Source organism: Oreochromis aureus, linkage group 17 (genome assembly GCF_013358895.1).
Source record: "Oreochromis aureus strain Israel breed Guangdong linkage group 17, ZZ_aureus, whole genome shotgun sequence".
Classification (NCBI taxonomy): domain Eukaryota; kingdom Metazoa; phylum Chordata; class Actinopteri; order Cichliformes; family Cichlidae; genus Oreochromis; species Oreochromis aureus.
Window position 1 is genome coordinate 28746745 of NC_052958.1, and position 59451 is coordinate 28806195.

Here is a 59451-nt window from a genome sequence, read left to right on the forward strand (position 1 = left end):
TGACCCCATACACACACAGATACACACACACACTCAGGGTATTCTTTGTTCACATGCATACCTATATAAGATGTCATATGTTAATGAACCTATGCATATTCATGTAACCACAATAAAAGAGCAGTGTTACGGGAGAGCGGACAAGAGCAACTGGGGTCAAGCGAAGGAACGGCGCCTGTCCAGTTCTCTCCCGTGCACGTGAAACATAAAGAATGTTGCCTACTTGTGTCTTGCTTGCTGTGTAATCACATTGCCTTCAACGTTCCAGCGAATAGGTTCAAGCTACAAACCTATCAGTTGGTTAGTCCACAGGTGTACACTCGGAGGTTCAGCTATTCATTTCATTGCAGAGAAGCTGAATCAATACTTCAGCTGGTTCCCAAAGTTTTAAAACAAGTCCCTGTACTTCTACTCAGCTACAGAATGTCTTTACCTTTTGTCACCTGTATTAAATTTTTAAGGTGCCACAAATTTTTAACTCCACAGCATGCTGAGTTATGGCAGGGTTTCAGTTAAAACCTCTATGGGAATTGCGTGGTTGGTGCAAAAATACTAGCAGCCTTTTGCCAAAGCAAATCAGTTGTTTAGTGGAATCTATGAAAAAAAATGCCAGAGTGGAAAAGGTGCATTTAAAACATTTTTTTTGCTATATGACATGAAACAGTAAGATTGACTCATGCAAGCAGTCCTTTACTGATAATGTGTTTAATGTAGAAAAATTTAATGCCAAATAGTCTTCCTTCTTTTCATTACACTTGAGCCTTTATGTGTGTATTTAAAAACAGTTTTATAGGCTTTATGACCTGGCTGCAGCTGGCTTAAATTCGGGGTCTTTATTGAAGAGTTCATCCACATTTTTATGCTTTCCCGCTGTGGTGGGGCACTGGGCAGAGACTGAGGTTGGGAAGGGCTCGATGGTGGGCTCCATCTGTCCAGGAATCTGAGGGTCGGGTTTAAGTGGGAGAGTGACTCCAACTCCAGGGCCACCAACTGGGACATCAGGGAAGGAAGGCAGGGTCACAGGCTGGCCCAAGGCGGGCAGGACTATCACTGTTCCCTGTGGTTCATCGTGGGGTGTGTTCTCATGTTCGTGCTTGTGGTGATGGTGGTGGTGCTCATGTTCATGCAGGTGACCGTGGTTGTGGTCATGGTCCAGAGCCAGCTCGTGGTCATGTTCATGTGTGTGCACACCTAGAGCATGCTTATAGTGGTGGTGGTGATTGAGAGAATCACCGCTGTGGTTATGTGCCTTGGCGTGATGAGCGTGCACGTGATCGTGATTCAGACCGTGGTCATGGGAGTGGTCATGAGCGTGCCTGTGGGCGCTGTTTGTGGCATGGTCATGTGTGTGGTGGTGATCATGGTCATCAGTGTGGTTGTGGGTGGGGCCATGATGAGAGTGGCACTTGGTGTGATCATGTGCGTGGTCGTGTGTTTGGTCTTGGTCGTGGCTGTGTGAGTGTGTGTCATTGTGGCTGTGGTCAGTCTCTCCGCCCAGCAGGTGGAGCTTCTTCTCTCTCTCAGCAGCCTGGAGAAGAGATAAAGAGTGTAGGATATTAAAGAGTGAACAGTGTATTATAGGTTTGCAACCTCTAATGGCCATGTGAATAAAATATGGGCTGGTGCTTCCATCTTCAGATTTTCAAGGCCCACTTAAGTCCTGAAAATAACAAACAGCAATTTTGGCTTCCATAGCTATGGTCCCCCTTCACAGCAACAGCACAGAGTGAATTGTATTTTTTAATTCTTCTATCTGGACAATTACAGCTTCAAAATAGAGGTGTACCAGGTGTGACTGAGAATTTTGACAGGCTAAAGCACTGTAGCAGATCTGTTTGCTAAACTTTAGGGGTATGGTGTTAACAAAACTTTGGATGTGTCCATCTGATTCTGTAGTTTAAAAAAACACATCCTCATTGGAGGTATACAGCAAAGACATGTATAAACAGTTTGTGTTAATTTAGTGAGTTCCAAAACACTGCGTGCAGTGAATTAAAATTAAATTCACACAATCCACCAATCATCCTTTTTTTTCTTATGCTGTAAAAAGACATTGAAGTTATACAGCGAAACCATCTAAAAGAGTCTCACCTCAGGCTCATAGATCTCACAGGCTACCTCAATAACCTCATCGTCATTGAGAGCGTGGAAGAGGGATGCCTTACAGAAACCCTTGTGCTGAGGAGAGAAAAAGAAGACTTTTGGACTAATTTTTTGGGATCAAGTTCAGTTTTTCTGATTCTCGAATGTGAATAAACAGATTGGACCAATCAGACCACTGCATTTGGCAAGTGTGCTTGCAGCTCAAAGGCATACCAGTACTGAATATACAAGGATATGGAAATAGGTTTTCAATTCTAAGCAGCTAGATGCTGCACTGGATCATACGGCAATCTGAAAAATATTTCTCTGCCTCCTCAGGCGTGGTCTACCCACAAGAGCTCAGACTTCCTCACTGACGTCTTGAATTATGTACAAAAGCAGCTGTGATGCAGCTTCACCTCTTGGATTAAAGCAAGAAATTCTTCTTGCTGCTGCCTTCTATTTAGAATTGGATGAATCCAGAATGGGCAGCACAGTAGCATGGTTAGCACTGTTGCCTCACAGCAAGAAGGTCCTGAATTCAATTCCACCATCAGGCCAGGGTCTTTCTGTGTGGAGTTTGCATGTTCTCCCCGTGTTTGCGTGGGTTCTCCTCCCACAGTCCAAAGACATGCACTTTGTGGGGATAGGTTAATTGAAAAGTCTAAATTGCCCATAGGTATGAGTGCGAATCGTTGTCTGCCCCTGTGTGTTAGCCCTGCGACAGACTGACGACCTGTCCAGGGTGCCCGCCTCTCGCCCTATGACAGCTGGGATAGGCTCCAGCACCCCCCATGACCCTGAAAAGGATAAGCGGAAGCGAATGGATGTCTGGATGAATCCAAAATAAAGTTTCTTTGTTTTCTTGTTTACAAACCTTACGGCCAACTCATCGTCACTTGATGCCATTACACTACAAATTTGCATCTGAAAACTTCGTAGTTTTATGTTGTTTTTTCTAAACTACGCAAACTAAATGTCAAAGTAATCTCCTGCTGTCATACACAAGCCACTGATATGAAGCTAGAACATACTAAGCTTTGGCAGCAAATGAAGGTCTTTTCCTTGCACTGTTAGAAAGTAAAACAATCCCCTGATGGAGAAGGTGAGTTGAACTTCATTTCATTTGAGAATAAACAGGGCAAAACCTAGTAGATGAAAGATTAATAAAAGACTCACAGCAAACTCGCATTCCATGGGGGGGCAATGTTCATCTGCTCCTGCCCTCTGGGGGCAGGTGGTCTCCTGGATGGTGTATTCCACATGGTACTTCCTACCTGCGACAACCTGGACGCACAAAGACACACAGAGAAAGGAAAAAGCCCAAATTAAGGAAGAGACTTGATATAAAATCATGTGTGAGAATTGGGGCAGCATAGTTTTTTTTTTAGTATTCTGTGGTGGTGTCGGATACAGCAAATTTTTGGTATAGAATACATTTTAATAACCACTAAATTGCTGTGATTCTTTTTTCACACAGTAACTAGTTAACAGAATGGCCATTGGCAAGTCTGGGGGTGGTGTAGCGCCCCCTGTCACGACAGTAATGCATGTGCAAAATTTTCTCGTTCTGTTTAATTAAATTAAATTAATTTTAATTCAGTTTTTTATGTAGCCTCAAGGCATTTTATATTGTAAGGTAGAGACCTTACAAAAATACAGAGATAACCCCAGTAATGAAATCACCAGTGGGAAGGAAAAACTCCCTTTTAACAGGAAGAAACCTCCAGCAGAATCAGGCTCAGGGAGGGGCAGCCATCTGCACTCACTATTTGGGGAGACAAACAAATTAGCTTTGTTTCTTCTGTTTTCTGTCTGTTTCTTCTTGGCTGCTGGGCTGTGGTCTGGTCATTTCAAAACTGAGATACTTTTTAGTGCAATATTAGAATGTGACAAGATGAATGGAAAACTGTATACATTTTATTTCTTAGAACCTGGAACCTCTATACGTTGCTCCACTTTGTCACTTCCTGCAGCCTGTATAGTTCTGCTTAGTGCTGCTGAGTCATGTGACCGCAGGTCAACGAAACACAGCAGAGCAGGAAAGAGTGGGTGGAGCAAAATGTGTCTTAATGTAAGTACCAAAGTACCAGTACAGTAGTAGTACCAGTTAGGTATGGATACAATCAGTATCAGTCCAGGCAGAGCAGTGCCACTACCATAAAAATGTATGTGCCTCCTTTCTGTTTATACCAGATTTGGTAGAAAACTTTATGAAATATGATACAGTTCATGCAAACTTTACTTACTGGCTACTGTAGTTTTTTAATCTAATTTTTGTGTAAGAGCTTCTCTGTGTGGTTCCATTAAATTTGACGGTGTAAATTTGTAAAGGGGAATTCTGCCACCTTATTCTCAGCCTTGACAGTGCATGATGAGAATATATATATACAATAAAAGAGCAGAGGATACATGATGCCTCACATCTTAATTTTGATCTCCCTACCTGTGAAGTAGCACGGGAGATTTTGAGCAGAGCAAAACGATTGGCCAGCCCACTCTGCTGATTGAACTTCTCCAGAGACTGGGTCACAGCCTTCTGAACTTTATCGTGACTATGGTCAGTTAAACCTGGACAGCCACCACAGAACTGATGCACCCTACCTGCAGGAATTGAGCAGAACAAAAAATCATTTTAATTATGAAGAGACTGTTGCACTCCACAAAAACATGTTCTAAGTCTGGACCTTGATGTCTTTGTAGATCTGACGGTTGAATTTTAATGAAAACCACAATCACTTCTTTTTGATATATGTAATATTTTTCATACCTGGTCTGATAGCACACTTGTATTTGTAGAGACGAACCACTCTGTGTACCTTACTGATGAAGATAGCAGCTTTGCACTGTCCATATACCTGCAAACACAACACAATACATGATGTTACTGTACTGCTCATACATACAGCATCACATTCGCAAAAGATTTTATTTAGACTTTTTTAAAACATTTTTTATACCTTTTATACCTTTATATAAATGTATTACTGTTAGCTGAAAGAACAATGACAATACCAAATATCTTTATTCACCTGCCATCTTCTGAACTATTGCTTATGGAACACAAAACTAAGATGCTCACTATGTTAAAACAGATACATTTAAGATTGTAAGAAAGCCTTAAGCAGAACACAAGAGACAGTAATGAAAAAACCAGGACTAACACATGTATTAATTACATACGCATACAGATTTTTGGTAAACTTGTTGATGAGAATTTGCACATGCAGTGTTTGTGCGTGTTTTTTCTAACCTGCGTATTGCCACTACGAATGTCACAGCTCTTCCAGTCCTTATTGCTGAGTACGCTGCAGTTGGTCTCCACAACATCCAGATTCAGGTAGAAGACCACACCATTCTGTCCCTGTAACACACACAGATTTAATCAAACATTATTTACTGGCAATAAAACGCTAATGGAATTTATTTTCAGTGGTTACTTGTAATTTATCTTCTGATCCTTTTTTGGAACATATTTGTTTTATGCAAATGTTTCTAACTGACTCTTTCTCCAGATTTTTAGTCAAATCACTTTATGATTTTATGAATTTCAGTATTCCAGTAATGCCAAAATACACTGAACTGGTCTGGACTCTGCTAGAAAGTAATTCTGCCTTAAACAGCTCTGGTCTACCATACAATAATAATACTGCAAGCTCAGCTTACATGTCTCTTTGTGTGGGCGTTGGACAGGCGGTGCAGACTGAAGATGTAGCCCTCCTTTCTGTCCTGGTTGATTTTGGTAAGAGCCAGTTCAGCAGCTGCTTTTGTTGAAGCATCTTCACATGAGCCTGGTGCTATGCCACCATGTTCCACTGGTGCACCATTGATGGTCACACAACCCAACGCCAGCAGCAGTGATAACAGCACGCAGGTCTTCATGGTAAAGGCCTGGGACGACTCTCTCTCTTACACACCGTCACACTCAGGCTTAAATAAGGGATGTGCAGAGACAGAGAGGTCACATTTTATATCCTGCTACTGTTTAAGTCCCCCCATTCCACCCACACACACCTCTTGTCAATGGTAAATATAACCATTGACCCCTACCTCTCAAAAAGTCATGCTCACCTATCATCCAGCCAAACACATGCAGTGCACACTTGCACAACGGAGCTTATCAGTTGTTAGATAATCACTTATGCAATCTATTTCTTCTTTTGGATCAGCGTGTGCAACCAGTTTGTTGAAGGTCATATGATCTACTCTTGGCACTGAGTAAAATCAAGGACGAAGCTTAACGTTTGTTCAATAAAAACAGCAAAAAGGTAAAAAATGATGGCAAGTAATCAAAGCAGCAACTAATCTCACACTGCTATTCTACAGTTGAGCATGCATTTACAACTTGGTGGGATCTGGGGTTAGAGGAGACTGGACAGAACACACACAGAGCACACGAAAGGTAAGATCACATATATGAAAATACATTTAAAAATTATAAACTGAATCTTACATTCAGTATCATAAATAGAAACTTAAACGGAATACAGTATACTTTTCTTATTAACAACACTAGAGCTAGCTATTCATTCTTTATTCTTTCTCTAGCAGCCTAAGTGACTGTAAATTTCAGAACACTGTCAGCATCAGGTTTCTAAATTCAGCCTCTTAAAAGCACATTTTAATGAAATTACTATAAGTAATTAGATAATAAGCTCACTTTGTTTTGAAGTATTTGTTTGTTACGTGACGCAAAGCCACAATTCATAGATGTGCATACAGGGAGAGTCAGTTGTTTCCTTGGTGATTGGTTCATTGTGATTTTTGGCTCTGGGACAGTGTGGGTACACATTCACCACCATATTAACACAAACTAAATGGGAGGATCAAGAGGGTGAAAGGTCAAAAGAACATAGCATTTATTTGTACAAATTCGGACAGTTGGTGCACAGCCATTTTCAGATCTCTTCAGAGATGTTCAATTGGGTTCAAGTGTGTCTCTGTCTGGAACATTCACAGAGTGGTCCTGAAGCCACTCCTGTGCTGTGTGCTTAGGGTCATTGTCCTGTTTGGAGGTCTGAGGTTCAGAGCACTCTGGAGCAGGAAGATTGACCTTTGGGTTCTTTGCATCTCCCTGACTAAGGCCTTGAACTCAGACATGATATCAGAGGTTAGTTTACAGAGAGATCTTTCTCCTGGATACACACACATTTAAATAAGCACTTCTAACTCTATTTGCTTTCTTCTTTCCGTGATGTCTCTAGGCTCTCCAAAGAAGGCTGCTGATTATGTTGCCACATGCTTTTTCTTTTTGCATGCTCATCTTTTTGTCCACGTATTTGCTGAATGTTCACCTTGACCTGGTCTCGAGTGTACTGGAGCAATATCAGTATCAGTATTGACCTGGAAATCTTCCTTTGCAGGACCTGTAAGCCTAGTTCTTACAGAGAGATTTTCGACAGACACATGTGAGACTAATGCTGGACTTTCTCCTCTTCTATCTGTTGCTCTGGAGGCCAATGGCTGGCTCAGACAAACTGAGGGGCCATAGTGCACTGGGGAAGAGAGGAAATCAATCAAGAAATCAAGAATCTATGGCAAGATCTGAAAACTGCTGTTCACAAACGCTGTCCATCTAATCTGACTGAGCTGGAGCTGTTGTGCAAAGAAGAATGGGCAAGGATTTCAGTCTCTAGATGTGCAAAGCTGGTAGAGACATACCCTAAAAGACTGGCAGCTGTAATTGCCGCAAAAGGTGGTTCTACAAAGTATTGACTCAGGGGGCTGAATAATTACGCACACCCCACTTTTCAGTTATTTATTTGTAAAAAATGTTTGGAATCATGTATGATTTTCGTTCCACTTCTCACGTGTACACCACTTTGTATTGGTCTTTCACGTGGAATTCCAATAAAATTGATTCATGTTTGTGGCTGTAATGTGACAAAATGTGGAAAAGTTCAAGGGGGGCGAATACTTTCAGTTGGTTTCTCAGCACCTGTCTTACCTTCTGTTGCTGACCTTTGTGGATTTTTATTATGATTGACATTGTAATATGGAATGCCATGGCACTTGTAACTTGTATGCCTGATATTCTGCCTTCTGGCAACTTGTCCCTTTCATCTTGGATCATCCTGCCTCTCTTCACAACATTCCACACACTCTCCTTATTAAGGAAAACCAAAACATCATAAGCATTTATCAAAGCTTTGTGTAAAATTAGTCAAAGTCAGAAGAGAGAGTTCAACATGTGGATTTTTAATGAATTCTGAAAAAGTTGGGACATTGTGTTAAACGTAAATAAAAACAGAATACATTGATTTTTGAATCTCACAATTTCACATATTTTATCCACAATAGAAAATATATTCAATGTTTACACAGAAAAATGAAATTTTATGACAAAATATTGGCTTATTTTGAAATTGATGACAGTCACATGTCTCAAAAAACTGAAGGAACTGAGGAGATCAGCTGCTAAACTTTAGGGAGAGGAATGTTACCCAATTCTACAGATATATAGGATTCTAGCTGCTCAGCAGTCCTAGCTCTTCCTGATTTTATAGTGTTTTCATCTGGTGAAAGACCTGGACTGCACCTGGACTCTCGTACTATGAAGTCATGTTGTTGTAACAGATGCAGTATGCAATTTACCATTGCAACAGATGCTCCAGACTGAAGCATCAGAGATGCATGGTTTTTGAAATGAGTGCTGATAGCAAACCAGATGGTCACTCTCATCTTAATTCCAGACATTGTGGCTTTCAGACTTTGCCTCAGTTTAAAAAAAGCTTTGGCCCAGAGAAGCTTTTCTGGATCATGTTCACACATCGATTCTGTTTTTTTCAACATATTGTCTTGTGTTGGATGGTCATGCCTACTCGGAAAAGCATCACATCTCCTTAAGTTGTGGTGGGGTTGAGCAAGTCAAGATTTTCTTTTTCTCATCAATGAAATCCAGAAGGTCTCAAGGTGCAGTGGAGCTGAAGGGGAACATTGCCCCTTTCTCAAACAAGATTCTGATGCTTAGTTTGATCTTATAGCTATAATTATAGTTTCCTAAATATTGGATAAGTGGAAGAAAAATGGTACATAGAATAGTACATATAATATTCCAAATAAAGCCTTCCTTATTTTTATTCCTATTCATATGGTGTGTATATATAATCTTAATTTGCATGAATCTTATAATATGTAAAAAACCCAAACAAACATTGTAATGCTGAAAAGTAATGCTATCACTGGTTCGGTCCATGCTCCTGTTGATTGAAAGACTAACAGTACTCTGGTCCAGTGTCTTTAACCTGTGCGTGCGTGTTTAGACATCTTTGTGGGGAAAGAAAATTGGCATGCCACTATACTTGTGGAGACCAACAGGCACTAATGGGTACAAAAAGCCTATCCCCAAGAGTTTGAAAGCATTTTTTGAGGCTCAAAATGTGATTTCAGGGCTCTAGACTAACTTATTGCCACAGTTGCACTGCTGTGCCAAACTTTTTTTCTTAAGTGCACCAGCACAAAAATTAGGCGCACCCAAATTTTTCAACAATCTTGTCAACACAAAGTTCTTTATTTGGAGCACAGTTCTACAAGAAAGATAAGTTACTGAAAAAGTGCTTGTGCTTAAAGTGCTTTGGCACTCTTTGACAATATCGTAGGCAATGTTAAACTTAATCTTCATCTCAGCCTGCTCTGATGACCTGTTTGCTGCTGCCTGCTGATGAAAGACAGTGGGGAGAGGGCACACTTGGGCAGTGCAGTGCAGTGCATTTATTGCAGCATATAATGTGTTTTCTGGATACACTGTGCTTTTTCAGTGTTCAGAGGTTGATGGCTCCATGTCAGAGCAGTAGCTATGAATTCCAGATGGATCAGGCCTTAACTTAACAAAAAAGTTATCAGTCGTTCATTTCATCTTTTCTCATTACAGAGCAAAGTTACAGAGGTTTAATTAGAGAAATGGCCAAGAGTTTTGCAATTTTACATCATTTTAAACAGTTTAAATTTCTTCGCTATTAAACAGCAGAAATGAGGCTTTCTTGTCGGAAGTCATTTTTTGAAAAAACAAACAAACACAAAACAGTGGCTGACAGCACTGTACAAGTCTTGTGCGTAATAAGCAAACGAAAAATGCAGAAAACAGAGATTTGAGATGGGAAACTGTTCTTGAAGTACAACAAGAGAGAGAGAGAGAGACCTGTGCAGGAAGTGTGATTTTTTTATAGCGGTGGAAGCAAAACAGCAAAAGTAAGAGGGAATTAATCACCATGTTTGTCGAATGTGAAGCCTAGTTTTGATCTTCTTTTGCTGCTGGTTCAGTCTAATTTGGTTGGAGAGAGACAAAACCTGCAGCATCAGAATCTAGCGCAAAAAAAGACGTGAACACAAAGAGCGGACCTGACGCATCAGAATCAGTGAACTGTCGGCTTTCAGCCTCGACAGCGTGTCTGCGTATGTGCCGTCGGGTGAGAAAGCCGACATCTCACTCATTCTGATGCGTCGGGTCCACACTCTGTGTTTACGTCTTTGTGCGGAATCCGTTTACCTGCTCTAATTTGCTGTTTTAGCTGTTTGGTGGTTGTTGAAATAGTTTTGATAGCTTTAACCTGAGATTCTGGCATTTTTTGCCAATCAGAGAGGTCTGCCCCTGACTATCTCTGATTGGTTTGGACCACGATATGGGCATAATGTGTGTCTGTTGTTCAACTGAGTTTCAGACTTTCAGAGTTGCAGAGACTTTTTCTTCTTTGTACTCGAATGGCAGGTAGCACCGGTATGACCTAGGATTTTTTTCAGTCGCACCATTGAGAAATTAAGTCGCATATGTGACCAAATTGGTCGCACTCTAGAGCCCTGGGTTTTAGTGTCAGGGTTACAATTCAGTCTTTAAATGATGACGTATGAACCCTGCTTCAGGGTCCAAACTACTCGACGTTTATTAAGGCTGTTATATTTTTAACATGTTTTAATGCTTTGTATTGTGTTCTAGTTGTTCTCCGTCCGTTTACAGGATACTGCCACGTGATCGCATTTGTCCCTAACCATTTAGAACCCTCACATTAACTTTTATCGAGTGGAAAAAAGTTAGCGTTCATCCCCCAGCTTCACTGTGCTAATGTGTTGATATTATGCTAACTATAGCTGTGTAGCTAGCCACCACGTAGCACATCATTATATACCAGCTAGTCCAAGTTCAGTAACACTAGAAAAGTCACTGCTGTTTAGTTTTCTGTCTTCATTTATGTCGAATGTGATAGCAGAGCTGTACTTTTTACAACCCGTAAAGCAGCAATGCCAATCATTTTTATTAAAGATCAAGAGATTTAGAAAGTTTTTAACCCCCAGTGATGCCACAGTGTTCATTTGACTTTGGGACCTGAAGCGGAAGTTGGATCCGGACAGTGTTGGGTAAGTTACTTTAAAAAAGTAATTAATTACTAATTACTAATTACTTAGTCAATATTGTATTTAAAATACTTATCTAATTACTGTGTCAGAAAAGTAACTTAATTCCTAAATAAGTAGTTTAACTAAATACTTCTTAAAAATCCCTATAAACCTTGAGTGGGCAAACAATAGAAACTAAACTCTTAAATAATAAATATTTTGTTTAAAAGACGTAGACTCTACAGTACGCACCGGTAGCATCTCTTCCACAACGTAGCCTGCAATCATTTTTTAAGCTCACCTTCAGACACTTTCTGTGCTGCTGAAGTAAAATCACGTTTTGCTGCTTAGCAGGAGTTGCTGCGGTGTTATCCATGGATGATGAACAAGAATCACTCAGAAGTGTTCGTCTATGCTCTGTGTCAGGCGCTTCAGTAGATTACTCGTGTTATTAACAGCAGCCGATAGCTTTTTCTCCCCTGGACATAGCTTACATATTACTGTAATATTCTTGTCTGCTTGTTTCAGAAAAGTGAAGAGACGGGAATATGTCCACTTCATAAAACAGCCACACGCTTCAGCCGAGTCCGACATCTGCCGCTTTAGAATACGACTATGCAGCAAATTGGCGCGAAATGACGTGCAGCTGCACTACAGCGATGTTAAAGCAGCAGAGTTTACTTCTACGTTTAGAAGATAAATTATTGAAATTAAATAATGATATTCAGCGAGTTTAATTATTTTACAATGTAACGCAAGTACATTGTAAGTAACTGTAATTAAAATACCTAAATATGAACAGTAATTAGTTACTCTACTTTTTCAGTGGAAAAGTATTTTAATTACAGTAACGTGTTACTTAGTAACGCATTACACCCAACACTGGATCCGGAAACGGCTAATGGTGTCAGATTTAAAGACCGGATTAGGTTATGATTAGTGTGGCAGGGCATGGGTCGTGGCGCAGCTGTGGGGGAGGCGGACACAGCTGAGCTCGATCAGCTCATCATATCTCCACTATTAAACAGGCCTGGACCTGAGGAGTTTTGGTTGTTGTTGTTGTGTGTGACTGTAGCTGAAATGCTGCAGCTGAGTGTTCTGATTGCAGCAAATGGGAATAAAGTGTGTTAAACGAGCGAACTATGTGGTCAGGTACGTCATTCCCGTTACAGTTAGGTTTAGGCCAAAGGTTTAGGGTTAGGCATTCATTTTTGATGGTTAGGATAAGAGGCTAGACACGTGAGAAGTGATGTGTTACAATGACTGTGAATGTTTTTATTGCAAATGTATCATTTATCATATAGTTTTCCATTCTTTGTTACACTTGAGTCATTGTGTACCTCTAAAACAGTTCCATAGGCCATGTCATACAGCAAGCATAAAAAATGCATCCTCAGCAAAGAGTTTCTCCACCAGGTCACGCCCTGCCTTTGGGACAGGACACTGGTCTGAGACTGAGGTTGGGAAGGGCTCGATGGCAGGTTCCATTTCTCCAGGAATCTGGGGGTCGGGTTTAAGTGGGAGAGTGAGTCCGAGCTCAGGGCCACCAGCAGGGACATCAGGGAAGGAAGGCAGGGTCACAGGCTGGCCCAGAGCTGGCAGCATTGTCACCATGCCTTCTGGGTGGTCGTGGGGTGTGTTCTCATGTTCGTGCTCGTGGTGATGGTGGTGGTGCTCGTGTTCATGCAGGTGACCGTGCTTGTGATCGTGGTCCAGCGCCAGCTCATGGTCATGTTCATGGGTGTGCACACCTTCAGCGTGCTTGTAGTCGTGGTGGTGGTTAGGAAAGTCACTGCTGTGGTTGTGTGCCTTGTCGTGATGAGCGTGCACGTGATCGTGACTGTGACTGTGGTCGTGGGAGTGGTCATGAGCGTGCCTGTGTGTGCTGCCTGTGGCATGGTCATGTGTGTGGTGGTGATCATGGTTGTCAGCATGCTTGTGGGTTTCGTCATGATGAGAGTGGCTCTTGGTGTGATCGTGTACGTGGTCGTGTGTTTGGTCTTGTTCGTGGCTGTGTGAGTGTGTGTCATTGTGGCTGTGGTCAGTCTCTCCGCCCAGCAGGTGGAGCTTCTTCTCTTTCTCAGCAGCCTGGAGAAGAGATAAAGAGTATACGGTACATTACAGTAAAGCAAAATCCAGTGGCCCTGTGAATAAGTGCTAACAAAATCTGACCTACTTCAGATGGGAGCAAATTTAATGGTGACCAGAAAATGAAGCTGTCTTACACATGTTTCAGAAAAAGGTATTTAAAAAAAATAAAGTCAAGATGGAAGAATTACAATCTGAACTTCTGCTAATGGCCCCATAAGGATTCTATGATTTGATTGCAATCCATAGTGACTACCAGATGAAAGCTAATCACTGCATTTCTCATTAAAAGTCAAGTCAACTTTTCCCACCATTTTTATTTTTCTTTACAATATTAATTTGGAAAAACGCCTATATTGTAATTGTTGGTGATTGTTGGAGTTGCTTTTTTTTTTTATTATCATAGGGTCTTGACTTTACAACATAAAGCACCTCGAGGTCACTATTGTTTTGAATTGGTGTTATATAAATAAAATGAAAGGACTTTAAATCGAATCATTGAATGATATTTTGATTGCCCTGGTGAGAATTTAGCTGTATCATCCGATTTTGTAATGTTAGAGCTTGAAACAGTCTAGAGCACAAACAAGATACCAACTTTTACTTTAAATGGTACGACTGTAAAGATGACACTGTGTAAGGTTGACTAGCTGGATCCTGCTTTTCACCATCCTAACAAGCACCACTGTTTCAAAGTAAAATCTGCCACTAACTAAGCAACAGAAAAATTCTTCTGGTTCCTGTGGTATCACAGTTTACAGGTGAGATATATAGATATATTCTAGATATATTCCTACTGACTGTCAAACACATGCATGATTTTGGACATCAGCTTTCTATACAAAGGTAAGATCTGCAACTCCTTATTTAAACTTGTCTTGCAGTTATGTACTGGAGTTAGTGTCTGTGATGTTGCGATGATGCATCTGCCGTGATGAGCTGATACACAGGAGCTGCCACACTCGCATGTGAAAAGATCAACCTTTACCTCACTGTAATTATTGCATCATTCACAGTTAAAAGTTTAGGTCCACGGTGCACTAAAATGTGTTATAGAGTCATTTTCACACATTTATTAATCAAACTCCAGAAGTTTGTTGTTGATCTTGGTTGGTTGTGAGAGCAGCAAATGGTAATGAAAGAATCTGGGTTGCTACAGCTCCACAGGAAACCATAAAAAGTCCATCGTCAAAACTAAGAGTGTTTTCTTACTAATCTAAACACTAGTAATCGAAAACAATACAAATGCTCTTTTAAACCAACAGTCTTGTACTGTTGCATTTTGAAATTTATACATAAATTTATACTATACATAAAATTTACTTTTATGTGTAGTTTATATTGTTACACAACTACTCACCTGTGTCTGAAAAGGAAAACATGAACATGAGACATTAAAAATATTAATGTCATTGAAAACTATTTCCTTACAATATTATTACAAAGGGTATGGTTATATGTTTCATGTCTGAAGTTTTTGAGTTTAAAGTCATAATTATTCTATAAATGTTGCGTTGACAACAAGAATAACTAATAGTCTAAGGCTAGGCTTAATTATTTTCAGAAACTAGAGAACAGCATCAGACAACCAAGGTTTTATGTAGAAGTATGATGGATGTTATGGAAGAAAAAAAAGTGTTTGACATCACAGATAAAAAATCAAAATAAAACTTGACATACAGAGGAAGACTTGCTGTCCAATAGAAGAAGCAACCAACAGCTAGGACAAACACAAATTCCCTGTTTTGTATGTTTTTTCTGTGTTATTGAAAGATGTTAAAAAAACACAGAGATCATATCCTGATAAGACTTACCTCAGGCTCATAGATCTCACACTCTATGTCGATGATTTCATCATTAGTGGGGGAGTGGTAGAGGGATGCCTTACAGAAGCCCTTGTGCTGAGGAGAGAAAAAGAGGAACAAAGAGCAGAGAGGAATGCCCATTTCACTAAGGTTTAAGAATTAGAAAAACTGAATCTAGGAATAATCTCCTGCTGACGTAAACTAGCCAGTAATATAAAGCTAGAACACATCCTTGCTCGAGGCTTGACTGTAATCAGATGACTTTGCTTGTAGTGATAAAAACTGATAGCCCCCTGATTGGAGAAGCCACAGTGAAGTAATTTCATCAAGCAGTGTGATCAAAATTTCTCATTTAGGAAATTCAGTTCAGATAAAATAAAAAAGGTGTGAAGTGTTTATCTTGACTCACGGCGAACTCGCAGTTCATGAGGGGGCACTTCTCAGCTGTTGCTTCTGCGCTGTTAGGGCAGATGGTCTCCTGGATGCTGAATTCCACATTGTAATACATACTCATGGCCATCTGAACACACAAATAAACAAACGTTTAAGTGAGAAAATCATTTGCAGAGGAATTATTAAGTAAAGAGTGGTGGGAATAAAAACTGTTGAACATGAAAAGCAGGCATGTGGTTTGATGGAAAGCCAGTATTTAGTCATTTATTGATAAAGATTTTAGATTAACCTCTAAGAAGGATATTTTTGTGTGATTTCAACTAATTTCTGGTGTCAGAAATTCAGTCACAATATTCTCAGCCTTGACACTGTGTGTTATGGAAGTTAAGATGACAGGATAATTATGTCACATGTGCTGATGTTCCTTTTGGAGGTATGGTAAGCTTACCCCTGCTGCAGCACGGCAGATTTTGAGGAGAGCAAAACGATTGGCGAGTCCGCTTTCCTTGTTGAACTTTTCCAGAGAGTGGGACACAGTCTTCTGAACGTTGTTATTGTCGTGGTGAATTAAAGTTGGACAGTCAGGACACATCTCATGTACTCTAGCTGCAGGAACTGAGCAGAAGAAAAATTGTCTTCAAATTTTCATACATTTTGTGGTGTGAAAAAAAAGTGCTGTCTCAAATTTGGACATGTAGTGCCAAGTGTTGCTCTACACGTCATTTCTTAATGTTTTGCAAGGAAAACTGGAAATAGGTTAAACAAAGAGATGCAGTAATTTTCATACCTGGTCTGATAACACAGTTGTATTTGTAGAGACGCTCCGCACTGTGCACCTTGTTGATGAAGATAGCAGCTTTGCACTGTCCATATACCTGCAAACAGAAATATATATTTCACTGTACTTTCTACTCCTGTAGAATACAAGTACATAACAAAAGACCTTTGTTTTCATTTTTGAAAATTCTCTTAAGGCATTTTACAATTTACAAACCACTGCATATCGATTAAAAAGTAAAAATATAATAAAAACATTTTTTTTAAATAACAGCTACTTAACAGTGTGAGTACATGCACTTGCAGAGTGTGTGTCTTTTCTAACCGGCATGTTTGCAGTGGGACGAGTTTCACAGCTCTTCCAGTCGTTCTTGCTGAGAACGCTGCATTTGGTCTCCACGACATCCAGAGTCAGGTAGAAGACCACGCTGTTCTCTCCCTGTAACACACACATATACAGTTTTATCAAAAACACAAACATTTACAGTCATTAAAACCTTAATAGAATTTAACAGCAGTTTCTGGTTTTACTTCCTGAGATCCGTGAAATCTCCTGATTTATAAGCTCACCCCTTGCAAAATACAAACACTAGTTTTTTAGTGTTGCAGGTCTAATAGTTCCTTTCTGCCCATCTTTCTGTGCAATTGTGCTGTAATTGTTGCTGCTCTGTCTCCAGATTTCAGCCAAACGCTTTTCAGTCACAACCCTAAATGTCTGGATTGTACTGAAAACTAAAAGTGTTCCAGTTAACAAACAGAAATGCAGTGAACTGAAGTGGTCTGATACTGCAGGAGCAGGCTTACATGTCTCTTTATGTGGGCATTGGACAGGCGGTGCAGACTGAAGATGTAGCCCTCCTTCCTGTCCTGGTTGATTTTGGTAAGAGCCAGCTCAGCAGCTGCTTTTGTTGATGCGTTTTCACATGAGGCTGGCTCCATGCCAACATGCTCCACTGGTGCACCATTGATGGTCAAACAACCCAACGCCAGCAGCAGTGATAACAGCACGCAGGTCTTCATGGTGGTACACACTGTCACACACAGGCTTCTACAAGAGATGTGCAGAGGAGAGGTCACATTTTATATCCTGCTACTGTCACACACACAGCTCCTCCTCCTGTAAAAAGTAAATATAACCGCTGACCCCAACTCCTTAAATAAATCATGCTCATCTATCAGGCAACAAGGCAAATACTCTCCAGACTGCACAATGGAGCTTATTAGCTGAGAGTCTTTCAAGAGTCTTTCTTCTTTGGGATCAGTGGGTGCAGCCAGTGGGTTTAAAGTCACATGATCCACTCTAGCCACTGAGATTAATTAAGGACAAGGCTTAATGTTCGTTAAAGAGAAACAGCATGGACAAGATACAGGACCACAGCAGTCAGTGATCTAAAAAGACAAAGAATGTTGGAGAGTAATCAGAGCAGCTACTGATCACTGTACAACTTCATATCAGCTAACTGAAGCGATATCATGTCACCACTGTCTGATTAAATCACAGAAGAACAGTGGGGCTAACTGAAACTTTCCACTGGCTTGTATACTATCTTCTTTTTCCACTGCATTTGGAAACACAAGCAGTATATGTATAGCAGGCTGTATATGTATCACACTGAAAAAAAGGGATTGGCCATTTCTTGGATTTATGTAAGCATCTTGTGTGTATTTAACACAATTGCCTCATGCTTTAAAGTGTAACTATATAGTGTAGAAACTACATGATATGCAGAGAGGGTGGATTAAATTGTTCATATCATGTTCGAGTGAAGTAAGTCAATAATATAGCAATGTTAAATCTTGCGACACCGCACAGGATTTCAGTCTTGCGCGCTTTGGATTGTGGTTTGAGGAAGGCATCCATCTTAGTGAAGTCGAGCAGCCGCCTCTACTTTTTTCGGTATACCGAAAAAAGTAAATTGGGTGGTTGTTACAATAAAAAAGTCTACCTTGTAATTTGAACACAAAAATTTCATGTTTCTATCTTGAACGTAAATCGTGTAGGATCTGTACGAAATTCGACAACTTAATTTGTTCTTGTTGAGATGGCAAGATACAATCTAGTAAGAGTGGTTAGTTGCTGGACTCATGAAATTCACAAGATCGAACGAGATTTCAAACTGCAGGAAAATCACTGGAGTTATAAGAAGCAGACAACTACACACACACCACGTGCATGCTATCGCTATTGTGGTTTAACCTGTCAAGGACAAAAATGTACAGAAAATTCTGCATCAAGCCTTGAAATCATAGCTTTCCAACTTTTCTTAAGCCTGGATTGGTGGCATGGCAGTTAGCGCTGTTGCCTCACAGCAAGAAGGGTCTAGGTTCAAATCCATAATCTGGCTAGTTTGCACTGAAAGTGGCCACTTTCTCATCACTTTCATATATTGTTTTCGTAAGTATCCAAAACATACAAGTTTCATTATATAATTTTTCAAGGGATCTTATATTTGTTTTCACTCTTGTATGCTTTTCATACAAGTTTCACACAAGACAGATACAAACTTTATAAGATTTATATATATATATATCTTTTCCATATGGGTTAAAAGTCATGCAGTGGTTAGGTTAATTCAGGGGTCGGCAACCTGCGGCGATGCGGCTCCGCCTGGTTTGGGCAAATAAATTAGAAGCATTTAGCTGAAGTGTATTTTATTTATGTTAGTTCTTTTTAACTTGTAGTTCTAAACTGGAAGATTATTGTGATATTGAAATATAAAAATAAAATTATATTCTATTATTTTTTCATCGCTCAAAATAAGAGTCACACTCGTGGAAGCCGGTATACCCGCCGAAACGCCGTGCATTTATCGAGACTTTCAACCCCAGGTAGGCCAATTATGGATCTTCGGATCCACATTATGTCAGCAGCTGTTCTCCGTGAACTATGTTAAAAACAAACACCGTTCACGCCTGACAGATGACAGCTTACAGTCCTGCATAAACTGACTTCGTATAGCCCCGATTTGCGGACTCTGTGAGCAGAGGTTCAGGAGCAGAAGTCCCATTGTAAACAAATCACGGCAGACCCGACGATGTTTCCATGAGCATCTCTTTATTGAGCACTTTTCACACACGGTTGCTGTACGCATACAGCCGGCTGTAGCTTTTCAGCTCACAGCCCGACATACACCACCAAGACAACAACACAGATAGCGCAGACGTAAAGGCAGCGAGGCGTGATTGCGGGTGTCGCTCAGGTGCGTCCGCCTCACCTGCAGCGGCGCCACAAACCACGCCCCACCGCACGCATTAACCAGGTAAAATACATATTTAGGCAGAATTTTGCAAATATCTATTTTTCATTTTTCAGCAGCATAGAGCTTTTTTCCAATTACTTTTTAAGAGTCAGGTCAAGGCTCCAACAGCCCAAAGGCGATATAAGGGTGGCGGCTCACAACAGTTTTTGTTTGCTACATGGATCATTTTAGTTCAGCTGGGTGTCTTTCCTTTTGTTATATTTCTTTAAGAGTTCAAAATGTGTTGATTACATAAATACAATTTAATTTTCTCTGTTGCACTTCATGGATTTCATAAGCAGCACACCTTAGTTGTTCACACAAAGCATAAAGATAAAACACAATATATACGGTGTTATCTTCATTTTAGATGTCAAAAAGTATTTGCGGCTCCCAGTGTTTTCTTTTGCGTGGAAACCGGGTACAAATGGCTCTTTGGGTGTAAAAGGTTGCAGACCCCTGGGTTAATTGGTGATTCTAAATTACCTGTGAGTGCAAATGGTTTTTTGTCTCTATGTAATAGACTGGTAAGCTGTCCAGGGGGTAGCCTACCTCTTACCCTATCACTTCTGGGTTATGCCCCAGCCCCCAGTAACCCGGATAAAGATAGGAGGATGGTAGTCATTCAGTAGATCCATTCAATTCTTATGTTAACCAGACTCTAAACTTTGTTGAACATTATGTAATATGAAGACAACATGTAGTATTTAAGTGACCAAGTAGTACTGGGTTAAAATAGTGAATAGTGTTGAAATAAAATGACAACATTGCGAATGATTAAAATATTCCAAGAGCTCACCTTACTTCATCTAAACATGTTTCAATCGCGTTTTATCGACACAAAATGCACAGGTTTATAAGCTGTGTTGTTTTAACTCAGTTGTTTAAGTTTCTGCAAAAGCAAAACAGCTGAGTGCAACCAATGTCCACTATTGAATTAAATAAATCCAACATGGCCTTTTGTCAGTGCAGAGGAACTTAAGAACTTCGTAACATACAAGGACAGCATGTTGCAAATAGAATTGATACATAGTCATAGACATCCCAAAATATTCACTAAACCTATGCATCAATACTTAAGAAATACAAAAATAAAAGACATTGCCATATACTTTTCCTTTTAAGTACACATTCTTGTTTCAGTATGTTTTCAGTTATGTTTTTCATTTAATTAAAGCTTAAACATTTTAGTTGTTAGTTTAATCTTAGGAAATTATAATAAACTAAGTGGTTTTGTTTTTAAATTTGTGTTGTTACACTTAGCATAGCCCCACAGAGTGCCACACAAACCCATTCTGAATGAATGAATGTGCCTGCTTTCTTTGGTCATGCAGTTTGCCATTTTTACAGCTCTATGTTTATTCTTAAACTGTGTGACCTCATCATTATTAAAGTTGTTCATCTTCCCTTAAGTGTTGCTGGAGTTCCTACATTGTGACCTCATCATCTCCCTACTCTTTCTTAACTGATCACGTTCACTTCCTTAACATGTTTTTTGAACCATTTTTCAGAATAAATAATTGAAATATTATATCAGTGAACGCCTCCCTCTTCAGTGTGTGCAACTGAGGTATTTAAAGCGTTATGTTAACATTCTAACATTCTTTGGTCTTTACTTGATGTTGTGAGGATAAACTGAAGCAGAAATGGAAGATGAGTGGAAGATGAGACTTTAGGTGTATTCCCCCTGTTCGTAAATTTGACCCCGAATCCCTCCTCACAGATTGGCCTCTTCACTGAAGGGTATGAGCTGTTACTTGTTTTCCTTTAGCTGCAGTAAATCATGTGACCTTTGACAAGCATAAAGTAGTATTTTTGGAAGAACAAGGTGATATCCATAGAGTTATTAGTAAAACAATTTGTCCCACTAGAGCCTAGCTCTCAGGGTTATTGAAGTCATGTGGGATCATCTTGACACAAAGCAGGACAAAAAGCAGCCACCATTTAAAGAAGATCTTCGGAATTTCCTTCATGAATTCTGGACTTAATTTCATGTAAGTTTGCAAATCCTTCAGAGAGAAAATGCAGAGGTATTCGATAGGTGAATATGCAATCATGACAACCTGCAGTGTTTAAGTACATACTAAGGAATTACGTTTGAGTTTCTTGAAACACACTATCTTATTTCAAGCACAAGGTGGTGCTACAGTATAATTCAATATCAGACCATCATTTTGCACACTGAGGTCCTGGATACACTGGTCATAAGTCTGAAGCTATTCTGCACTTAAAGACGCAGCACAGAATGCATCATTCAGCATTTAATAAAAGACACAAAAGACATTAAGAATTAATGAATAGTCTACCATGTGTATGTTTAGTTAGTGGTGTATGTATATGTATATGTATATGTACATATACATGGGTGTGATACTGCAGCAATGTACATTAAAAATAAAAATTGTATCTATACAAAAAAAAGTGTCAAATTAATGAACCCCCTGAAATAAAACAAGGTGAAACACAATTGTTTCTGGTGTTTCTGATGCAAGGTACAATTAAACATTTGACTCCAATCATCACTTTGGCCAACTGAGTGGGCTCACTTCATCCTGATAACAGGAGGAAATCATCTCAGTGACTTTGAAAGAAGGCTCATTTGTCAGGGCACAGATGGCAGAAGCATTAATCACAGACTGTTCCCCTGGCCAGTGCCTCAATGGGAACAGTGACTAAGCAACATCTGCATCCAGATCTACTGAAAAGACATCAATAAATGGGCTAGGAAACTGTAATCAGCAGTGCATATACGCTGACTCTAATGCTTTTGATGCACATAACAGCAGCTTCCTCAGGTACCTGAGAAAATCTGCAGGCTGTAATCAGACTGTTGAATTAAGAACTCTAATTAAAAATTATAATAATGCGTGATATTGTAATACAGATGTAGTCTGTCAACCCCTTATTATAAAAACGTGGATTTGGAGACCCTGCGGTGCATAAACCACAGACAATGTTCTACAGAGATGTGTGGAAAAATACTGATACGGTCAAGTGAGTCATCAGCAGCTGAGGAAGTGAGTGACATGCACAAAGAGAACAAAACTCATCACTTGATCCCCTCAATATTAGGGTCAAGCATTCAGGCCTGTATGTTTTGGGGTGCATTTTCATGTCTTGGTGTCAGTCCATATTATTAGTCCATCTTATTTTACAGGGAAAGGCCAGGCACATCAAGTTGTTCCAAATGATCACCATTAAAATGTGAGGAAACACTTGTATCCTGATAGGACTCGTCTTTAGCCTCAGTCCACAGGGTGAACGCATGTAGATAATCTCTTCCTCAGTCGTAATGAAGAATGGGGCTTCCAGCCGACTTGGACACTCAATGCTAAGGAGAATTAAAGCTATTATGGTGGTAGAACAGCTTTTTAACAAACCTGTTTTTGTTTTTTTCTGACTGTTTTTGAACTGTCAGCAAAACTACTCATCATCAGGGATGACAAATGTGTGGGATTTATTTGCATTTACACGGAGCTTGTGTAAGGTCGCCGTCTCACATAGTCAGAATTTAGATAGATCTCAAACGTGGATTTGTAAACAATGACTCATATTATAAGGCTATAACCCATGCAGGAGAAAGAGAGGGGTTTCGGGGGAAGATGAGGAAATAATTGTAGCTCTTGGCACAGAGAGAAGGGTTATCTCATCTGTCTTTCAGATCTCACAGGTTACACTGGGAGTGTGTAATACCAGCCAACCCGTTCTCACTGGTTGTACCAGCATGCTCAGACCTGGATTTGTTTGGAACCACACTTCATATTGCTTAAGACATAATGCATTTGGATTTTACTGACCAGTGCAGTATTTAAAACACATGCTGTAAAGGGTTTAATACAAATATTACGTGAAAAAACGGATGTTCTTGTCTGTATCTTGCATAGATTGTGTAAAAGATGCTTTTAGCCACTTTGATGTCACCCAATAGTTTGTGGACTTAAACTATGAAAACTACGCATGAGCATTTCTGGCCACTGCCATACAGTTTTTTTCTTCTACAAAAGTATTTAGACAAGGGAGTAGAGTGTTAAACCACCAGGTAAGGCTAGCAAGCTTTCTTAACCTCCATGCCTCCATGTATGGTTGAAATTTACAAAGTTATTTGCTAATTAGTACTAATAAATGGGCTAATAAAATGCTACAAAACTGCTACATAAACTTAAATGGTTTGTATCTCACAGCTGATAATATAATTTTTCAGATTATTCTGTTGTTCCACATGCACAAACATAGTCAAAACGACTATGTTATGGAGTCCAGCTTAGAGACTCAAATTAGCAGAGGTGAATATAGCAGAGTTTATAGGGATTGATTTTCCTTTTTAGTCTCAAGTGGCCATAGGAGGAACTGCAGTTTTCAGTTACTTAAAAAGACAGAACAAAACACACGATTTAAATCCTGTTGTGTCACCTCTTTCTCCATTCTGCTTTTGGTCTCACAAATCTCTACAGTGTCCCAAAATAAAATTGATGAAATAGATTAATGTATAAAAGCAATAATCCACAGCGCAGAGAACCTTACAGAACCTCAAAATTCAAGCAATTGTTGTTAATAAGCCCTTAGTTCTGAAACATCCCATATCTTTTCAGATTGTTCTATTCTTATTTGCTATTATGAGCACTGTTACAGTGTTTACAATGCTGCTGACTGGAAAAAGAAGCTATGCTAATGTAAGGTATTCCAGTACAGCAGTTTGGCTCCATATATAGACTGTCTGGTACAATCCAAAAAACCCTCTTTTCACATTTAAATGCACACAGGGCTGGCACAAAGTTCCAGTGAATGTCAAAATCGATTACATTTATGAACTATGATGCATAGTTCATAAATTAGAGGTGATGTAATTTCCCTGATTATCATGCCAGTAATGTACTCGGAAACTGATTTTACAAGGGACTAAAGAAATGTAAATCAGTGCTTTTGATCTGCTTATGTTGGATGATTTTCCTGGACACTTGCCAGAAAATCAGAGAGGAAGACTTAAATGTTTTTAAACTCCTTATCATCAGGATAATAATATGAATATAACTGGAACACAAATGTGGGAGTATTCGGAAGAGCAATAACTGGTTAACTCCAGTATAGCCAAAAGTGGCTTCCTTTTAATAAGCTGAGTTGTACATGAAATGTTCATTGGGCTAAGACCCAATTAAGAATAAAACTAGATGTGGGAAAATAATAAGTGCAATTAAGGAAAAAATTAATGAACATAGTAAAAAATATAAATAAACTGTTGTGGCATGAATGACCAATGATCAACCACCTAGTTCATTTAACCTTTTTATTCTGGTTGCTGTTCCTCTAACACACAGCTTCAGCTTTTCAGCTGTGTCCCACACACAACAACAACCCCAACCTCAGCTCCCGGCACATTTTATGCAGGGGAGGTGTGATGAGCTGATGGAGCTCCGGTGTGTCAGCCTCACCTGCAGTTGTGTCACAAACCACGCCCCGCCGACCTAATCCGAGGAGCCTTCTGGCCCAGCCTACTCCCCCCCACAGCAAACGGAAGAGGAAATCAGCCATGACCAGTGTTGGGCAAGTTACTTTGAAAGAGTAATTAATTATAGTTACTAGTTACTTCTCCAAAAAAGTAACTGAGTTACAAGATTCTAAAAGTAATTAATAACTTGAAAAGTAACTATTGCGTTCCTTTAAAAAAAATGTTTAACGCTCTGGGGTCCAGGGTATAGTTGCTTGTTTGGTATCATTCTTTTCAGCACAACCTCAAGTGTCTGAATTTACAGTTATGTTTTCATTTTTACATACTGTATTAACACAACTGATCTAAAATCAGACAAAAAACATAAAATCCGAGTAGAAAAAGTTATATTTTTTACTGTAACAACCACAAACATGTTTATTGAATCATATTTCATAACTTTAAGTGCAAATATAAATTGTCAATTTTAAAATCATACGCACAAATTTTGCAAACAACAAAGTTATTTGCAGCGATTTACCTTCTACCTGTCAAACTATTTACATAACAATCAGCTGTTCTGCATTCAATAAGATGCCACATAAATTATTTGTGCCACTCCAAAAAAATACTTTCTGTCCACTACAAAGGAGAACATCACAGCCTGATATCTGCAGGTCTGACAGCAGCAGGTGTATCACTGCTGTTCTCTGCCTGGAGACAGCAGTCGCCTCATTGTTCTGACACACAACACAAAACTATCCACAACACTACACACTAACTACACAAGACAACACATTAACTACTATACACACTACATACAAAGATGCTAAATGTCACAAAAATCTCACATCTCAAAACTCGCTTTTTCTTTTTCTGCTGTCTCTCTCTCTCTCTCTCTCTCTCTTGCCGTCACTCCTAAAACTTCCCCCTCTTCCTAAACATCCAAATGTCATGTTGCCATATCATTTTTTGATTGATCGACATGGTGCATTTTTCCACCAAGACGAAAGGTCTGGTTTTTGTTTTGTTTTTTAATTTTTTTGGTCATAAGCAGAGAGTGCTTGCTAGCGCTGTCCTTAGACAGTAAACGTGACGAACCTATTCAGGAAAAAACGCCGCGTATACATTGTGTGACAGGTGAGACCTGAGTCTGCGAACCGCCCCTGGTGGGCGGAGCTGGTCTTTGCTCCTTTGATAAGCGCAGGTGTGGGCAATTGGGCAATTGGGCATTTTCTCTGCAAACCTGAAGCTGCAAGTGCTCAGTCCAAGTTGGGCAAGTTGGTGTTTGTAACTTCTTTCTATGAAAGTCTGATATGGGTTCTCTCCTAAACTTCTATTAGAACGGTAGGTTACACAAAAATGTACCACTTGAGCTCTGGCTGTTGGCAGAGGTTTATAGTTATGTGCACCCTTGTAGGTGGGAAACATTGCTCCCGTGAGAACGGTATAGTGGACTTCATCGCCACTGACCCACAGTTATTAGGGTGTGACACGAACTTGTGGACAGGTAACAAAACAATTAAGTTGAGGAATATTCCTGTGTTTTATTGTCCAGCATAAGTGATCTCCTGCCTTTTATTCACAGAGTACCGAGCTGCTGCTTTGCCAGGTGGATTTCTGGTTGCGGGCAAAGGACCGGACACATCAGTGTGTTTTAATTTGTTTTAAACTGGTGTAAGTCGACGGCCCGACTGCTGCAGCTGTCGATTGTTTTGTTTTTTTGTTTTATTTTTTCTATATCAGTAGGCACCACAAATGTTGATTCTTTTAGTATTTTAACCCTTTTTTAAAATATATATATATATAAGATAAGATGGCCTTTATTAGTCCCACAGGTGGGAAATTTGTTTTGTTACAGCAAAAGTGCAAAGTTATGTAGCAGAAATTAGAAAACACTGGAATGCAATAAAATACAATAAAATAAAATAAAATACTATATACAATAGAATAAAATAGAATAGAATAATATATACAATAGAATAAAATAGAAATACAAATACTATATACAACTGAGTAGGAAAATACAAAAACACAACTTCGTCAGAAGAAGAATTGCACGTATAGCAGTCTTATTGCACATGTGTGGGTTTGTGTGTTTGATCAGCTGCAAAAGTCTTTATTGTAGAGTCTGACAGCAGTGGGGAGGAAAGACCTGCGAAATCTCTCCGTCCCACACCGTGGGTGCCGCAGTCTCCCACTGAAGGAGCTGCTCAGTGCCTTCACAGTCTCATGCATGGGGTGGGAGATGTTGTCCAACAGGGATGACAGCTTAGCCACCATTCTCCTGTCACTCACCACCTCCACTGGGTCCAGAGGGCATCCTAGAACAGAGCTGGCCCTTCGGATCAGCCTGTTCAGTCTCTTCCTGTCCCCAGCAGAGATGCTGCCCCCCCAGCAGACCACACCATAAAAGATGGCTGAGGCCACCACAGAGTCATAGAAGGTCTTCAGGAGTGGGCCCTCCACTCCAAACGACCTGAGTCGTTTGGAGATAGATAGATAGATAGATAGATAGATAGATAGATAGATAGATATAGTCGCGAACGGTGAAGGCGCTGCAGGGAAAACAAATCCTTTTTTTTCCTCACCACTTCTGCATGCACAGCGGTGGGCCTGAGTGAAGACGGCACTGAAGCTTTTGTTTTTCTCTATAGTGTTTTGCCCATCTGGGGTCGTGTGTCAGTTGCCGTCCCTTTTTAACCTGTGTGTTGTTGATTTGTTCTTAAACGGTTCCCCGCAGCGCTTGTCCTGTCTCACGGGCAATCATACAGTTTTATCGTTTTTAAACAAGGTAAAGTTTTTAATTGTTTTTAAGTGCCGCTGTTACATTGTTACTTTTATTTTGTATTAAAAATTAAATTCTTTTTAACTGACTGTGCGCCTACGGCTCTGTCCTATTTTAAATAGGTTCCTACCACGGGTCACAATTGTTTATCATGACTCTGGTTTTACGTGGCCTATCAACACAATTTAAAAACTGGTATATATCACCTTGTTGCTTTGTCATCTTAAAGTGGTCGTGTGATTGGCTTACCACGACTACTTTATTCTTCCTAAGTCAAACAGCAGCACTCATGCGATTGTTTTGCCCTTAGCTCCAGGTGTTGTGCTAAAAAGTGATCGTCTGGCAGAAAGTGATTAAAGCTGTAGCGCCCAGATTACTTACATAGACAACTACTTCCGTGCAACTGATATAACATGCGGTAAGCTGAACACAGCTTCAACCGTCTGTTTGTTGAAAAAAAGTAACGCGACCGCACCGCATTTTCTTGTTAGTAACGGTAACGGCGTTGTAACGATAGAAATAGTAATTAGTTAGATTATTCGTTAGTGAAAAAAGTAACGCCGTTACTTGTAACGCCGTTATTCCCATCACTGGCCCCGGCCCATGGCCCACCGGCCGGGAAGGGTTTGATCTGGGGGGGTGACCGCATGTCCAGCGGTGACGGTGATGAGGCGGATCCAGCGAAGGAGCTGGTCTGGGGGCCAACTGTGTGGCCAGTGGCAGGCGGTGGCACAACAGGCGAGAACGTGAGCCAAGGCTCACAGGTGACTCGGCAGGCAGCTGTTCCACCTGGTGGCAAAACATCACCACCTGATCCCTCTGCGTGGCCGTGGCCACCATTCAGGCCAGCCCTCCACTGGCTGGCCTGGTCGTGTTTCTGCATGTGACCTCCTGGGTTTCGGCACCACATGAATGACGAACCATGTCTCGCCACAATTGTATTTATATTTGTCTACTAAGCAAAATGCATTTACCAAAAGTGTGAATAGTCTTTGTATATTAATTGCATTAATTTTTCCGTGGAAGCAAAAAAAGAAAAGAAAAGTGGTCCACAAGGAGTTGAGCTGTCTCTAAAGCAGATGGGAGTTTGGGAAAGGCAACAAAATGTACAGCCTTGGAAAAACAGTCTATTATTATGAGTATGACAGTATCATCAGCAGACGAGGGTAAGGAAGTGACAGTCCACAGCAATGTGGGACCATGGCCGTCTGGGAGTTGGAAGAGGGCGGAGCAGACCAGCTGGCGGAGAGCTTCCAGACTTCTATGGATAGACTTGACATGCAGACACATACTCTCAAACATCTGATTAGTGTTGGCCACTAGAACAGGTCTTGAAGCAGAGAGATTGTCACCGTGGTAAGAATCACACAAGCAAACTTGGAGGCATGGGCCCAGTGGATAACCCAGGAGAGAATGCTGGACAGCATATACAAAGTTGGCAGGACCACCCCTGGGATCAGGCTGAGACTTTTGAGCATTCCTGACCAAAGATTGTACCTCCCAAGTGAGTCAGCCACCAATTCATGGCGGAGGGAGAATTAGAATGAGTGCAGTGGTAAACAGATTCTTTAATGTGGAGAAAGTATTTTGAGCACCATTATTCCATTTAAAAGTGAGAGCAGTGGGGTAATGCAACCTTACTGTAATTCTTGTTGAGATGCCAGCAGAAATTGGCAATGCTCCCGATGCTTACATGACAGGAACAGGCCAGTGCACAACAACCTCAAACTTGGCTAGATTATCTCTAGTAGAACTTCTAGAAAAGATGAGGATGTTGTAAGATAAACAAAGACAAAAGAAAATCATGAAGTACATCACTGATGAGAGCTTAGAAAACTGCCAGAGCTTTTTTTTAAGACCAAACGACATAACCAGATACTTGAAATATCTCAAGTGTGTGTTAAAGGTGGTCCCTACTCATCTCCCTTTTTTAAAATGCGAAATCGGTGGTAAGCATTGTGCAGCTCACCTTTTAAGATGGTGGCCCCCAGCAGGATTCAGAAGCTGAGGATAATAAACCTCAGGTAGGTCATGATACTCTTGAGGTACTTAAGAAAGAGCCAGGGAGTTACTGAATTCTGGTAGAGGGTTTGAATTAATGTGTGTGTGGCTGATAGAATGAAACCCTTTATTGTCATTGTTCAAGTACAACAAAATTATGGGTGCTCCACTGCAACTGTGCAGGAATACAATACAAATAGTCAGAAAGCAAGAACAAATAAAGGGGAGAACTATACAAACTAAAGAAATATATATAAAACAAGACACATGAGAACAAAGTGTTTGGAGTAGTGCAAAGAAAAAAAGACTGTCAGAATTCAGTCAGTGTGTGAGCTGTCTGAGTGATGGGGGTTATACAGACCTCAGATTAGTGAGGTGGATGGGCAGGGTAGAAGGCAGAGGTGGATCTGGGAAGCAGGTTCTTTCCAATGCTGTTACCCGGAGAGGTTCAGAGAGATATGTTCACTTCTGTGGCCAAATCCAAATCCATGAAGCATTGTGCCGCACCAGAGTCAAAGACTTGTAGAGCTTGAGAAGCAGTCTGAAAAAATATACCAGCCAGTAACAGAAACATTGGTAGTGGGTCCTCGTTGCCCACCAGTATCCCCACCTTTACTGCCAGGTGGTGGCATTGGCCGAATTTGCAAAATGTCCCCTTACAATACAAACACTCATCAGCAGCAGTTCTCCCCTGCCTCTCCCGTGGGCTGAGATTCGCTGCTCTAAATTCTATCGGCTGATCAACATCATCCTTCTGTTCTTGTTTCTGCACCAACTTTGGGGGCAATTCCACTGGACACCATAACAGCCTGCCGCGAGGAATCATGGGATCTGAAGTTCCATGGCCATCCATGTTCCCGAAGGTGACTATCTAAACAAATACACAAGTTAATCAAAGCAGCCAGCTCATGCGTTAAATCTTCAGATAAGCCATGAAGAAATGTTGCTCTCAGAGCATTCTACTCCAACCTGCCTCTTCAGCCAGAATCCAAAAATCAATGAAATAATTAGCAACACTCTGCTTACCTTGTCATATGGTGAGGAGACTTTGTGCTGCCGTTTCAGGACTTGATCTTTTATCAAATACTGACCTACCTACTTAAGGACAGGTTAGGGTTAGTCTTCAACACTGTCTGTGCCAATTTTAAAGCTCACTCCTGCAGTAACTGCATAATAAAGGTGATCTTGGTGCCTTCAGAGGCATATGTGTGACTTTGCTGTCTAAACACAAGCATACATTGAGCCAACCCCCCCCCACCCACTTCTCCAAATCACTAGAAAAAACCTTTGGATTAGAAATTTCTCTTTCAGGAGGGTCCAAAGATGGCAGAGCAGGAGCTGCTGGAGGCTTGCAAAGGATGGGAAGAGGGAGAGGTTAACAACTCCACAATCTTTTGCAGCATTGCATCTTGTTGCCCTGAGATGTGCCAAAGCACGTTCTCATGTCCTCTCCAGCTAAGCTTCCTGGACAGTGAGAAAATGACTAAACGGAGCGCAGTCTGCATAGTCTGAGCTCTGGAGGGATTGTTCTGTCAATGTCTGAGCTTTTTTTTTTGAAAGTACTGAATATGCAGACACAGTGACCAAGTTCAGTGAATTTATTTACAGTGAATTATTTAACAAAAAGACAATGAGATCTTCAGCTTGTTAGCGCCAGTGGAAACTCCAAGCGGTCTGATCTTCAACTTCTTAGTTGCCCATCACACAAAACTGAAATCCTCCTTTCGCTCAATCTCTCACTCTCAGGTAACTCACACCACAGGTCCTGATGTACAGTACTACGCAGAACAAAGCAAAAAGTAAGTTGTTTAACATTCCAACAAAGAACAGCCAATTCTACTAACTCTTTCTTTGCTAACAACAATGGACATCATCCTTCAGCTTAAGTAGGGAGCAGCTGATTCCCCGATCACTATCAGGTGAGGCAATCAGCTCAGGTGTTGGCAGGTAAGAACAGGAGGAGGGCCCACATCTAAAAAACAGAGTGTGGTTAATGCAGACACACACGTACAGAGAGAGAGCGAGAAAGAGACGAGTTGGCCAGGAGGACTGGAAGACTGTGATGAAATCAGTGCTTTGCATTACACAGTTTTTATATAAATGAGAGACATGTGAAGGGTGTTCTTAGTGCAAGGGGAAACACTTGGGGCAAGGCGTACTCTGACTTGGTGGTCCGGGTTGAATTCATTACCATTCCTTAGTGCTCTGGACAGCTTCACGGGTACCAATGGAAGTACAATAAATGCAGAGAAAAAAAAAGTCTTTTTCAGCATCTCGCATAACTTTTGCTGTATCTTAGACAAGTAACTTGATAAAGATAGAGAACCACACAAATATGAACTTAAGGAACAGTGAATATTGGGCATACATATGTACAGGTGAGACTGCAGATTCATTTAGCTGGATAAAAAGCACCTGCTTCCTTTCATGTGTCCCATAGTAGCCATGGGCTTTTGTAAGTTTTGTCGTTCTCTAGTTGTCTAACACTGATTAACACTGATTTCTTCAGCCTTTTATTATTAATTCTCCTTTAACTTTAGTAAAGAATGATTAAAATGCATAAACCTATGGAAAATTTGATATGATAGTGGTACATCCAAGAAGAAGATTTGAGTACTGTTATCACTGAAAGTTTCAACCCATAAAAAGCAGAGCAGCAGGTTTGTGCCATGTGATCCTGTTGTTGAATTTCCTTCAAAGGACGTAACAGCTACATCCCCAGTCTGACTTTAATGAGGCTTTTAAAAAGAGAACAGTACATGTTGTTACTGACTGGCCAAGAAGAACCTTAATAATTTATGCATGCATTAAATTGACCTGTTAACTTAAAATGGAAAACAATCGTTTCAGTCTTAAAGTGCATCCATGGATTAGGTATAAGCATGACTCGTTTTCTTGTTTTTTGAGTATTGTTAAATTAATGCTGCCATTAAGTTACATAACAAGTAACAATATGTTCCGATTGCTATTTTCTGCTTTCAGTTCAGAGTGAAATACTGAGCTTAAACACTTAACAAAACACTAAACGTAGAAGCATTTGACTGTACCGTGACCCTCATCTGGTTGTTTTAATGTGGCTAAAAGTCCCGTCTTTATCTAAATCAGCTGTGTCTAATTAGAAACCTGTTATTTTAAAAATGTTTTTAAAATCATACATCCATTTATGTCACCACATACAAGTTTGAACCCAGATTAAATCTACACTGTTGTGTACAATGCGCTTGTCCTTGCCCTTAAGTGTGATAGTGAAGAACAGCTCAGAGGAAATGGCCTGAAATAGTATTTTCCATGGCAAACAGAGAGAGGCAACAACACAGACTGCAGTTTAAATCCTAAATTACACACCTCATGACTCGCTAATGGAGGACTTTGTGTGACCATTTAATCGGCAATGAACTGACAAACACGTGCACAAAGACACGGTCTGACACATGCTAGTTTGCACGCACATGCATGCAAAGATAACTTCAATTGCAATTTCACAGACCAATATATCGATTGGGCAGACAAACACAGGCTCAGTGAGTGTTAGCTGAAATAGATTTTCCTGAGCTCCAATCCATTAGCAATAACTGTGTGAATAAAAATGCTGCTGTTGTGAAAGCACTCCATTGTATGGAGAGCTGATGATTTTAAACCATTAGTATTAATTGTAAGGCACACTTTAATTATGAGCGAACACAGTCAAGAAGCTTTTTCTTGTGCAATTTATTGATTAAAAAGAATAAAGCTGAGTCTAGGTGGCAACCTCAAGGGCTGTAAAATGAAGCCAGAATGAAGTGTCAGAAACTGCATGTTCTAGACTGGCCACTTAAGGGTTGCTCATAGACTCCTATGATCAGCTGTAATATTAGCAGCCTGGTTCAAAAAACATTTGGAGGTTATAGGAATAGTTTTCCTCTTGGGTGAGTATATTTTTCATGACTCACTAATTTATTAGTAACATTTAATGTTAGAGACTTGGCTCTTTTTAACTGATAGATGGCCTGACTTAGATGTAGCTGATTAGTATGCTAAGTCTCGCCTTCATGAATTCAAGTCGCTAAACTCGAAAGTACAAGAAGTTTATGTGTCATCGTAATTACATCGTATTACTTTTTTCAGTAATGTACTAATGTAGTGTGTTACTTTAGTTAATTCTGTAATTACACTAGTTACAATTATGTAGTTATTTGTGTTACAAAGGTTTTGTTTTTTTTAAATCTACGTCCAGGGAGAAACAACTGTGTTATATACTGCTAACATGCTAACACTATGAATGCTGAACCCAGCCCAGCAGCCAGAGCTTGAACTTCAACTGTTAACAAAGATAGTGTTGAGCAGCCATGATTGTAGTCTCTGTTCCTACCTTTTTCTGTTTCTACAGAGAATCACTGTGACGAGTGCTTTAAAGTCTCTTTTGGCTGGTTTTCAGTTCAGTTTGTTGTTGTTGGTTTTGTGCTCTTACATAAACACTAAAAGAAAGAGTTTATGTGTGTCATCATTAGGACAGGGATCTGTGTTGGTGTGCGGGACTGTAGCTTCAGCTTCAGTGGTAATTATGTGACAGTGCTTTTCGGGTCATTTTAAATAATAAGTAGTTTAATGAACTACTTTCTGTGATAAGTAATTAGGTAACATTACTGGATTACTTTTAAGAAAAGTAACAATACATTACTTCTTTTCAAAAAACTATTCCAGAAGTCAAAGTATAGACTGGTGTTGTCACAGTGCCTATGTCCATCTTTTGAAAACAATTCATGGTTTACCCTTGTACAATGAGCCCTTGAAGCTTTGTGCCAGAAACCTCGTCATATTTTAAGAGAATGTTTTTGTACTGACATTATTTCATTGGAACTGCTATAATCTGTGTATTGATTTATGGAGGTGAGGTAAAACATGTTCTTCCGCCAGGATTTGCCAGGACTTTGTAGGATTTGTCAGCTTTCACCTCTTTAGCTGGTCATGATGGGCCCCAGGTACACAATAAAAATGTATGCCACCTGAGTTGGAGCTAGATAATTACCACGCCTCAGGACACCAAAATTGTTTTCTACCTCTTTCTTTTTTTGGTTTTGAGTATCACAATAAATATTACACTGAAAAGCAGAAATACAAGGTCTGACAGGGAGTCTGCTATTATTAAAAACATTCTGCCGAATGCCTGATACACCATATGTGCTCTGACAATAAACAGAGGATCCCTTTTCCTTCATGTGATATGAGACCTTGGCTTTTGTTATTACACATACCATCCCTCAGGAACAGCTGTGGCCTGTAACTACAACATGGTGATCTGGTGGGGACATTATGAGCAGCAAAAACACTTCGAGGCTGCAGTCTGCAGGCGTACAGTCTTAAAGCTCGTCTCCGGAGGGGCCTGTGGTCAGTCTTTGACTGCAGTTGTCAGTGTTTATATGACATAACCACAGATTATATTTAAGTGCAAATTATGTGTGTGTTTATATCGCCATCTGTCTGGTTGCAGTAACAGTTTCACAGACTGTTTGATTTTAATGTTTGGGTCAAACTTTCTTTCTACTTGTGAACTCATTGTATGCACAAAGAATGAGTTCAGTAATCAGTTATCAGTTGTGAGAGTGATTAAAATGGACTTTTTCACGTGGCACCATTGACATTTTAATTAGTGTTGAGGAGATTTGCGGTGAGTGCAGTATCCAAGTCAACAAACATTAGAAGTGTCCAGCCCACAGGAGCCAATTCAGAGCTGAAGTGAAGCTTTGTTGAGTACAGACAAAAGATTTTTTTGGTGTCAGGCTAACAAGCTGTAATAATAAAAACAGTTAAAAAAAAATCAACAACAGAGGACGTGCAAGATCTCATACTTGAAATCTTTTCTTTGTGAACTCTGTGAAGTGCACATGGGAAACATCAGTTTGACAGGAAGCAAGTGGAACATTTTTCAACAGATTTCTTTTTTTAACCAATATCTGTATTAACAAGAAGGCCAAAAATACCTCATCGACCAAGTGCGACCTTGTGTTGATCTACTTGCATTACATCATTTGACACATTTTCAGATGGGCTCACGGCACCAAGCTAAAACTGTCAAGCATGGCACAGATTCTATATGCACAGAAACACACACAGCCCAATGACTCATCCATCAGCGCTGTCTCCATGAAAGCAGTGCTTGAGGCCACCCAGGAAGAGTGATTTTGATTGTGAACCTGCATGTTGTTCCACACGTAGCCTCTTCACAGCCCATTATGACCTGTCATGACTGACTTGCAGACAGTGTCTAAAAACAATCACTATAGCAGCGCTCTCTCTTCCTTTGCACAAAACACTGAGTTTTCTGCTAAGGGTCATTTAACAGAATCTGGAAATGTCTAGCACTTTGTTTGGGTTCGATATGCTCACAGTCATCTGTGAGTGCATAATGAAAACTGCCTTCACAATTATTCCTGAGGAACCCATTTATAATTCGAAGCAGCGAGTACTTACAGTTTACAGTAACGCCACAAAAAACATCCTTCGTTTAGCAAGCTATGACTTTTCATTAAACAAGCATTCCTGTTATGGTACCTTATCCAGAGAAGCTCGGATGTAGGAAATTACATTGTTTTAAAATTAACTGGATTTTTATCAGTGTAGGCCTTTCCTAAAAATTCTACATTTGCTGTGAGCAAAAGAAGGAATGGAACACAGACTGGAATTTTAGCAAGGCATTAAATCAGACTACAAAAGCCGCTTCTTGAGTGGAGAAACAAATAGGTCTTAGAATTTTTGGAGAAAGTCCTCTTTACTATTAGCTTAACTTAACCCAAAACAGAAAGCAATGATAATCCAGAGCTAAATCTGGGTTCTTTGTATCCTTACCAGTCTTTCTAACTCCTGACATAGACTTTTTTTGGTCTTTGAAGCAGTCTGACTACATGTGCGTGTGACAGTCTGCTAGAGACCAAAGCAATCACAAAGTGGCTTTTCGAGCAGCAACCTCCTTGCAACCTGTCCCATCAAGCAACAACCATCACCTTTCAGCAACCACTTGCCAACTGGTTGGAGAATCCACATTTTTCACTAGTGGCTGGAGGACACCATGAAGCCTGACATTGGTCATTATGGTCTTAAATAAACTGCTGTTTTCATTTGTTTTGTTGCTTTTTAATATTTAAATTTTTTTGGCTTCAGAAGTCAACAAAAAGGTGGTTAGTGTTGTGTGAATCTTTCTGTGTGGCATTTACATGTAGTCTGGTTTCCTCCCACAATCCAAAGACTTTTATATTCGGTTAATTAGTTATTCTAAATTGGCAACAGAGTTCAGGTAGTTAAAGTGTACATGATAAAAGAGTAATGCTGCATGAGAAAGTATTTGCTTTTTGTCTAAAGCTCTTTGAGTTGTCGGGTATGCTAGAGTCACAGTGGGGAGAAGAGTGGTTGGAGACCATATGACCAAAATTATTGCGACCATGTGCAATGAACTTGCACAGTCAGCCTCTGAGCCAACGACTGGTCATTGAAAAAACATCAATGTAATCACTGGCCAACAACTATTTTTTCACAGTTGCAAGGAATGTAACTGCAATGTTTTTATTCTAGTTATAGATCCTTGTCCATTTCCCTTGTCCCACAACCATTTTCTTCCACTTATTTAAGTCAGCTTTTTCTATGCCCGCCCCTTCAATGACTCTGTGAGCCACCAGGGGTCATTATACCATGCAAACCATTAGTTTAATTGGAGGACTTGCTGAACCTTAGGAATACATAAAAGGGTTTGGTTTCTGATTGGCTGACTTTGCTCCTTTAGTCCTTTGGTTTTGCTTCTTTGGTTTTCAGAAAATTTATATATTCAAATTCACAGAAGGATAAAGCAAATACTTTGCTTCAAAATTGTTTCCAAACAATTCGAACCAAAAAAATCAAAGAACTTCTACATTTAAAAGGAGAGCATTTTTGCACAGATATTCAAGGTTGCCTCACAATCTGTCCCAACGTCTTTGTTTATCCCCTTTTCTTTTGTCTTACTCGATCATCAAAATAATTAAATCAGTCTCACATCTATGTTGTGCAGTATTATGTAATATTACCTCTGGGAGCACTTTGTTTTGAAGAGATATGCATCCTCTGTGTTTTTTCACAGTAGATGTGTCAGTCACACTTTCCCCTGATTCACAAATAACTGAAGTGAAAGAATTTCATTAAGTTCATATTGGGTTATTTACACATCCTTTACATACATTGTTTGTAGAATCATGCCTCAGTCTTTAAATTTTGTAGGCCCAAATGTGAAAAGTAATACATTTGCAAGCACTGATGTTTTTAATGGAATTGTAGAGCACAGTAAACAACTCAAATCAAAATGGAATGATGATATCATAGGACGGCTAGCTGTACTCCTTGACTGCATTAGATTTACCCATCACATTTAATGTCTCTCCAAATGACAGATGCATCTCTTTACCACATGAGATATGCAATTATCCTTCACTAACTGTCCTCTACAGAACTGATGAGAACAAAGTTGACAGCTTATGAAGGGCTAGGTCGTCCTTCCTCGGAGGGGTGACTAGATCATTGGGGTTGAGGAGAAGCCTGTGTGGGATAATTTACTGAGATTAAGCCATTTTACCAAGGCTATTCCCTGCCACCTGATGTGCTTTATGGGGATCTATATCTAGCTGCCTAGGCTGCTCTTGACCTTTGGAGCCATTAATGTGATGGGAAACACACCCTTATGCATTAAACACACCATTAAAAGAAAAAAACCCTGACTGTTTTCTACCTACCAAGCTGTTACCTACAATAACTCACTGTGCAGCTAATATTATTCACTTCACTTGTTTTGAGCAAGCAATCAGCTGCAATGTTTTGCTAGGGAAATGCAAGCTGCGGAAAGCGTCCATGAAAAGTGAAGATTAACACTATTTTGAAACCACATAAACACCATCAACCCATAAAAAAGCCCCCACGTAACTTACAGACTTAACCTCCAATGTCAAATTAGGAGTTTTTGTCAGGAAAACATAGAAATCAAACTGACCTGTTTTTGGTGTCTTCTGAGCTCAAAGATTTCTTGTTTTGCTGTGTTTCACCTCAGAGCAGTCTCAGAGGTGCCGTTTGGCCAAGAACTGCCAACCTATTGCTGGATTCAAAAGTCTCATCTTAGTCCAGACAAAAAACATTTATTTTGCCTGAACTTGATATTTGGAAGATATTTTCTTCCATATTTTCTTCTGTGAATTCATTTTTGGTGATTTGACCTGTCTTTGCTACATCCTTACCTGGCACTAACTGGTAAAGCTTAAGAGCCAAGGTACATTGTAGCTTTTTTCCCTTTCTTCACAATATCAATATATTCAGAAAGTTTTATATGCAAAATAAATTGAAAACTGGGGCAAATTTAGTAGATAAAATAATGTATATTTGCAAATCGTGCCATTGAATTGTGTACCTAGACTTCATGTTCACTTTACTGTTGTCTTTACGTGTGTAATTCAAATTTGGATCCTCTGTGCATTTTCCAGAAGCACACACATGTCTGTGTGAAGCTCTGCATGTGCCAGGAACACACAGAGCCATCATCACCTTGCTGCTGTGTAAGCCTGGCCTCTGGTGCGCTGATCATATCCTGCTGTCTGGTTAGCAGCAGGAGATAGCATGGCAAAATTCATTATCAGTTCCATGCTGACAGAAACCAAACAGAACCATTTTACCTGACCCCACACCATTATTTGGAAAGCCAAACCGTGAAGGAGAAACAAAATATATGTTATATGAAAAGCTGCTGATCTGTTCGGTCTGATTTGTGAAGCTCGGTTTTAGTCGCTCAGCACTCCTGTGAGCTGCCGGGGTGTTATATTGTACCCATTCAGCATCATGGAGACAGCAAGAAAGTGAAAGAAGACAAAAAAGTTGAGCACTTGTGTAAAATGGAACTAAAAGTGAAAGACAAAAATCTGCGAATCATTTAAGATGTGCTTGAATTACTAAAATAACATAAGAAAGGTGAAAACTTAAAACAGATAGGAAGAAATGTTTTCATTGCTAAACTGCAAAGGGAGTTTTGCCATAATTGGTATAAAATATACATAAAGGACATTTATAGAGAAATCTCTGTATTCCAGGCACAAGGCTGAAAAATATTTTTGTATGGCTTCAGGCCCTCAGACAGCACTGCATTGAAAATCTGTAGCAGATCTCAGCTCATGAGCTCAGGAAAACTCTTGCATGCAACAGAAAACATTTATAAACAAACGCCAGACACGGCACAATCGCACCTATCAAAATCTGAAATTCTTTTTTGGAAGTCGGGGACAGCACATCCCTAGGGCCAAAGAGGAACGGGACCATCTGGCTTGTTAGCGGCACATGATTCAAAGACCAGCAACTGTGACGGTAAACGGCTACATAGCATGGGTAACTTGCACATCTGTGACGGCGCCGTTGATACTGAGTTACAAACACAGGTTTGGGAATGGAGCCACATACTGTGTTGCAATCCAGATGACATCTTTTTCAGGGAAGGCCTTGTTTAATTCAGGAACCAAATGTCCACCCAGATTCTGCACATCATTGCGCTGTAGAAAAAAGGGTATAGGTGCTAAACTGGCCTGTCTGCAGTTCCAACCTGAAAGTGAAAAGCTTTGGGTTCACCGAGAAACCAAAATATGACAAAGAGCTTCCTGAACGTTGAGCAGACAAAACAGTTCCATTTTTAAACTACAGCAACTGGAATGTTCTGTTATCAAATCCTTGTTTTTGAGTGTTGTTAAAAGAAGAGGCAACATAGCACATGGGGAAACACGCTCAAAATCTTCTTTTTTTGATGATTATATTTAAAATGAAAGAAGCTTCGAGTTATTATAGTCTGCTTTCATTTACATTTTACAAAAAGCCCTAAATTTTACAGTATTATTATAACCACATTTTCTACCCTGCAGCTGACATAGAATGGCTAAAAGTGCTTCATTCACTTATGAGCATGTAGTCGGCGAATTGGCTTTCTCTTGACAGAACATCATTTTAATGCTTTCTGTAAATAAGTTGTAGAAGGCGGTGGTTTTAGGCTGGATATTTGAAGTAGTTATTTTCCTTGGAAGTTCACTGCAAAACTTGTAAAAAAAAGCAAAAAAAAAAAGCAAAAGCCAAAAGCACATCAGAAGATGATGGGGGCGCCGGGAAAATACCATCCACCAAAAGCACAAACAACACTAACAATCTCCTCCCTGAGTACGTCCAATTTTAAAAGAACTGCTCTCACTGTTTGGAAATCATTCTACCTTAAAAGGGAACTGCTGGCAGCCCTCCGTTGTTTAAATGCCTCCACATGTTGGCTACAAATGTGAAAGGTACGCTCTTAGAACTTTTGGAGACAAGAATTCAAGCTGCTGCTAGGTATCAGTTCAAAGGGAACAATAATGCATGGCTGCAGCTTTGGCTCTGAGGTCATGCGAAAAAGAGTTGCTGGGACAAAGAGAAGGAAAGAAGGAAATGATCCTCATTTTCAAGGATGCATTTATCACAAGGTTATCCTCCAGACTTTGAACAAACCTCAGCTTGCTTATCACTTAATCGTGTTTTATTATATTACCCGTGAGCAAGACTGATGACGAATAAGTCTGTCCCTTTGGGTTGAGATTAATGAGCTGATCAAAACAACCTGCTCAGCTTGCTCAGTTTGAGAACCAACAGTTTAAAAAGTGCTGACAAAGACTGGAACATCAAGTTTACACATATTCATCTGAGGTGCCTAATGATTTACCTTCTATACTCACTATTTCAATATTTAATAGAAACAACAAAAGAAAGCAAAGAAACAGAGATTTTAGAGTCACAGTCTACCTACTGGCGGATAATTTATTCTCCTGACATAAAACTGCACCAGGTGCAAACAGAGAAGTGAAAACATTACAATTGGAATTTTCTGGTTATATTTTATATTATTTCCATCAAGCAGTAGATAAGACACACATCGGCTTTCTGATATGGTGCCGTTAGTTGGGACATTGTTTGGCAGTTACCAAAAATCATTCAGTATTTTTTTCATACACAGATAAGGCACAAGATTATAAGCACCTGCCTAAGATTGTCCCTGCAGTACTGACCTGAAAGTCGGTATTGCAGGCAGGTACTGCAGGCATGGTCTGCAACACTGTTTAGGTAGGTGGTACCTGTCAAAGTAAGATCCACATGGATGGCAAGACCCAAAGTTTCACAACAGAACATTGCCCAAAGCATTACACTGCCTCCACCAGCTTGCCCTCTTCCCATAGTGCATCCCTGTGCCAGATGTTCCCCAGATAAGAAACACACAGGCACCTGACCAACCACATGATGTCAAAGAAAATGTGATTCATCAGACCAGGGCACCTTATTCCTTTGCTCCGTGGTCCAATTGTTGATACATTTGTTGGTGGACGGGGTCATCGTCGGCACCTTGACTACTCTGCAACTGATGCAGCCAAACTGTGATGCACTGTGTACTCTGAAACCTTTCTGTCTAATAAACACCAGCATGAACTTTTTCAGCGAAGTGAGTTACAGTAGCTCGTCTGATGGATGGGACCACACCGACCAACTTTCGCTCCCCACGTGCATCAGTGAGCCTTGACCGCTCTTGACCCTGTCTCTGGTTCACCACTGTTCCTTCACTGGAACACTGTTAGATGCTGACAACTGGAGACCCAGAACACCCCACAAGTCTTGTGGGGTCTAGCCATCACAGTTTGTCAAACTCACTGAAATCCTCATGCTTGCCCATGCACATCAACTTTCAGGACAAAATGTTCACTTGTTCCCTAATATATCCCACCCACTAACAGGTGCCATGATGAAGAGCTAATCAGGTAATTGACTTGTCAGTGGTCATAATATTATACCTGATCAGGGTATGTCATTACCTGTACTGAGTTCTCATTGGGTTGTTCACCCCTGTAACGCCAAGTGTTATCTATCTATCTATCTATCTATCTATCTATCTATCTATCTATCTATCCATCCATCTATAATTCCCCACTCGCCCGTGCGGGCGGTCTATCCTTCAAGCCCGGGTCCTTTACCAGTGGCCTGGGAGCTTCAGGGTCCTGCGCAGTATCTTAGCTGTTCCTAGGACTACGGCCTTCTGGACAGAGATCTCAGATGTTGTTCCTGGGATCTTCTGGAGCCACTCACCTAGTTTGGGAGTCACCGCACCTAGTGCTCCGACTACCACTGGGACCACTGTTACCTTCACCCTCCACATCTTCTCGAGCTCTTCTCTGAGCCTTTGGTATTTCTTGAGCTTCTCGTGTTCCTTCTTGGTTAGCCACCACCATTTTGTCCGTTTGTATCTGGAAGTCCCACAGGATCTTAGCTCGGTCATTCTCTAGCACCCTAGGGGGCGTCTCCCATTTTGACCTTGGGACTTCCAGGCCATATTCGGCACAGATGTTTCTGTACACTATGCCGGCCACTTGGTTCTGGCGTTCCATGTATGCCCTGCCTGCTAGCATCTTACACCCTGCTGTTATGTGCTGGATTGTCTCAGGGGCATCTTTACACAGCCTGCACCTGGGGTCTTGCCTGGTGTGATAGACCCCAGCCTCTATGGATCTCGTGCTCAGAGCTTGTTCCTGTCCTGACATGATTAGTGCCTCTGTGCTGTCTTTCAGTCCAGCTTTGTCCAGCCACTGGTAAGATTTCTGGATGTGAGCCACTTCCTCTATCTGCCAGTGGTACATACCGTGCAGGGGCCTGTCCTTCTATATATATATATATATATATGTTTATATATATTTAATTATATATATATAATTAAATATGTTAATTTAATTTGGTGGGGTTTAGGTTAAGATTAAAATTTTCAGGCATGTATTTCATGGTCCAGGTTTTACAGGGTTATGTTTTTTAATACATGTTTATTTTGCTTATTTTAAAAGTGCCGCTGCTGATGAAGACACATAGTCTTATATACTATTAGAAAACAAGCTTAGAGCATGTGGGCTGGATGCAATTGCAACTGGCCAGAGGGAAAGCACAGAACACTGGGGTGGCTAAATTTCAGATCTCAAATTTATTCTTTGCAATGTGATTGCTGTTCTGCAGGCTTATTGTTCAAAAATAATTACAGGTCGCAGGATAATGATTTTAACCCCTGATTGATATGCAGTGCTTTAGAACACAAAGCAGCCTCTTTTGTTCAGTATTCCATTTTAGTTCGTGACTTATTCGTTAAAACATGCCTTTCTGCATTAATATCCTCCACCATTCGTGACTCCTTAGCATGCCGTCAGAAACTCAAAAAAAGAATTACCATAACAATAGCCACTTGGCTGCATCTTCAAAAAATCACTTTGGACTGGTTCACTGGCTTCTGTATTAAAGGATAGATACATGGATGATTGAATATTGCTCGAAGTCAGAAAAAGTTCTTAAGGAGATGCTTGGAGTCGTAAAGTAGGAGGAAATTGCGGCAGAGGACTCGTCAGTGCCACAAATCAAGTCATGTGGGGGACTTTTGAATTCCATTTAAACAATTCAGAGCAGCATTTCATAAGATTCCAACCTTCCACTGGTTTGAATTTACTGGGTTTAGTTTAATTTGATAAAGAAAACATTTAGTAATTTACAAGTTTACCAATCCCTGGGCACCTTATATAGTAAAGACCATGCAGAGATTGAAGAGTAGACTAAAATGGTCAGATGTTTTGGAAACAATAGAAACAGGGTCAGCTATAAGACAGCACCTTACCCGAGTCTCAGTTGCGTCACACAGTAATTCAAGGTCTGTGTGTAATTTGATGAAATTTGTAGCGGCACATTTTGTCCCATATTGACAGTTGGATTACAATGAGAAGTGGAGTGGGTTGAGTTCGATAGGGTCAGCAGGTTTAGTGCTGCACTGCCGTTTCTTGGAGTTTGACTAAGTTGATTGTTGTTTTTATACTTGATCAGAACTGTCAAGATTATTGACAGTTCTGATCTACAGTAAGAGGAAAAACTGAAGTTGACAGTGCTATAAAATGATCGTCTAAGGTAGTGAGAAAATGTGTAATGTAGTGAGGAAATGTAGGCAAAATGTAAACAAAGCAAAATGTGTTTTTATAGAACCTGTAAACACCCCATTCTGAGGCATTTAATGTGCAAAAGCACAACAGCACTACAGAAACTAGTAAGCTTCTCTTCTTCCGTCTTAGATGATGAGTCCCACTTCTGATAAGGTTGCATAAGGATAGTGGTGTGTGGTTACTTTCTAAAACCTACTTACCCCAACACACCTAATAACGGGTGATTAAACAAAACAAACAGACCAGATAAAAACATACCCTTTCTGTTTAAAGAGAGTTTATACACTTTTATGGTGGTAAGATATTTACCATTAACTGACAGCTAAATTAAAGCATCTTTACCAGATAAAAAATTATAAGTAAAAAACCTGCTTGCAAAAGCCTCAAATAAAAGCATTCCTGTGTCTCTTTTTGAATTTGCTCTGTGACTTGCTCTCTAACCATCCTTCATAGAATGCTTTAGGATTAGGTTTATTATAATGACTTCACAAGGTTAACCTGCTGCTTTCTACAATGGATTATTAAACCACACGTATTCTATGACTTAGACTGAGCTCAGAGACTCAGAAATTTAAGCTAAAGCTACAAAATGAAAAAACTGAAAAAATTTAAAAGACCCAATATTGACTCCAAACTTGCGCAAGTAATTTGACGAATGAAATCAGGGTTGTGTATTTATCAAAGCAATTGTTTTTTCTCACATGTACTGTCTGTGGAGAGACATGCCGAGTTTCATATTGAACTCGCCTGCTCTCATCAAACTCTTGCTCTTGTCATTGTGGGAGGTGGTCTTCCCTTCTTGGTGATCTCAGATGTTTTTCTTGCCATAGTGCTAAAACAGTTAATACACTCACACATCTTGAGGAAAATGATTTGCAATTTATCCGCTGTGATAAAAAACTGCAGTATACTGTAGTTTACTTGCTACCGCACCCTCTTAACACTTAAGATACATTTTCATTGACCTTTCCTGTAGTTCAAGTAGTTTCCTGCTAATGTATAAAATGAACATGAGGAATATGATAGCTGATCTGAGCATTGCTGACAATAGCTCAGGGACGGCTTTTGTCAGCAGGGCATGGCCACACCTACTATAATGAAAGAACTTAGATGTAAAAGCTAAACATACTGTAGCTTTAAGAGAGAAAAAAAACCCAACTGAAGTGAAAAGAAGGCACTGTATTACAGAATGAATGCATGATGAATGGTACAGTAATCACCATAGAACAGCATCCTGTCCTATAGGTTGCTTTCACTTCTTTATCACTGTAACTTAGCTAGTTATAGGTAAAAATAGAGATAAGCATTGGCAGCATTTCCTGTCTTGTTCTGACTACATGTCCATGATATGTGCTATATGATCCCTGGCTGTAGACTTCCACAGAGCTAATGGCACAGTCAAACCACCACTGAGAACCCAGAAAGTTAAACTCTGAGTATTTTTTTGTATTTTCAATTATAAACCAAATCCTGAAATGAGAAACCCGATGAGGACAATTAGAATTACACAGAGAGATAGTTATTCATTTGTGAAGGAATGGGAAAACTGCATAATTACTTTTCAGACGGATTCATTTTCAGGCTGTAAACTCTTCAAAACAACAGCTCCAAGGTAGTCATCATGTCATGACACGAGCTGCTTAGCTAAGTAGAGAGAAAAGACTCTGATTAGCAGTAAGCCAACAAAAAGGAGACCAACAGTTACAATGTCTGCAGTGTTCATTAGAGTTAGCCTCAGAGAGTGCCAATTAACAACGCATCGGATTAAGTCCCATATTGATGCTTCTTTTAAGAGATCTACTGTAAATAAATCTCTAATGGCCAAATTGCTGGAATGAAACCATTACTGTTTTCTGTAACACATAATAAACTGTCATTCAGGATGCTTATTAGTGTATATTATAAACGTTATAAAATGTGTTTCTGGTAGGGAGTTGTGGCATACACCCTTTTTGATACAAGTGTCCTGGTGGACAGATCTGCTGCAAAACATTCAAGGCAATTATTGATTTGATGAGAATATAATTGAATCCTGAAATCATCTAATTTACTGAAATGTGTTTATTGCATGCATCACATTATTAATAATGCTATGTAGCACATAATTCTCTTCAGGTACAGTCGTATAAAAAAACGGTTGTTAATGCTTGAATATAAACACTCGCTGCTGTAAGCTGAGTTAACAGTAGGTCCAGCAACAAAGGTCACATTTTCCAACAATGACCTCACAGAATGCATTGAAAACAAGAGTCCCGTGACAATTTCCAGGTCTGGATTATAGATTTGCTCGGTTTGAAAAAGCTCTGTTTTCTTCCACGTGATGTATGACTTCACCAGTTTCTCTAATGCCTTAAATCCCTCAGTGGAAAACACCTTTTATTGTGGTTACATATGATCCCATCTGTTGTAAATTTTCCCCTATTTTCTCTCCCTCTGTTCCTCCTTCTCTGTTGTCCCTTTCTAAATGTCTCACACTCCCCCACCCCACCCCTCGCCCGTCTGGTGGGATTGTCAGTCCATTTTGGAGGTATAAAACCACTGCTGGGGGTGGAGACAAGCACAGCTTGCTGTGTGATACTGAAGGACTCTTGCAAAAACACCGCTGCTCACAACCGTGTGGTTACCTCTCTGTTGTCATTTAAAACAACAGAACTGACTTTGGATTTTTCGATTTTTAACCTTCCATCATGTGTAAAGGACTTGCAACACTGCCTGCGACATGCTTGAAAAGGTAAGTGCATTCCTTGAACAACAGGTGGATAAAAGCATTATTTCAGAAAAAAGAAAGAAAGAAAGAGAAAAAATTAAAAACATTGTTTTTGAATATGATGTGTGTACATGTAAAAAACTGAAAGAGCTGTTATTTTACAGCAGCAACTCAAAATCTCAATTTAAATATGGAAAAAGAGGAACTAGCTGACAAGCTGTTAACCACTTGTTTACATAGATAAAGGAAGTCTCTGTGCAGATATCACTAATGGAAACACACTGACATTTTCTGAAATGCATTTTGCTCACGGTCCTCTCGTTCTGCCTCTCCACAGTGCCAAAGACATCAAGCACAAAATAAGCTTCTTACTCCAGAAGCCTGAACCTCAAGCAGCAGATCAGAAGCAGATGAAAGAAAAATCAACCACGGCTGCTGCAAAAAGGTTAGAGGAACAAGCCTCTCCCAGCTGAATTTGCTGTTTCAAAGATGTGCTCTATGTGCTAAGTCGCACATCAAGCCTCCTTCGAAAGAGAGAATTTTTATGATGAAAACTAAAACCAAGCCTGCCACACATGCTGCCTTAAAAAGTATATTGCGTTTCCAATCTGAAGGAGTTGAAACTGCTTAAAAATGTGATGGCGGTGTCTGTTTTAGATCCTTCAGATTGATGCAGAGCTGAATAAAACATTTCCCCACAGTTTATTTTTGACTTTAAACTCAGCGACTAACACCTAACATGGTACAGATAAGAAAATCCTGCCTCGTGCTTCAATTCAAGTTGCAGACCCTTAATATTGATGTGCCTCTAAATGAATCACTGAAACTCGCGGGACTTCTCTGTTATCTGAGGCTTGTTGGGAAAGAGATAGGGAGGTGATTAGAAAATAGATGGATGGATCTTTCCACATAGAAGATGAGCTCACTTTGACGCAATAAGCTGAAGAACCATTTCATTTCATGGAAAATAAATGATTTAGTACTGTTTTTAAAAAAAATATTGGCCCAGTGGCATAGCCAGTGCCTCCTGTAATTGGACATAGATGTGATGACTTGTGTGGCTAACAGTCATTAAGCTTTTATAATTGATAAATTCTGTATAAATTCTGAAATCGAATTATGTTACCGAAGAGCACAATCTATCAGATTTCTCTGCACTTCCAGAGCGCGTCTTCCCACAGGAAGCCTGTTATTGTTCTTTATGAGAACGTTTGCATTGACCCCGCTCGCATTGACCTTTGTTTTTTAGCAGCATCCCGAGACAGCTATGGATGATCAATATTCAGTTTTCCTGCTATAATTGCACAGCAGCAATATCAATCACTTTATCCACAACACAAAGACTCGATGTGGCGCTTATATAACGTTGTGTATATTGCAAATTATGATTCTAAATGCTGACTATATTAGTCTTTTATAACTGAAAATGATCATTTTACTATAGTCTGGGCTTGCTGCTGTCAGATGACGTGCATTGGTATGATTTGATTTGCTGTCATTTTGATAACTGAATTGTTGCGACTGGGGTTTGAATGTGTCTTTCTATTTACAGCAAAAGATATCTCATACAGATATCTTTGTTGTCATGTTTTGCTATGTTTTTAAGAGATGTTTGGTGGCTACTTCACGTTTTTGGAGAACGTACTGCAAAAAGACTAGAGACACGGTGAAAATGTACATATGTACGTTATGTAAAAATGTTTTTCTGTGCAACCTTACTTAAACTGGCATTGATCATTTGTGTTTTAGGGTGCCTAATAGAGCTGAGGTGGAGAAATGGAAGGAGTCTTTCAGCCATGTGCTGAACAGTGAAAGTAAGTGTTACATTAGTTTTACACATAAAAAACTGGATCTGAATTAGAACAAGTCAGATGAGGCTTTTAATCCAAAGCTAGCTGGAAGAACTTCTGACTTTTTCATCCCAGTAATAATAATGCCATCAGCTGTCCGGCAGAAGCTTCACTCATTTGTTCTCAGCAAAATGTGCCTTTGGCTTTATATATTTAATCATTTTCATGTAGTACAATACAGCTGCAATCATGGGAAATACTGGCTTTAGCATATCACTGTAAGGGCTGACAGTAAGGCTTTGCTAATCCCAAAAGTGATGCTGAAAATCAAGCTGCAGAGTCGAAATAAGCGCAGCGTAGCAGATGGTTGGGTTTGGCTAATTAAGTATCATCACTGTGCTCATTACTGCTGTTAAAAGAAAGTTAAGGGGACTTGGCTGGGACACACAAACACGCAAATGCAGCACACACACACACACACACACACTCAAGCAGTTTCCAGCACATTCTCATGCTCTAGCTTTTGCTACGTGTCACGAGGCACTACTAGAGGGCCTCTCAGGGCGTGCTGACCAGTGCAGAGTGTGCACGTGTGTGTGTGTCTCTGCGTGTGTGTGTTTGTGTGCGTGCGGATGCATGATGCATAAGACCTCTGAGAATCATATTGTCTGCGTGTGCATGGGGAGCAATGGCCTTACGGGAACCAGCGGAGTTCTGACCTGCTTCTTTCCATGACCTCCAACATAGTTATGGCTTCCTTCTGCTGTCCATACTACATCTGTCAGCTGCTACTGCTCCTTCTTTTGTTTACCATATTGAGACCTCAAAGGTCTCCTCAAACTCTTCTTGTAGTCATGTTAGACATGTGAGACAAGATGCAGCTTTTAAATATAAAGTAAATCAGTTTTACATTGCTTTGTAGCATGACACGAACGCGCCACTGGAGTCCTGCACTTGGACACGCTGGTAAAATAAGGCTGGTAAAATTCTTACCCAGCACTCAGAATTTATGTATTCATGATTCATTGTTTTCTGGCAACTAATGTGCAATTGGGAGCTGATTAAATCTCCTATTGGGGAGGTGGCATAATTTTTGGCTAAGTCTGGGCAGGTGCTGCTACCTGAAATTGGACTGCTCTAGCTAATTCTGCTGCATTATTCATCAGGCAGGCAGCCAAAGTAGAAAATTAGACTGGCTTTGATGAGTGCGAAGGCTGCCACACCATTATATTAGAGCATTTATTACACTCTGTTGAGGTTTATTCATTTTGCTTCATTAACACACTGCTTTATCTTTTTGGCAATGCTTTACAATGAGGATAATGTTTAAACTGAGACTTAATTAAACTTTGGTAAATACTTATTTCACAAAAAAGGAATAGTCTTTACTAATCATTAGTAGTGTTAAAATATATCTTTATATAATTACATTGCGCTGTGCCAAAATTCTGACCAAAATTTTATCTAAACCTAAGAAAAAAAAACAGAAAAGAAGAAATAAACACGAATAAACGAAATTTAACCAGTTAGAGAAGCAGGACACAAGGTTCGCACTAAATTACACAATCACCACTTCACTGGCCTACTTGCATGTGCTTTATACAAGTGTTACAAAGGTCATCTGTGAACATGAGCTTGATGGTTACTGGAAAGTTCCAGCTGGTTTACAAACAATTTACCAACGACTAAACAACATTATTAATTGTAATGTTATTAATTAATAGTTTATTAATAGTTAATATATATTAGCTAAAGTTATTAAGTTAAATAAATGAATATATGGACTATGTGGCTGTTGAGTACGGTTGGATCAAAAGAGACACATTTTTCTTTCTGTATTTAGTGGGTCGCACAGTCTTCACCAGCTTCCTAAAGTCAGAGTTCAGTGAGGAAAACATGGACTTCTGGATGGCTTGCGAGGACTACAAGAAGACTGCACCTACCAAGCTAGCAACCAGAGCCAAGCAGATCTACCAGAAATATATTGGTGCAGAAGCTCCTAATGAGGTAATCACAACACTCCTGAAATAAAATGACAAACAAAATCAATTTGATTTATAAGAGTAAAATCCTTCTGCATAAAAAGAAGATTATTTGCTGGGCGGGTAAAATATGACTCACCACACCCCAATACTATACCTGAACATTTACCTTCAAGTAAAAAATATTCCACATTTACTTTTAAGATATCTTTCTTCTTTACTTTTTCACATATAATCATTTTATTGATAAGCCCATGCGTTTCTCCTGCCTCGCATCAGCAATGATCTCTATTACCAAAAACAGTTGCTGTTTCTCTGGCAGCTTAAAAGTTTAGGCTCTTGATAAGTGAATACATCAGATCAGTACATTTACCTTTTCTTTCATTCTGTGACCTTTAAGGTAAACTTAGATGCAGCGACCAGAGAAAAAACAAGACAGAACGTGGAGAACGCTTGCCCTTCTTGTTTTGACGATGCCCAGAAGATGATCTACACTCTGATGGAGAAAGACTCCTATAGACGCTTTCTCAAATCCAAACTGATCCAGGATCTGTGCCAACAACAGAGCAACACTGCTCAGGAGAAGAAAGAGAAGAGAAGCTGTGACATGGCTGACAGCAGTCAGGTGTTAGCTGGTGGTGCTTAGTCAGGACGAAGGAAGGAAAAGCTTGAAGCAGGTGCCAAAGACCGACAGTCAGTTAGGGCTGACACTGGGAATGATAGGTTTGCTGGGGTGTCCAGGGTTTCTAGATAAGGAAAGAAGAATGGTTTTGAAGATGTCTGATGAAGGTTCATGTGAGGTAGTTTTTTTTTTCTCCTGTTTTTGATACTTGCTCTTGATTTCTGGGCTTATGTGGTCACTCTTGTAAATATTTATATATTTCCCATTTCTGCATTCATCAGGTGAAATGTTCTACAGACTGACTGAATGTTTAATATTTCCATGCACACGGGAACAGAGAATGTAAATACATCATTGCATTGTGACGTTTTCCTTCTGGATTCATTGCAAAACACAATCGTATCTCCAAGCTGTGACCAGGTTATCTTGATACTTAGAACAGAAAACGATTGAAAGCTACCTCCAGCCAACAGACACACAAACTGGTGCCACTGGAACATTTTGTCAATGGAACGGCACAGATTACTAGTTTAGCTATGTACAGACCTGAATATTTAAATGAATACATCAAGCACTTTTTAAATAATGCCCCGATTTCCCTTGTTTATAGGAGTAGAGTCGCCAAGTTTAAATGTTGTACAATTTTATACAATTATAAATGTAAAGTAATAATTGACCCTGGTAAGCTGAAACAACGCTAAACGTACTACGTATACTGTATTGATTGGCTTTGCAGTTAGTTTTAGGTGTCACAACATGGTCACAGATTGGTTATTTTCCATCGTGTTGACTTATGGCCTCACAATTTAGTGGTGATGGAAAAAAAGCTTTATATAGTCATTTGAAGTTCCAACTCACTATTTAATACCATATGTTTGTACAACAGCCCATGGTTGACACTGATGTCTGTTTATTCAAGTGAGTAAAACCCGGTGTATATCTCAACACTTTATCATGGTAACAACTGCCTCTGCTGTTTAAACATCCTGACATGATCTTTGCACTGTGAAAACACCGACTGACTAGTTCTCGTGGGAATTTTAGGCATGTTTTAATATTAGTAGAAGTAGTAATTGTCATAGAGTCATGACGCAGTTATGTTAAATGCAGTAGGAGAATTTTTTAAAGCATTTAGAAGTCGCGCTGTTTGGTTTCAGTGTTTAATGATGCCATTTGTGCAAAGTATTTGATAATGTGTTCATTTTAACCGACCAAATTTTTGGTGGCCACACATTCTACAGTGTCTTATCTAAACATATACTGTGATGATAAAAAACTGCATATTATATGTAAAAGAACATGTGTCTTTGTCGTATTTCTGTATATGGCTACTCCCAAATAAAACCCTGTGCTTAATGATGAAAATCTGTGGTTGTATTCACATTTTTGTTTTTTGTGAGCTTTGGTGATGTCACTCATGGAAAGTGTTGTGGAGTTGTACTAGCTTGCAGATGCTCTTTTAAAATGTGAAGCTGAGAGAAGGTGGCAGTCAAAATAATCACTGTCCTCTGTACCTACTAGCTGACTAACACAAGTGGTGAAATTCTCCTGTAACTATAGGTAACAAGATGTGAAGTAAATACATGTGGCATGAACAGTACGTTTGTGTGTGACATGTTGCTAAATGAGGGTGAGTTCAAACACACACATCTTTGTTACACAGTTACACTTAGTTATTCCTACAGGAAAGATATCTGTGCCTTATTTCTTATGAGTCATCAACCATCAAACACATTGTGTCATATTAGCAGGTGGATCACCAAGGACATGAGGATCGATTGATTATTAAAATGCAATTTAATATTATTTCAGATTTATAGATATAGTACCAATTCACAACAATTCTCAAAAGGCATTTAATGATTTAAGGTAAAAACTCAAATATATAGGAAAAACCCAACAATCAGATGATCTCCTCTGCTACTGTGTGGAGGAAGAAGTACTTACATTTATATGATGATTTTCTAAGTCAATTTATGCTATTTTACTGAATCAAAAAAATGTTAAATGAAGGTTTAATGAAGAGCAATGATTAAATTGATGTTTAAATAAAAATGGTGTTTTGTAGGATCTTGGCTGTAAACTTGACTGATAACAACATTTTATTTTATGTAGAGATCAACACACGTTTTGATGCCAATTGACTCTTTCTGTTGTGATGTCTAAAAGAACTTTTTCATGACCTCATCACATCTGTCCCTTCATAATCAGACAGTAATCATCTATAATCAGCAGGGAAAAGGTGGTCTCTTCTATATCTAGCATTGATTGCGTAATGTCTGCAGATTATAGATGATTATCAGAAGGTAACGTTATTATCGAATAATTACCAGAGAACATTTTACACATAAGAAAGACGGGTTTCATCATCACATCAGGATTACATCATTTTGTTATGAAAGGATAATTTATAGAGGTGTTTAATACACTGTCTATAATTTAATTTCTTCTATTCTATTACTAAACAGTTTAAATTTTAAATTTTAAAACTTACAAGAAGCTACAAATAACCTTCAGAGCTGAAGCTCCACTTTTCATACACTGGACCAACTTTTTGTTTGGATGTGCCTCATTGAAGTGAACAGTGTTTACAGCATCTGTGTTCATACCCACTGCATAAAGATGCCTATTTAAGGGGAACATATCTGAGAGCATGAGCAACTACACAGTAAATAACTGATCAAATCTAATCTGGGAATCTAACTCGTACAGAGAAGGAGAAAGCAAACATGTATAAATATTTGCTGTTGGGTAATTCTGTCTGCCTGCTTTGCTGCTTAGTAAGAGCACCAAAATAGAATATAAACTGCCTTGCTCCTTTAATAGAGGCAGAATCTCTAAAACTACTTGAATTAATACTTAAAGAGCATCCTTCCAGATGAGCTTCAAAGTGGGATTAGTGGTAGCATGATTGAAATGTTGTTACAAGACTTATGTTGTTTAAGGTAAAATTCCTTCCTGTGGAAGGTTTCTGCAAACACAGAAAGAAAAGGATGCACACATGGTTGTGTCTACACAGACACACATTCTCGTTTCTGTCTGATATACTGCTGTACGTCAGCCGCAACATGCAGGAATTCTGCAGCTCGAGTAAATCACAAGAAAGTGATAAATCCACTGGTGTGCTTGTGTGAATATTTCTCTGTCATCTAAAATGTATGGGAGTGTGAGAGGAGTTTGGAGAACAAGTGAGGACCAGGGATGAGGAATCTGGACAAACACTTGGGACTGGAGCTGCGGTACCACTGACAAACATTTTTCTGATTTCATTCAATACCTGTACTGGGGCACAGTGATGGAAAGGTCCAAACATGAGACAAATTAGTTAATTAATTAATTTTATCTGTACTCTGATGAATGATTTGAGGCGTTGGGAATTCCAGTCACGCACAAATTTTATTTCTTTAAGTGTTTCCAAGAACGATTCCTTCTTTAAGCCATTTAATAATAAATATAAAATAATATGGTTTTAGTTGTTGAACTGTTGAAATCACCTCCTGAAACTTTGTTTTTTTAGGCTGCTTTGGGAACATTGTTTCAGTACTAATATAGGACTCTCAAACATATCATTCTCTTAAGAATGGTCAATATAAATGACTAAAAATTCAATAATAATAAAAAATAAATCATCATAAAACTGTTTATGTTTAGTGGCCTATGATGAACAGGCGACCAGTCTGGGATGATAGCTGGGCTAGGCTCCAGGATGTCTGGCACCCTGAAGAAAATGAATAGATGAGCTGATGGATGTATTATGCCAATTAACACAGAGCTAATTTGTCCCTCTTAGAATTTTAGGAATCTAAATATAGTGAGACACAGCACCCACAGCTGCCTGCTGTCGCGAGGATCAAGGTTGATAAGAATGTCACGACTACATTTAAAAGGTAACTTGTAGTTAGCAAAATTAAAACTATTAGCTGTGAAACTCTAAAATGCTTAGTAGATGAACTTCTCTGGGTTTGTTTTTAAAAATCCTATTAATAGTTAAGTAATATCCATTTTACATAAAGCCTATTGATTGTTGCTAATTTATGGTTAGGGAGTGATCATCTGGACTATTACCAAAAGAGAATGTTGACTCCTTTGTTTAAAACAAAGATTAAAACATAGTACTTCTGATCTTTATATGTGAACATGTAATGCAGCTATAGTATAGAGGACAGTCTCTGAGCTAAGACAGCAAACAGCTGTTTGCAAATGTTTTCAGCAGCATCAAGATTACGGTCTGACGTGGACGGACAGCTCCACCGCGACCCCGACACCACTCCGTGGCTGTATTAACTTCACACCAGATAAGAATCCGCTACACCCTTTCCCCATCCACTCACACTAATTTGCATTAACATCTGTCTAACTTAGTAGTATTAAATCGCATCTTAAGTGTGATATCATAGCAGAATTAACACCGTCACTCTCCGTCAGTGGTTTAATTGGAATGTTTCCGTTTTTTGTTTCTTTTTTTTTTCCCCCTCTCGTTTTTTCCTCTCTCTTTTCCCCCTCTTGTTTTTATGCTGCTCACCCTTGTCCTTGGTTTCTTTATTTATTTATTTATTTCACTGCTTCGATCACCTGCTTCCACACTCATCCACAAACAACATCCTTTATTTCGACACATGCACAGCACGATCACTCACAGTCATGCGCGCAACGGCAGCACATTTACATCAGTCAGACAGCGCACACAGTCGTATAGGATACACACACTTAAGCCAAGCGTACTCATATTAGTAAATATGCAAACACATAGTCAGACTCAGGGAGCATCTCGCCACATATTCTTCTCTCTCTCCGTCTCTTTATTTATGAACAAGTGATGCACTCTCTCCACCTGTCTAAGCGACACACACAGCGCACACCCCTAGTTATACACAGACATCTATGGGTGCACTAAGATTCGTCTCATGGAATGTAAATGGAGCTGGCTCCAGAGAAAAGAGGTTAAAAATATTTAACCAACTCAAAAACTACAGGCAGATGTTGTCCTTTACAAGAGACCCACAGACCTCTTAGAGGTTCGAATGAACTTAAAACACCTGAATTTCCTAATGTGTTCTCAGCTTGTTATAACTCTAGACAAAAGGGGAGTAGCGATTTTAATCCATAAAAAATTAATTTCACAGTACTCGATACAGTTATAGATCCAGAGGGCAGATTCTTAATCATTAAACTATCTATACTTGATAAAAGCTATGTATTGTAAGTGTATATGGTCCAAATGTTGATGATCCCTCATTCTTTCACGGTTTTTTCAGTGCACTCTCTGAGCACTTAGATGGCACACTTGTTCTTGGAGGCGACCTCAACCTTGGACTAAATGAAGAAATGGATAGGCTCAATACAGCAGGAAATCAGCGTAATTGGCAGTCCACAAATATAATCAAACAGTATATGAGCGACTTTGGTCTTTGCGATGCATGGCGCTCCCTTCACCCCACCAGTAAGGAATATACTTTCTTCTCACATGTTCATCGCTCCTACTCTCGTCTGGATTATTTTTGGTCAGCAGCTCACTGCTGAGTGACATTTCAGACACTGAGATTCACCCTATAGCTGTCAGCGATCATGCTCCTGTATCTTTAACACTAATGCACAAGAATAATACCACACTAAGTAAAAACTGGAGATTTAATACATCACTGCTTAAAGATGAAGACTTTATTAAATATTTTAAAAAAGAGTGGACTTCATATTTAGACTTTAATGACACTCCCGGAACATCAGCTTCTGTTTTATGGGAAGCAGGGAAAGCTGTGATGAGAGGTAAAATAATTTCTTTCTCATCACATAAAAAGAAAAAGAAAACAAAAATATTCAGGAATTAGAAAAACCATCAAATCACTAGAAGAAGCCTACGCGTCCCACCAAGATCAGGAAACATTGAACAAAATACGCAAAACAAAACTAGAATTAAATGAGATAATTGATAAAAAACCAAATTCTTAGTACAAAGACTACGCTTACAAAATTATGAACATAGTAATAAATCCGGTCAATTTCTAGCAAACCAGCTAAAAATAAATAAAAAAAAAAACAACTATATGTGCTGTTCAAGATTCATCTGGGAACACAATATATGACCGAAACAAATAAACAACATCTTCAGGGATTTCTATAAAACGTTGTATTCACCACAAATAAACCCATCTAAAAAGGAAATTGATCAGTTTTTAGACAACATAACTCTCCCAAAATTATCAGACTCTCAAGCAATTGCACTGGATTCGCCACTGACATTAGGTGAACTCCAGGAAGCCCTGATAAGTATGCCCAATAATAAGGCTTCAGGTCCAGACGGCTTTCCTGCAGAATTCTACAAAGAATTCTGGACGATTCTAGCACCAGTTTTTTACAGAACGTTGTTGGAAATCAAAGAAAATGGCAGACTTCCATCAAATATGATTTCTGCAAACATTAATCTCTTACTAAAACCAGGCAAAGACCCTGTATATCCCTCAAGCTATCGTCCAATATCCCTTATAAATGTAGACCTCAAAATAATCTGCAAAGCTCTCTCAAAGAGATTAGAGAAAATAACCCCCCTCTTAATTCATCCTGACCAAACTGGTTTCATAAAAGGTAGGCACTCATCAACAAATACACGTAGATTACTTAATTTGATAGACTACTCATACAGTAAAAACCTTGAAACTACAATATTTTCTTTAGATGCAGAAAAAGCGTTTGACAGAGTTAACTGGAAATTTCTATTTGCAACTTTACACAAATTTGGTTTTGGATCTTCTTTCATCAGCTGGTTAAAAATATTATATAATTCCCCAACAGCTTGTGTCAGAACAAATGACCAGACATCCTCCAGCTTCTGTCTCCTGAGGGGCACCAGGCAGGGATGCCCACTCTCCCCTTCACTGTTTGCAATTTTTATCGAACCACTAGCAGCAGCAATTAGACAGAATTCAGTAATTAAGGGCATAAAATGCAAGAATGTGGAACATAAAATCAGCCTTTATGCGGATGATGTATTACTCTTTCTCCAAAATTCACAAACCAATATCTCTGGGGTGATTGAATTGATAAACTCTTTTGCAAGAATATCAGATTACTCAATTAACTGGTCAAAATCTACAGTCCTTCCGATTAATTGCTCCTTCCATAATTCCTCTTCTACTCCACTGCAATCGGGAAATATAAAATATTTAGGTATTAATGTATCTCCCAAGCTTGCAGATCTAACTAAATTAAACCATATCCCACTTTTAAAGAAAGTAGAAGGTGATCTGGCTAGGTGGAAATGTCTACCCATATCACTCATGGGAAGGGTTGCCGCTATAAAAATGATGGTATTACCAAAAATAAATTATTTATTCTCAATGATCCCAACTAAACCGCCGCAAGATTGGTTCAGATCTCTAGATTCATATATGTCCAAATTCCTTTGGAAAAATAAGCCCCCACGTATAAGCTTAAAAACACTACAAAA

The 59451-nt window shown here is 39.5% G+C and overlaps 3 protein-coding genes and 1 long non-coding RNA gene across 4 annotated transcripts; 2 read left to right on the forward strand and 2 right to left on the reverse strand.

The window, feature by feature from the left end:
* Nucleotides 1–685: 685 nt before the first annotated feature.
* LOC116326944 (histidine-rich glycoprotein-like) lies at nucleotides 686–6040 on the reverse strand. Its single transcript, XM_031748386.2, has 7 exons — nucleotides 5749–6040; nucleotides 5336–5446; nucleotides 4853–4940; nucleotides 4529–4686; nucleotides 3262–3369; nucleotides 2092–2178; nucleotides 686–1528 (listed from the first exon to the last, which is right to left on the reverse strand). The coding sequence occupies exons 1-7, from the start codon at nucleotides 5962–5964 to the stop codon at nucleotides 797–799; spliced, it is 1500 nt and encodes a 499-aa protein (XP_031604246.2). The 5' UTR covers nucleotides 5965–6040; the 3' UTR covers nucleotides 686–796.
* Nucleotides 6041–12656: 6616 nt separating this feature from the next.
* Nucleotides 12657–17538, reverse strand: LOC116326946 (fetuin-B-like). The gene is made up of 7 exons (XM_031748390.2): nucleotides 17277–17538; nucleotides 16798–16911; nucleotides 16483–16570; nucleotides 16144–16310; nucleotides 15712–15822; nucleotides 15312–15398; nucleotides 12657–13497 (listed from the first exon to the last, which is right to left on the reverse strand). The coding sequence occupies exons 1-7, from the start codon at nucleotides 17490–17492 to the stop codon at nucleotides 12775–12777; spliced, it is 1506 nt and encodes a 501-aa protein (XP_031604250.2). The 5' UTR covers nucleotides 17493–17538; the 3' UTR covers nucleotides 12657–12774.
* Nucleotides 17539–26344: 8806 nt separating this feature from the next.
* LOC120433806 lies at nucleotides 26345–26998 on the forward strand. Its single transcript, XR_005608769.1, has 3 exons — nucleotides 26345–26480; nucleotides 26554–26643; nucleotides 26722–26998. It is a non-coding gene; the product is annotated as an uncharacterized LOC120433806 (long non-coding RNA).
* Nucleotides 26999–47454: 20456 nt separating this feature from the next.
* rgs4 (regulator of G protein signaling 4) lies at nucleotides 47455–53375 on the forward strand. The gene is made up of 5 exons (XM_031748391.2): nucleotides 47455–47640; nucleotides 47954–48061; nucleotides 49366–49430; nucleotides 51250–51413; nucleotides 51789–53375. The coding sequence occupies exons 1-5, from the start codon at nucleotides 47597–47599 to the stop codon at nucleotides 52032–52034; spliced, it is 627 nt and encodes a 208-aa protein (XP_031604251.1). The 5' UTR covers nucleotides 47455–47596; the 3' UTR covers nucleotides 52035–53375.
* The last annotated feature ends 6076 nt before the right edge of the window (nucleotides 53376–59451 follow it).

What these genes read in the sequence shown, in the direction of transcription:
- LOC116326944 (XM_031748386.2), bottom strand. Translation starts at nt 5,964, where the DNA reads ATGAAGACCTGCGTGCTGTTATCACTGCTGCTGGCGTTGGGTTGTGTG. An exon ending in ACGCCCACACAAAGAGACAT is followed by an intron (nt 5,447 to 5,748) that starts GTAAGCTGAGCT and finishes TGTGTGTTACAG; the next exon opens with GGACAGAATGGTGTGGTCTT. An exon ending in TCTCCCGTGCTACTTCACAG is followed by an intron (nt 3,370 to 4,528) that starts GTAGGGAGATCA and finishes TTGTGCGTCCAG; the next exon opens with GTTGTCGCAGGTAGGAAGTA.
- LOC116326946 (XM_031748390.2), bottom strand. Translation starts at nt 17,492, where the DNA reads ATGAAGACCTGCGTGCTGTTATCACTGCTGCTGGCGTTGGGTTGTTTG. An exon ending in CAACTGTGTTATCAGACCAG is followed by an intron (nt 16,311 to 16,482) that starts GTATGAAAATTA and finishes TCTTCTGCTCAG; the next exon opens with TTCCTGCAGCTAGAGTACAT. An exon ending in TCTGCCGTGCTGCAGCAGGG is followed by an intron (nt 15,823 to 16,143) that starts GTAAGCTTACCA and finishes TTGTGTGTTCAG; the next exon opens with ATGGCCATGAGTATGTATTA.
- rgs4 (XM_031748391.2), top strand. Translation starts at nt 47,597, where the DNA reads ATGTGTAAAGGACTTGCAACACTGCCTGCGACATGCTTGAAAAG. An exon ending in CCATGTGCTGAACAGTGAAA is followed by an intron (nt 49,431 to 51,249) that starts GTAAGTGTTACA and finishes TTCTGTATTTAG; the next exon opens with TGGGTCGCACAGTCTTCACC. An exon ending in GTGCAGAAGCTCCTAATGAG is followed by an intron (nt 51,414 to 51,788) that starts GTAATCACAACA and finishes GTGACCTTTAAG; the next exon opens with GTAAACTTAGATGCAGCGAC.